The sequence below is a fragment of the Dipodomys spectabilis genome, unplaced genomic scaffold (genome assembly GCF_019054845.1).
Source record: "Dipodomys spectabilis isolate Male_0828 unplaced genomic scaffold, ASM1905484v1 ptg000511l, whole genome shotgun sequence".
In the NCBI taxonomy this organism is placed as follows: Eukaryota; Metazoa; Chordata; class Mammalia; order Rodentia; family Heteromyidae; genus Dipodomys; species Dipodomys spectabilis.
Genome location: NW_024871188.1, coordinates 1,248,399 through 1,316,379, shown reverse-complemented (window position 1 = coordinate 1,316,379; position 67,981 = coordinate 1,248,399). Strand labels below are relative to the sequence as shown.

The 67,981-nt window shown below is 56.9% G+C and overlaps 3 protein-coding genes across 4 annotated transcripts; all 3 read right to left on the bottom strand.

Moving 5' to 3' along the window:
- Positions 1–6,087: 6,087 nt before the first annotated feature.
- S1pr4 (sphingosine-1-phosphate receptor 4) lies at positions 6,088–7,356 on the bottom strand. Its single transcript, XM_042669900.1, is given in 2 exon segments — positions 6,088–6,304; positions 6,306–7,356. Coding segments are annotated over 2 exon segments (1,167 nt in total). The 5' UTR covers positions 7,314–7,356; the 3' UTR covers positions 6,088–6,145.
- Positions 7,357–13,071: 5,715 nt separating this feature from the next.
- Positions 13,072–34,388, bottom strand: Gna15 (G protein subunit alpha 15). Of its 2 annotated transcripts, none has more exons than XM_042669959.1 (7): positions 33,202–34,388; positions 26,493–26,677; positions 24,325–24,479; positions 23,399–23,527; positions 19,870–19,999; positions 16,383–16,536; positions 13,072–13,356 (listed from the first exon to the last, which is right to left on the bottom strand). In XM_042669959.1, the coding sequence occupies exons 1-7, from the start codon at positions 33,689–33,691 to the stop codon at positions 13,130–13,132; spliced, it is 1,470 nt and encodes a 489-aa protein (XP_042525893.1). In that variant the 5' UTR covers positions 33,692–34,388; the 3' UTR covers positions 13,072–13,129. The 2 variants fall into 2 exon arrangements, with proteins under 2 accessions (XP_042525893.1, XP_042525894.1); XM_042669960.1 differs by lacking the exon at positions 13,072–13,356 and adding an exon at positions 16,103–16,197.
- A 5,089-nt stretch (positions 34,389–39,477) lies between these two features.
- On the bottom strand, positions 39,478–55,496 carry Gna11 (G protein subunit alpha 11). Its single transcript, XM_042669931.1, has 7 exons — positions 55,321–55,496; positions 45,338–45,522; positions 41,736–41,890; positions 41,310–41,438; positions 40,599–40,728; positions 40,347–40,500; positions 39,478–39,797 (listed from the first exon to the last, which is right to left on the bottom strand). The coding sequence occupies exons 1-7, from the start codon at positions 55,454–55,456 to the stop codon at positions 39,607–39,609; spliced, it is 1,080 nt and encodes a 359-aa protein (XP_042525865.1). The 5' UTR covers positions 55,457–55,496; the 3' UTR covers positions 39,478–39,606.
- Between the last annotated feature and the right edge of the window lie 12,485 nt (positions 55,497–67,981).

Genomic DNA, 67,981 nt, shown 5'->3' with positions numbered 1-67,981 from the left:
GGCTCAAATAGTAAAGTGCTAGCCTAGAGCAAAAGAAGCTCAGGGACAGTGCCCAGGCCTTGAGTTCAAGCCCCACAATTGGCAAAAAAAAAAAAATAGGATTGAAGGTTGCTTGTCCTGATGTTGCATTGGTTAGATATGTGGTCTGCAATCTGGAGTTTCCACAGGGCTTGATGGTATACTTGTTTATATTTATCTTTATTTATATTTGAGGCATAGTTACACTAAAATGTGGCAGTTTAAAATTAATTGCTTTCCCATCAGCTGCACTGGACGTTGATGAAAATGAACTAAACAACTCAAGGGCAGTATGGGAGAGAGGGAATGAGAGGAAAAAGAGGGAACAGCTTACACTAAACAAAAGGAAAGAAAGGAACATATCATCCGATGTGGAAGAAATAGTTGCATTGTCAAAGCTCATAGAATTCACAAACATTACAGACCATGATAATGACAATTTGCCCCATGAAGGTTAGAATGTGTTTGTGACTTTAAGTATCACTATCCCACAATACTGTGAAATTTATGTAATCACTTAATCACAATAAAAATTATTTAAAAATAAAATAGGGGCCGGGCGCTGGTGGCTCACGCCTGTAATCCTAGCTACTCAGGAGGCTGAGATCTGAGGATCGCAGTTCAAAGCCAGCCCGGGCAGGAGAGACCGTGAGACTCCTATCTCCAATAAACCACCAGAAAACCGGAAGTGGCGCTGTAGCTCAAGTGGTAGAGCACTCGCTTTGAGCTGAAGAGCTGAGGGACAGCGCTCAGGCCCAGAGTTCAAGCCCCACGACCGCCAAAAAAAAATATAAATAAATAAAATAAAATAAAATAGGGCTGGGAAGGTAGCTCAGTGGTAGAGTGCTTGCTTGTATGCATGAGGCCATGGGTTCAATTCCTTGGCACCACAGAAAAAGCTGGAAGTGGTGCTGTGGCTCAAGTGGTAGAGCGCTAGCCTTGAGCTGAAGAGCTGAGGGACAGTGCCCAGGCCCAGAGTTCAGGCCCCACAACCAACAAAAAAATAATAATAAAATAGGCCGGGCGCTGGTGGCTCACGCCTGTAATCCTAGCTACTCAGGAGGCTGAGATCTGAGGATTGAGGTTCAAAGCCAGCCCGGGCAGGAGAGACCGTGAGACTCCTATCTCCAATAAACCACCAGAAAACCGGAAGTGGCGCTGTAGCTCAAGTGGTAGAGCGCTCGCCTTGAGCTGAAGAGCTGAGGGACAGCGCCCAGGCCCAGAGTTCAAGCCCCATGACCGACAAAAAAAAAAAAAAAAAATAATAATAATAAAATAAAACGAATTACTTTGATGGAAGTTCAGATTTAATTTTGGTGTATCTCATATTTATGTAAGAACTCAGTGTCTCAGGGCCAGGGCACTAAAAATGTGAGTGAACATTACATCAGAACTCACATCTGTCATTTGGGGACTTAAGAGAGTACAGAAGTTAAACATCTAGGTCCTCAGCTCCAGGATGTTTGATGTGCTAATTAAGAGCAAGACAGGGCTTAGAAAGCCTGGCTTTTCCCCTTCCCAGATACATTCCCCTGGACAAGTCACTTTCCAGTTCCAGCTTGGCTTTCCTCCACTAGAAACCCTGGGGGCAGGGGCAGTGGAGCACACCTGTAGTCTCAGCTACTTGGAAAGTGATACACTACTAGGATGACTTGAACCCCCAAGTTCAAGATCAGAGAACTGGTGCAAGCTGATAACCCAGTCTCCATTTCCCCATCCCCACCTCCTGAACCTTGACATTTCTTCATGAAAAGTTTGCAATGTCTCATCTTCCCCATGTGTGACTTTTGGAGGGCATGGACTGGGTCTGTGCTGCTTATGGCTTTAAGTCTTGTGCCAGAAAAAAGTCCAACACAGTAGATGGATGGATGGATGGATGGATGGTTTGGAGGAATGGATGGATGGAAGGAAAGAAGGAAGGAAGGAAGGATGGATGGATGGATGGATGGATGGATGGGTAGATGGATGGTTGGAGGAATGGAAGGAAGGAAGGAAAGAAGGATGGATGGGTAGATGGATGGTTAGAAGAATGGATGGATGGATGGATGGGTAGATGGATGGTTAGAAGAATGGATGGATGGATGGATGGATGGGTAGATGGATGGTTAGAAGAATGGATGGATGGATGGATGGGTAGATGGATGGTTAGAAGAATGGATGGATGGATGGATGGGTAGATGGATGGTTGGAGGAATGGATGGAAGAAAGGATGGATGGATGGATGGATAGAAGGAAGGATGGATAGATGGATGGGTAGATGGGTGGTTGGAAGAATGGATGGATGGAAGGAAGGAAGGATGGGTAGATGGATGGTTGGAAGAATGGATGGATGAAGATGGAAGGAAGGAAGGAAGGAAGCAAGGAAGGAAGGAAGGGTAGATGGATGGTTGGAAGAATGGATAGATGGATGGATGGAAGGAAGATGGATGGATGGGTAGATGGATGGTTGGAGGAATGGATGGATGGATGGAAGGAAGGATGGATGAATGGGGTGGGTGGACGGATGGAGTGTGAATCCTTGCTATGTGACCTTAGGAAAGTACCCTAACCTCTCTGGGCCTCCAGTTCTTTATCTGTCTGAAGGAACTAATTGTGGACCTGCCTCCTGCACATCTCTGCAGGTTTAATACAGTGCTTAGAACAATACCTGGCACTGAGTGACACACAGGCTTTGTCACTGTCACTTGACAACATACACAAGGTGGTGCGGAGGTGACATGATCACACCTCAGCAGCATGCAATGCTACCCCAATTCTCACCTTCCAGAAGAAATGGAGGCTGTGCTGCATGGCAGAGCTGGGGCACTGGTGGGTGACAAACACAGAAGGAGGCATCTGCACTAATTGCCCTACTCAGCCATGTCACGAGTTTTGGGGCCTACAAGAGAGGTAGGATGGAAGAGGAGAACAAAAGGAGACGTGCGGCCTGGACAGGTGGCTCACGCCTGTAATCCCAGCCACTCAGGAGGCTGAGATCTGAGGATGATGGTTCAAATCCGGCCTGGGCAAGAAAGTCTATGACACCTTTATCTCCAATTAATCAACTTTATCTCCAATTAATAGCTGTCGCTTGAGTTCTAGAGGACTAGCCTTGAGGCAAAAAGCTAAGTGACAGCAGCTAGGCCCTGAGTTCAAGCCCTAGGACTGGCACAAAAAGAAAAAAGGCCTCAGGAGGCTGAGATCTGAAGATCACGGTTCAAAGCAGCCCAGGCAGGAAAGTCTGAGAGACTCTTGTTTTGTTTTGTTTTTGTTTTTTTGGCCAGTCATGGGGCCTGAACTCTGGGCCTGGACGCTGTCCCTCAGCTCTTCAGCTCAAGGCTAGCGCTCTACCACTTGAGCCACAGCGCCACTTCCGGCTTTTTTCTTTTATGTGGTGCTGAGGAATCAAACCCAGGGCCTCAGGCATGCAAGGCAAGTGCTCTACCACTGAGACACCTTCCCAGCCCCTCTGTGAGACTCTTATCTCCAATAAACCACCAGAAAACCAGAAGTAGCACTGTGGTTCAACACGGTACAGTGCTAGCCTTGAGCAAAGGAACTCAGAGAAAGTGCTGAGACCCAAGTTCAAGCCTTATGACCAATACAAATAAAGAATAAAATCCTTTTGCCTGTGATTGACAGGAGAAAGTAGCCCACAACTATTTGTTCTGGATTAAATTGTGGCCCCTCCCCTCCCAAATCTGTGCATTCAAACTGGGACTCCCAGGACCTCAGAACAGGATGTCATCTGGATAGAAGGGTCCCTGTGGATGGGTTTATTAGAATGGTGTCCTGAGAAGAATGATCTTTAATTCAATGGCAGATGTTATTTTCAGAGGAGTTTGGACATGCACTAAGTGGCTCATGCCTGTAATCCTAGCTACTCAGGAGACTGAGATCTGGAGGATCGTATCTCAAAGCCAACCCCAGAGAGCAAAGTTTGAGAGTCTCCATCTCCAGTTAACAAGCAAAAAGAGCGGTTGTGACTGAAGCAGTAGAGTGTCAAGCCAGCCAGCCAAGTGAACATGAGGCCCTGAGTTCAAATTGTCAACCAGACACAGTGAGAGGTAGGGCAGGAAAATGGATGCAGAACTGGGCCCCGGAGGCTCACACCTGTAATCCTAGCAACCCAGGAAGCTGAGATCTGAGGATCTCAGTTCAAAGCCAGCCCAGGCAGGAAAGTCCATGAGACTTTTGCCACCAATGAACCACCAGAAAAACCGGAAGTGGCGCTGTGACTCCAAGTGGTAGAGAGCTCACCTTGAGTGAAAAAGCTCAGGGACAGCACCCAGGCCTTGAGTTCAAGCCCCATGACTGACCAAAATGTTAAAAAAGGTACAAAGAGAGAGAGACGCATAGATGGAGGAGCTTGCACAGGCCCAGAGCCGGAAGAATGGGGTCACCCCAGACTACCAGACAATGTGTGTCCTGGGGGAGGGTGTCCCAGCCCTGCCCACCTTGACCTGACGACGATCTCCCGGGGCGCAGAAGTGAGCCAGACGAAAGGTGTTCCTAGGAGAGCAAGACACTGAGAAGCTGCATTCTTCACATTTCGCTCAGTTTAATGATTTTACAGAACGACAAGTGGCTGGTGAGAAGTGGGGGGCCGTGGGCTCAGCCGTCCCTGGACGGGCCCCGCGCTGGGACCTGAGCTGCAATCCGCACCCCGAGTCCCAGCCTCACCCCCTCCCAGCATCTCCCCCCCCACAGGGAGACCCTGGGGGCTGGGGTGGGGATGATGGGGAGGGGGTCACCCCTGGCCACCAATCCGGGGTGCCACTTCATGTAAACGAATGCAAGTTAAATACCATTGCTGGGGGCAAACCCTGTTCCCACAGTTGGGGGGCGGCTCCACCACCCCTAGATTTGAATCCCCCCAACCATTCAAAGCCCGGATCTGCGAGGAGGGGAGCGAGGGGAAGCCCCCCGTCCTCCGAGGGTCGGTCCGGGCTTCACCAAGGAGGAGGTGAGCGAGAAGAGCGAGGTGACCAGGGTCGGTCCCCGGCTCCTGCCTGGCAGCGAGCGGGGCTCACACGGACGCGCGCGCGCATGCGTGCGGAGGGGGCGGGGAGCGCAGGGACAGGGCTCTGCTCGAGCGCGCGCGCCCGCTGGCGCCCGCGCCCCCACCGCGCACGCGCAAGGCTTGGTCACCCCTCCACGGCTGCGCGCTCCCCCTACCGCGCACGCGCACGCAACCGGCCGTTCACTGTCGGCTCACGCGCGCACGCACGCACACTCGCGCCGCCAATCAGACCGCCGGCGGCGGCGACTTCAAACGGGAACTGGCCCCGGGGTGCGGGGTGGGGGCCGGCTGCGGGGCTGGGAGAGGCGGGAACCAGGCTCCGCAGCCCGGTGCCCCCAACCCGGCCCAGAGAGCGGCCCGGCCGCCCCGGGGTCACACACAGCGGGGTCACGCCAACGCCCCCGTCCCCGCACCCCCGGGGAGGGGACCCCCGGGGCTGTGCGCCCCTCTCCCCGCACCCCCGGGGAGGGGACCCCCGGGGCTGTGCACCCCTCTCCCCGCACCCCCGGGGAGGGGACCCCCGGGGCTGTGCGCCCCTCTCCCCGCACACACCCCCCCCCCCGGCTCCCACGCCTCTCCCCGCACCCCCAGGGAGGGGACCCCCGGGGCTGTGCGCCCCTCTCCCCGCACCCCCGGGGAGGGGACCCCCGGGGCTGTGCGCCCCTCTCCCCGCACCCCCGGGGAGGGGACCCCCGGGGCTGTGCGCCCCTCTCCCCGCACCCCCGGGGAGGGGACCCCCGGGGCTGTGCACCCCTCTCCCCGCACCCCCGGGGAGGGGACCCCCGGGGCTGTGCGCCCCTCTCCCCACACCCCCGGGGAGGGGACCCCCGGGGCTGTGCGCCCCTCTCCCCGCACCCCCGGGGAGGGGACCCCCGGGGCTGTGCGCCCCTCTCCCCGCACACACACCCCCCCGGGCTCCCACGCCTCTCCCCGCACCCCCAGGGAGGGGACCCCGCGGGGCTGTGCGCGCGCCCCTCTCCCCGCACACACACACCCCCGGGCTCCCACGCCTCTCCCCGCACCCCCGGGGAGGGGACCCCCGGGGCTGTGCGCCCCTCTCCCCGCACCCCCCCCTCCGGGGCTCCCACGCCTGTCCGCCGCGCCCCAGGCCGGCCCCGCGCGTCCTCAGACGCTCCGCACGCTGGAGACGCTGGACAGGGGCTCCCGCATCCTGAAGCTGTGCGATCGCGAGCCCCGGAAGCTGTCTCGGTGCCGCAGCGAGCTGTCGGTGGTGGACGCTCCGGAGTGCGCCTCGGAGGCCCGGGCCAGGCAGTCCCCGGGACCCCCGCAGGCCCAGGCGGAGGCACCCGCAGCACAGGAAGGCCAGCACGGCGCGGCACACCTCCCGGCTGCGGAACGAGTAGATGAGCGGGTTGATGGCCGAGTTGAGGACAGCCAGGGCCAGGATCCAGTCCATGCCCCGCAGGTACTCCTGCGCCCAGACGTTGGAGCCGAAGATGTCAGCCAACAGCAGGCCGAAGAGGGGTCCCCAGCACACGACGAAGGCCACCAGGATCATGAGGACCGTCTTCAGGAGCCGCCGGGCCTTGCGCCGGGCCGGAGGGCGCGGGGCCTTCTGCCCGTTGGCCCGGACCACCCGGAAGATGGCCCCGTAGAGGCCTAGGATGGCCACCAGGATGAGGGCGAAGAGCAGCACGCAGAAGAGGATGTAGTCCTTGGAGTAGAGGGGCAGGAGGGTGGAACAGCGCTGGAAGGCGCACACACAGTTCCAGCCCAGCAGCGGCAGCAGCCCCAGCAGCCCGGCCAGCAGCCAGCACAGCCCGATGAAGCCGTAGACCCGGCTGGTTTTGGTGGCCACGCTCTCGGCCACCCGCACCATGGTGGCGAAGCGCTCGCCGGCTGTGAAGAGCAGGCTGAAGGTGGACGCGGCCAGGGCCATGAACAGCAGGCCCTCACGCAGGAACCACTGGGCGGGGGCCAGCTGGAAGGTGCGAGGCCCGGACAGCAGCACGTTGGCCAGGTAGGCCAGGCCGGTCAGCAGGTCGCTGAGGGTGATGTTGACCAGACAGTAATACACCCAGCGCCGGGAGCGCATGTGGGTGCCGATGGCCGCCAGGACCAGCGCATTCTCCAGCACCACCAGGCAGCCCGCCGCCACCGACAAGCCCCTCAGGGCCCCCAGGCTGCTGTCCTCCGGTTCCCCACCATTGACGCGTCCAGCCAGCCGGCCAGAGTGGTTGTAGTGCAAGATGATCAGCCGGCTGTGTCCCCCGGCCGCCAGCCAGTAGCAGGACTCCAGGGCCACTGGGGACGGTGACCCCGTGGCGTTCATGGCCTCCCCTGGGGGCAGACTGAGGCCTTGGGGCAGGGTGGAGCCACAGCCTAAGCTGGGTTTCCTGTTGTTTGAAATTTCCTGTTATTCAAGGTGCCCCGGGGTGGGGGGGGGGGGGGGGAAGCTGGGACTGGGAGGGGCCACCCCAGCGACGGTTGACCGCTCTGGGGAGCACCCTCCTACACACACACCCCTCCCCAGTTCTACCCCAGCCAGCCACTGTCCATCCTGGAAAGCAAGGGGGGAGGGGGTGGAGCTGCGGGTCACAGATGGGAAATGAAAGCCACCTGTCACCCTCTACTGCCCTTGTCCCCCCAAGATGGCTGTGCGCTCCAGGCACACCCGACACACATGTCAGCACACACACACACACACACACATACACACACATCCTCCTCCCCTTTCCATAACCAACTTGTTCTGCTTGGGGAAACTGAGGCTCTGTGAAGCAATGTGAATGCTGGGAGCTCGCTCATGGTCTCCAGCCCCTGTGCCCTCCGCCCTGCAGGGAGCAGAAGTAGCTACCACCTCTGCTCCAGGACGTGGGAGACACAAGAACTGTGGGTGCACCCCCCCATTCTGTGTACACAGGCTTAAGGTGACTCAACTGAAGATTGCTATGGGTCTGAGGGGGAGGTGACCCTGGCCCCAGGGCACACGTATGCTATTGATAGGGTCAGGTACCCCCCCCCCCCAAGAAGTAGATGCATCCCTAGAGAGGACAGGATAAGAGAGGGCTAGAAGAGGCCAGGGGAAGACCAAGAGCACCCCAAGTTCCTGGCACTGCCATCCCTCCCCCCTTGTTTACTGTGCAGCTGTGGGCAGCTCTGTGACTCGACCAAACAGAAAGAGGGGGGAGAGAAGGGGCGGGGGGTGTGGCTGGGCATAACACACGGAGTTTCAACTCCAGCCCACAAAGATCACTGAGTCAGGAAGCAGCACAGAGAAAGCCCAGATCCCAGACAGCCTTCCCCTAGATGGGGCCTGGATCCCTGATTGACCCGAGTCTGGCTGGATGTACAACCCGATGTGAACCCCTGTTCCTGGGCTGATTCCTATCCCCACGATGCAGCTGGGTGTCTCCCAGAGGCAATAGCTTCAGGACAAGGGCGATGAGCCGTGGAAGGGAGCATCTGACGCAGCCGGGTGTGCTGCTGACAGTGACCTTATGTGAATTCCCTGCTGCCCTGGGGGAGGGACTTTGGGTGCGAGGACACACCATTTGTCAATCGATCGATCGATGCAAATGGATTCCTGGCTTACACTTTTATTTGAGATAGAATTTCCCCCTAAGGCATAAGCTGTCTGTGAAGTTGTTAGGTATCCCAAGCTAGCCTGGAACTCACCCCCCCCCCCCCCGCCCCAATTTACCTCCATCTCCCAAGTGCCAGGATTACTGACATGGCTACCAGGCCCAGCTTAGCTCCCTTCACTGACAGTTATTAGCCCTTCCCTTCTCTGGCTCGGCTTGCTTGTCTGCCTGGAGCCATAAAGACTGCCAGCAAAGGCAGCGGTCAGGCCGTACACACCACTTGAAACATCAGACTGCGACTCCGGCTGCGGACACCAGAGGGCAGCACCTGCTGCCACCGCTGGGGGCGGGCGGGCGGTGTCTCCATCCTTCCCCACACACTTCCTGAACTTTCTGGTACCCTGCAGCATCCCAGGCTTACCTTGGACGTTTCCCACCCTTCCCCTGGAATCACCACTGCCCTTCAAGACCCCCAGGCCCCTTTTAGGGGTGCTATTTAGAATCCAAACAGCTCGCTTTGGGCTTTTCATCATCCCAGTGGAACCTAGAAGTCCCTGAAACCTCTTCCATCCAGGTCAGAGAGACACAGAGCCAGGGACAGAGACAGAGACACAGAGAGAGACAGAGACACAGAGAGAGAGAGAGAGAGAGAGAGAGAGAGAGAGAGAGAGAGAGAGAGAGAGAGAGAGAGAGAGAGAGAGAGAGAGAGAGAGAGCCAGGGCCCACTGGGAGACAGGTGGTTGGTGCAAAGTCCTTTTTTTAATTTTTCTTCCAGTCCTGGGGCTTGAATTCAGGGCCTGGGCACTGTCCCTGAGCTTTTTTCCTCAAGGCTACTGCTCAACCACTTGAGCCACAGCGCCACTTATGGCTTTTTTTCTGTGTATGTGGTACTGAGGAATCGAACCCAGGGCTTCATGCATGCTAGGCAAGCACTCTACCACTGAGCCACCTTCCCAGCCCAGAGTCTTTCATTTGGATAAAGACTGTGCTGTGATTGTGATTAGTGGCAGCCCACCCTCATTTGCATGAAGGACTATGATTGGTGCAGACAGGTTAGTCATGCCCCCTTCCCTCCCTTTCTGACTATATAAGCAGACCTAACAGATACCACCTGGGGTGCAAGTTGATTCCTAGAGTTGCCTTATCAAGTGTAGTGAAGGCTTTTCCCTCCAGGGACTTTGTTTTGTTTTTGCCAGTCCTGGGCACTGGGCTTCTTTTGCTTAAGGCTAGTGCTCTACCACTTGAGCCACAGTGCCACTTCCAGCTTTTTCTGTGTATGTGGTACTGAGGAAGCGAACCCAGGGCTTCATGCAAGCTAGGCAAGCACCCTACTACTAAGCCACCTTCCCAGTCAGCCTTTTCCATTTTATTTTTTGTGGTGCCAGCTCTAGGGTTGAATTCAGGGCCTAGGCACTGTCTCTGAGCATTTGTGCTCAAAGATAGTACTCTAGAACTTGAGCCTCTGGCTCTACTTCCAGCTTTTTTTGGTGGTTAATTGGAGATAGGCGTCTCGAGGACGCTTGGGCTCTGGCTTTGAGCCATGATCCTCAGATCTCAGCCTCCTGAGTAGTTACAATTATAGGTGTGAGCCACTGGTGCCCAGCCATGAAGAATAAACTACCCCTTCCCCCAAAAAAGCCAGAGTGGCACTGTGGCTTAAGTAGTAAAGCACTAGCCTTAAGCAAAAGAAGCCCAGGGACAGTGCCTAGGCCCTGAGTTCAAGCTCCAGGACCAAGAGACAAACAAAAAACACTACTTTTTTGTTGATAGGTTAAAAAAGTACATGACAGCCAGTTTCTGGTGGCTCACTGCACTACGCAGGAGGCTGAGATGTGAGGATCATGAATCAAAGCCAGCCCAGGGAGGAAAGTCCCTGAGACTCCTATTACCAATTGGCCACCAAAAGTCCAGAAGGGGAGCTGTGGTGAAGCACAGCCTTGAGCAAAAGAGCTCAGGGGCAGGGCCCAAGCCCTGACAGTTCCATGTCCTAGGGGCAAGGATCAAGTGGGGCAGGTATGTCTCAGGCTGTAGGGGCCTGGCTCACACAGGAGACCATACACTCAGCATCTGCTCAGTCCTGAGTTCAAACCCCAGCACCAACAAAAAAATGGTGAAGACGATGTTTCCTTAGTTATGTTGATTTCAGGACTTGGGGGTTAAGACTTCTCTGGTCTTCCCTGGTCAAACCCATCCCTCCTTTTAGTCAAATCATTGCAGACACCAGACAAACCCTAGTTAGGGAATTTTCTAGAAAGTGCCAGGTGTGAATTGAACCTGAGCTGCCCAACGATCCATTGAACCCTTAATCCTGAGATCTACCAGAGTGAGCATATTTAGAAACAAAGTGTTTGTACATAGAATCAAATTTTTGATGGATCAGTAGGGTAGACTTACTGATCAGTGTGACTATTTTGTAGGGAAGGGAAAAGTTCTGGGGTGTGGCTCCGTGGGGGAGCATGTGCTTAACAGGACTGAGGCTCTAGAGAAAAACCCCAATACTCCTCACTCCCCAAAAGAGGAAAATCTGAACAAGGTTGCCCTGTGGGTGATCCAGATTTCCGATCTCCAAAACTAAATCAACGGTTCACACTGTAATCCTAGCTACTCAGGAGGCTGAGATCTGAGGATCATGGTTCAAAGCCAGTCCTGGCAGAAAAGTCTGTGAGACTCTTATCTCCAGTGAACCACCAGAAAAACTAGAAGTGGAGCTGTGGCTCAAAGTGGTAGAGGGCTAGTCTTGAGTGAAAAAGCTCAGGGACAATACTAGGCCCTAAGTTCAAGCCCTAGGATGGGCAAGGGGGGTGGGGGGAGGGGAAGGAAGGAAAAAAGGAAGGAAGGAGCTGGAATGAAAATAAAAAGGAGAGAAGAAAGAGGAAGGAGAGGAGGAGGAACCAGGTATTGTGACTGTTGGACTTGAGAGTACACAGGAGCAGAGGAGTCTGCTCCCGAGACCCTCTAGTTGGGGAAAGGGGTTACTCCACATTCTGGCACAAAATGAGCAGAGTCTCACAAGTGGGCAGACAACAAGTAGAACTTTTTTTTTTCTTTCCTATAATGTCACCTTTCCACCACGCTGCCCCTCAGGAGAGATCAGGGTGGGGATGAGGAACAGATGCTAGTGGCAAGACACCCCCGAGAAACCACTCCTCTCCAGAGGACTGTCTTTAATGTGTACCCCCAACTGGGGTCCTGAAGAAGAGAGGGAATAAATACAGAAGGTGGATGGGGTAGAGTGTGCCTTGATCCCAGCCTGTGAGCCTCAGTTCCCCTCCTCTGCAAGCCAGAGTAGGAGACTGAGGGCTTGGAGGCTCCCCAGGGGCAAGAAAAAGCCCTTCCGGCAGCAGTTTCCGACATTGTCCACCAGGGGGGGAGGCGACATATGGAGTCCATCCTCTGGAAGTGTCCTGATGACGTCACCACAGCGCATCCAGGACTTCCTCCCGGTGACGTCACTGGAGGGGGGGCTCCAGGGAGACCACGCAGTTCTTGAACTGTTCTCCTACGTCTTCCTCCACCTCAGCCATTGGCCATTTGATGCCATTTGGCGCCTTTCCCTCCACAGAGGACACGGCGGAGCCCTCAGACGTCTGGGGTGGCGAAAGGCAGAGCCGAGCAGGGACCACGGGGTCGGTCCTGCCCGGGGCCCGCTGCCTGCCCCACGCGCCCCGCGCCTGGCGCCCCACGCCTGGCGCCCCATCCCAGGCCCGCTGCCCCACGCGCCCCGCGCCTGGCGCCCCACGCCTGGCGCCCCGTCCCCGGGCCCGCTGCCCCACGCGCCCCGCGCCTGGCGCCCCACGCCTGGCGCCCCGTCCCCGGGCCCGCTGCCCCACGCGCCCCGCGCCTGGCGCCCCACGCCTGGCGCCCCGTCCCCGGGCCCGCTGCCCCACGCGCCCCGCGCCTGGCGCCCCGTCCCCGGGCGCTGCCCCACGCGCCCCACGCCTGGCGCCCCCGTCCCCGGGCGCTGCCCCACGCGCCCCACGCGCCCCACGCCTGGCGCCCCGCCCCAGGCCCGCTGCCCCACGCGCCCCGCGCGCCCCACGCCTGGCGCCCCGCCCCGGGCCCGCTGCCCCACGCGCCCCACGCCTGGCGCCCCGCCCCAGGCCCGCTGCCCCACGCGCCCCGCGCCCCACGCCCGGCGCCCCGCCCCGGGCCCGCTGCCCCATGCGCCCCACGCCTGGCGCCCCGCCCCGGGCCGCTGCCCCACGCGCCCCACGCCTGGCGCCCCGCCCCGGGCCGCTGCCCCACGCGCCCCACGCCTGGCGCCCCGCCCCGGGCCGCTGCCCCACGCGCCCCACGCCTGGCGCCCCGCCCCGGGCCGCTGCCCCACGCGCCCCACGCCTGGCGCCCCGCCCCGGGCCGCTGTCCCACGCGCCCCACGCCTGGCGCCCCGCCCCGGGCCGCTGTCCCACGCGCCCCGCGCGCCCCACGCCTGGCGCCCCGCCCCGGGCGGCTGCCCCACGCGCCCCCGCGCGCCCCACGCCTGGCGCCCCGCCCCGGGCCGCTGCCCCACGCGCCCCACGCCTGGCCGCGGCGGCCGGGCCTCGGCCTCCGGGTCCGGCCCGGGTCACAGCAGGTTGATCTCGTCCAGGTAGCGCGCCAGCACCGAGTCCCGCACGTCCTTGAAGACCTTGCGGATGTTCTGCGTGTCCGTGGCGCAGGTGTAGTGGCTGAAGAGCCGGCGGGCGCGCGACCCCTTCTCGGCGCCCTCGGGGCCGTCGGCGCAGCCCGTGTACATCCGCGTGTACAGGTCCAGGATGAACCGCTTGGCCGCCTCCGCGTCCTGCTTGGGGCCTGGGGGAGAAAAGGAAGAGCAAGAAGGGGAGACGGGCCCGGGGTCGCGCTCCCCTCGCAGCCGGGCAGGGCAGGACCCGTCCCGCCCTCTTTGCTAAGCAGGGACCGCCTTGGCCATCACTTCCGGTCCCCTGACTCGGGCTCAGCCAATGGGAGCCCTGAGGCGTGCCCCTCCCGAGGCCACGTGACCTGAAAGGGACCAATGAGACTGAGCTCTGGGGCTTCCCCGCTTGGTGCCTGGGGAATGGAGGCCGAGGGCCTGGAGTCAGACTTCCTAAGACTGAAAATGAGACCGCGGGACGGGAGGAGGGAGAGCAGGGAATGGGGAGCGTCAGGGGCCCCCAGTCTGCTGGAGGGGGAAGGGAGAAGGAAAAGGCTTCTAGAGTTGTCCGTCTTACTCTGTTTCTAGAATTCTCTGAAGCCAGAGTCTGGTTCCTGTGCCTGCGGGGCCAGGACCCGCGAGAGGAGGGTCCCAGGTGACCTCGGCCTCCCCGTTTTCCCGCCTTAGGCACATAGGTAGATCAGCTTCAAAGCCCTCCGGGATGGGACCCACCTAGGGGTCCCACAGGCTTTAGCAAAGCTCAGGTTGTCTGACCTTTGACCTGACGACCAACAAGCTTTAGGCTCCACCTAGGAGGATTTTTAATTTTATTTAGTTTTTCCCAGTATCTGGGCTTAAACGCAGGGCTTTGCGCTTTTGCTCAGCATTTTTACCCATGACCAGCACTGTTATCACTTGAGCCCCACTTCTGACTATTTGCTGTGTAATTAGAGATGAGAGTCTCAGATTGATCTGCCTGGAATAGCTTTGAACTGTGATCCTCAGATCTCAGCCTTCCAATTAGTTAAGATTACAAATGTGAGACACCAGGATCTGGCTTTTACCTATTGGGTTTCCACTGTGCCGTGGCTTAAAAATAAAAATTTCTAGCCAGGTTCCAGTGGCTCACACCTGTAATCCTAGCTACTCAGGAGGCTGAGATCTGAGGATCGAGGTTCAGAGTCAGCCCAGGCAGGAAGTTCCCTGAGCCTCTTATCTCCAGTGAAGCAACAGGAAACTGGGAGTGGTGCTGTGTCTCAAAATGGTGGAGTGCTCACCTTGAGCAAAAGAACTCAGGGACAGCACTCCGGCCCTGAGTTCAAGCCCAACCACCAACAAAAATAAACAACTAATAAATAAATTTAAATTCCTCCAAAATCCCAATCCCCTGAGAACCTCAGACTCTGAGCTCATTTGAGAGTAGAGTATTTGCAGATGCAGTTAGGTGAGTTAAAATGAAGTCACACTGGCTTAATGGGAACCATGAAACACTGGTATCCATACAAGATGAGAGTACACAAGCAAGTGCTCATGGCTCATGCCTGTAATTCTAGCTACCAGGAAGTGCCGTTTCAGTCCAGCCCAGGCAAGGAAGTTTGAGACACCCCATCTCAAAGAAGCTGGGCGTGATAGTTCATGTTTGTCATCCCAGTTACAATGGGCAGGATGAAACATGTCTACAAGCCAAGGAATACCATCACAGTTGTTCTAAAGAGACAGAATGTTTGACCCTCAGAGCCTCCAAGAGAAAATGACCCTGCCAATACCTTGATTTCAAAACTCACATCTTCTGAACTATAAGGGAATCCGTTTTTTGTTGTCTTAAGCCCTCCAGGGCCCAGTCAACTGTCTTTCGTTTCAGTATCTCTGAGAAGGAAGAGAACTTGTCTCCAAGATGGCTCCCTTCTTCCCATGTGCTGATTCTATTCCTTCTTTAAGAGGCAGTGAAGCTGAGTGCCAGTGGTTCACACCTGTCATCCTAGCTACTCAGGAGGCTGAGATCTAAAGATCGTGGTTTGAGCCAGCTAGGGCAGGAAAGTCTGTGACACTGTTATCTCCAGTGAACCACCAAAACACCAGATGTGGTGTTGTGGCTCAAACTGGTAGAGCACCAGCCTTGAGTGAAAAAGCACAGGTACAGCACCCAGGCTCTGAGTTCAAGCCCCTTGATCAACAGCAACAAAAAGAGGCAGTGATTGTCTATTGACTATTGGCTTCAGCAACTTGTTGGGCCACTAGAATGGAATGTAAGGAACATTTTGACATTTCCGACTGGCAAGGTCTTGATAGGCAGCCTTCTGCTGGGTCAGCCATATTGTGAGGAAGCCCAAGGTGCATGAGGATTTAAGGGGAGAGAGTGGAGAGCACAGGAGGCACTCAGGGCACCAGATCTATGAAGGAAGGCACCATCTTGGAAGGCTCTCTCCAGCCCCAACCACCTCAGCTTATGCCACATGGGTGGGACAAATTGCCCTACCATGCCTTTTCCCAAATTCCTGATGCACAAAATCATGCACCAAAATCAAACCTGGCTAGTCTTAAGCCACTAAGGGTCAGCATCCTAAGTTTAATTTGCTCTTTAACAATAGGCAAACAGGATACAGGGACAACCTCATTTTGTTCTGGAGAGTGGAGAAATGGAGAAAGTGCCAGAAGTGTGCACCTTCTTTACTGAGCTCCCTCCTCCCTAGAGTGCTCAACACTGACACACTGACCTGTGTCCGTCCCTAGTGGGCCCTAAACCTACTTGTGCCAGGGGTACATTTGTGTGTGTGTGTGTGTGTGTGTGTTGGTCCTGGGACTTGGGCACTGTCCCTGAGCTTGTGTTCAAGGCGAGCACTCTACCACTTGGGCCACAGCGCCTCTTCCAGTCTTTTCCGAGCAGTTTATTAGAGATGAGAGTTTTACAGACTTTCCTGCCTGGGCTGGCTTCAAACCATGGTCCTCCCATCTCAGCCTCTTGAGCAGCTAGGATGACGGTGTGAGCCACAGTCCCCTGGCGGTCTCTTCTTGTTTCATCTCTGTTATAGGCAGGGGGAAACTGAGGTTCGGCGAGGCTGGGCATCAGAGCAGGCAAACCCTGGAACCTCCAGACTCATTCTAGTTGGGACTTGTAGTGACATCGAGGCAAAGCCTGGGTTAAGCTGATCTCTGGGGAGCTGGTTTTAGGAGGGGGAAGGTTCTAGAATATTCTAGAATCACTCACCCTGGAAGCTGGGGAAGTAGGTGGCCAGGTGGGAGGTGGGGATTTTCTCCTCCAGGATGTCAGTTTTGTTGAGGAAGAGAATGATGGAGGTGCTCCGGAACCAAGGGAGCTCAAGGATGGTGCGGAACAGTGCCAGGCTCTCCTTCATGCGGTTCTGTGTGGGCAGAAGATGCAGCCATCACTCCACTGCCCAGCCCAGCCCAGCAGGCCACCCCTGCCCACAAGGAGACAGGGTTGTGCACCCCAGATTGCTTCCCCTTTTGCCTCGCTAGGTGGGGCCTAAGCTGTGTATGCCCAACATGTTTTTTGTATTTCCCCAAAACTTAGGTCCATTTGGGATTTTAAGGCGTGATCTAATTTGGAAACTGTGTGTGGGATGGGAGGGGGGGCGCAGCGGGAGGGGGGGGGCGGGAGGCTGTGCACACCTGTGTGCATGCACCAGTCCTGAAGCTTGAACTCAGGGTCTGGACGTTGTCCCTGAGCTCTTGCTCAAGGCTGGTACTCTCACACTCGAGTCACAGCGCCACTTCTGCCCTACTGGTGGTTCATTGGAGATAAGAGTCTCCCAGAGGGGCGGGGCAGGTGGCTCAGTGGTAGAGCGCTTGCCTTGCATGCCTGAGGCCCTGGGTTTGATTCCTCAGCACCACATAAGCAGAAAAAGCCGGAAGTGGCTATGTGGCTCAAGTGGTAGAACGCTAGCCTTGAGCTGAAGAGCTGAGGGACAGCACCCAGGCCCAGAGTTCAGGTCCCACGACCAAAAAAAAAGAGTCTCCCAGACTTTCCTGCCCTGGCTGGCTTCAAACCGAGATCCTCTTATCTCAGCCTCCTGAGCAGCTAGGATGACCGCTGTTACCCACTGGTGCCAGGCAGTTGTATAGAGAGAGACAGAGCGAGAATGGGGCGGGGGGGGGGTTAGGTATAAGACAGGGATTCAACCTTGGTACCTGCCATTTTTGCTCACTGGCTAGTGCTCTACCAACTGAGCCACACCATGAGCCCTTTTTTATTTTTAAGATGAAAGTCTCACCAGATGCCAGTGGCTCACACCTATAATCCTAGCTACTCAGAAAGCTGAAATCTAAGGATTGAGGTTCAAAGAGGAAACGGCAGGAAAGACCATGGGAGTCTTATTTCATATGAAGCATCAAAAGCTTGTCACGGAGCTATGGCTCAAATGTAAGAGTGCCAGTCTTGAGCACAAAAGCTGAGGGGCAGTGCCCAGGCCATGGGTTCAAGCCTAGGACTGACCAAAAAAAAAAAAAAGTCTCACTGTGTAGGTCAGGCTAGCTTTAAATTCACAAGTCTCCTTCCTGAGGAGCCCAAGTTCAAGATCTGATTTTTGTTTGGGGGGAATTTTTTTGTTTGTTTGTTTTTTGTTGGATTTGAACCGGTCCTGAGGTGTGGACTCGGCCAGCGCACACTCCCTGAGCCTCTGAGCTCAAGGCTAACCCTCTTCCACGTGAACCACAGCACCACTTCCGGCTTTTTCTGAGTAGTGTATGGGCAATAAGAGTCTCTCGGACTTTCCCGCCCAGCTAGGATGACAGGTGAAGGCCACCAGCTGTCTGTTTTGAAGGAACCTAATCTCTACTGGTTTATCTCAGTGCCCAAGACCGGAGTGAGTGCTGTGGGGCTGGGAGGAATGACAAACCCATCACCATGATGTGTCTGATTCAATCTGAAAGTCAATTCTCAGATAGATTCCCCCCGATGAGGATAAGGGCCTGACCTCCGTGCTGGGCAGCCATAGAGAGACAGGTTCATGCGCACAGAGCAGCGCTGCCCAGCCTTGGCTTGCTGGGGCCTGTGTGTGGCCATGCTCGGGCCTCTGTCCACTCCACACACGTGCTTGGCGGGGGAGGCCGGGGTCCTGGCCATGCACACCTGTGTGGTTTCCCTACTGGAAAGGGTAGAGGCTTCAGATCAGTGCCACAACCAGGCACTATTGGCTCACGCCTGTCATCCCAGCTACTCGGGAGGCTGAGATCTGAGGTTCGTGGTTCAAAGTCAGTCTAGGCAGGAAAGTCCATGAGACTCTTATCTCCAGTTAACCAGCAAAAAGCCAAAGTGGAGGCCAGGTGCTGAGGGCTCACGCCTGTCATCCTAGCTACTCAGGCTGAAATCTGAGGATTGCGGTTCAAAACCAGCCCAGGCAGGAAAGTCCGTGAGACTCTTATCTCCAATAAACCACCAGAAAACCGGAAGTGGTGCTGTGACTCAAGTGGTAGAGCACTCGCCTTGAGTGAATTAAAAAATAACACACACACACACACACACACACACACACACACACACACACACAAAAAGACAATACCCTGGCCCTGAGTTCAAGTACCAGCGCCAGAAATAAAGATCACCCTATAATAACTGAGTGCATCCAGAAAATGTGGAACCTACACAGTAGAATTTTACACAAATATTAGAAAGAATAAAATGTCATTTGCAGGGAAATGGATGGACCTAGAACAGCTCATGTTAAATGAGGGAAGCCAAGCTAAGAATGACAAACAGTGAGTGTTTTCTCAGATGTGCCAAAGCTAGATCTAAAATACACGGGGACATAATGAATTATACACACACATTCATTCACATACAGCAAGACCAAAGGAGGAGACTCAGGGGAGGAACAAAAAGGTGCAATGCCTACGAGCATCTGATCATATCATATTTAGCAAACCAGACGCTAGTGTGCCACGCCTGTCATCCTAGCTACTCAGATCCTCGAAATCTGAGGATTGCGATTCAAAGCCAGCCTAGGCAAGAAAGTCCAAGAGACTCATCTCCAATAAACCACCAGAAAACTGGACGTGGAGCTGTGGCTCAAAGTGGCAGAGCGCTAGCCTTGAGCAAAAGAGCTCAGTGACAGTGGCCAGGTCCTGAGTTCAAGCCCCTGACTGACTGAAAAAAACCATCAAAATGAAAAGAATATGGGGCTAGGAAAGTGTCTCAGTGGTAGAGTGCTTGCCCTTGCATGCATGAGGCCCTGGGTTCGCTTCCTCAGCACCACATACACAGAAAAAGCCAGAAGTGCAGGGTGCTGGTGGCTCACGCCTGTAATCCTAGCTACTCAGGAGGCTGAGATCTAAGGATCGCAGTTCAAAGCCAGCCCTTGCAGGAGAGACCGTGAGACTCCTATCTCCAATAAAAACCACCAGAAAACCGGAAGTGGCGCTGTAGCTCAAGTGGTAGAGCACTCGCCTTGAGCTGAAGAGCTGAGGGATAGTGCCCAGGCCCAGAGTTCAGGCCCCACAATCAAAAAGAAAGGAAGGAAGGAAGGAAGGAAGGAAGGAAGGAAGGAAGGAAGGAAGGAAGGAAGGAAGGAAGGAAGGAAGGAAGGAAGGAAGGAAGGGAGAATAAATCACACTGGGTTCACACAGAGCCACCAAACAGCAAAGCTGCCCGCTCTGGGGCCCTTTTGGCTTTCTGCTGGGATGAGGTTCCCACATCTCCCCACCCCCAATGGGGAAGAGCAGGGAGTGCCTCTTACCTCCTGGTTGTTCTCCTCCAAGCTCTGGTCGTATTCACTGAGCGAGGCAAGGTAGATGAGCGCAATCACGTTCTCAAAGCAGTGGATCCACTTTTTGCGCTCTGATTTCTGGCCCCCGACATCCACGATCCTATAGGAAAACCAGGGCCCCCCCCTTCTTTTTAGAGTTCAGGCACCACCAGGAAGTGGCAAGATCAGTCAGAAGCATTGCAAGAAGGTGGGCTGCCCACAGGGCCTGTGTCTTCCTGGTGATCGGGTAACTGAGTCTCTCAAGTGGCTTTTGCAGATTTGAAAAGGGCAGTTAAGAGCTGGGCGTGGGTGGCTCATGCCTGACATCCTACTACTCAGGAGGCTGAGATCTGAGGATGGAGGTTCCAGGCCAGCCCGGGCAGGAAAGGCCCTGAGATTATCATCTCCGATTAACACCAGAAGATGTAAAGTAGAGCTGTGGCTCAAGTGGTAGAACGTCTAACCTTGAGCAAAAATAAAAAAGGAAGCTGAGAGACAGGATCCAGGCCCTGAGTTTCAAGCCCCACAATGGACAAAACTATGGGCCCGGGCTGCTGTGGGAAAGTCTAGTATCCACGCAGGTGGGACACAGGGTTGTTCCCAGAACCTACACGAGTCACGTCCTCTGTGGCCCAGCTGAGGCCCAGGCCTCCACCCTCACCACAACCAAGGCCTGCGAGAGGCCCCTTCCTGTGCCGGCTTCTCAGAAAGTAGGTCACCCATAGAGCGCTCGGCCTTTTCCCGGGGACCCGACCTTTACCCAGGATGTGACAGGGAGCAGCCGCCCCATGGGCCCGGGTCACAGCCTCCCCTGGGAAGGGACTTGCCCTGCAGCACAAGAGGGGAAACTGAGGCCCAGAACCAGCGGCTGGACTGAAGCCAGTGCTTGTGTGTTTGGATCTGTGAGTTTCACATCTGTGCACCGCACACCAAAGGCTGGGAACTCACGTGCAGGGCAGGGCGGGGGGTGGGCAGGGCCGGAGGCGGGCAGGGCAGGAGGCGGGCAGGAGCCTGTGGCGGGGTTCTCAGAACAGACAGACACAGACCCAACTGATGAAGAGCTCAGCCGGTGGCTGGTGGCTCATGCCTGTCATCCTAGCTACTCAGGAGGCTGAGATCTGAGGATCATGGTTCAAAGCCAACCCTGGCAGGAAAGTCCGTGAGACTCTTATCTCCAATAAACCACCAAACAAAACCCAGAAGTGGTGCTGTGGCTCAAACAGTAGAGCGCTCGCCTTGAGCTGAAGAGCGCAGGGCCAGAGTTCAAAGCCCAGAACCGACAAAAAAAACAAAAGAGTTCAGGAAGCCACCTCCACCCAGAAGCCTCAGTTTCCCCTAAGCCTGTATTTGTTACCTTCTCTTCCTGAGAACATTCTCAAGTCTCCCTAAGAAAACAGTGCACAGTTCTCCCATCATCCATGATACCCATTCTTCCCCCATCCACCCACTCATCAACCTACCCCCACATCCACCCACCCACCTACCCACCCCTCCACCTACCCACCCACCCACTCATCAACCCATCCCTCCATCCACACAGCCATCCGTCCATCCATCACATACCTACCCACTCCTCCATCTACCCACTTATCCATCCATCATCCTTCATCCATCCACCCATCAACCCACCTATCCACCCATCCACCACTGATCAACCCAACCCTCCACCCATCATCCATCCATCTACCCATCATCCACCTATCTATCCACCCATCCATCATCCATCCACCCATCCATCATTCATCCACCTATCTATCATCCATCCATCCATCTACCCACTCATCAACCTATCCCTACCTCCACCTACTTACCCATCCATCCATCATCCAACAATCTATCCATCATCCATTTATCCATCATCCACCTACCCATCCATCCATCTTTCCACCCACCCACTGGGCACGCATCCACCCATCCATCCTTTCCTACCATCCCAAACAAAATGCTACAATGTCACTCCAGCCGTCAGAGCTGGGGGGACGGTGCCATGCCTGGGAGATACATGGCAGACCCTCCTGGTCTGGGCTTTGCCAAGATCTGAAGGATCCATGGAAGGGGCCACTGGGGGGTTGAACACAAAATGACCTCCCCACGGTGCCCTGTGACCTTCCTTGGTTCCCCACCACCTTGCTCAGGTTGCTGACCACTCTGTACTGCCCTTCCCAGAATCCTCTCTGAATCCCCCGCCCCTTTCCTTCTTCTTTGGCAAGAATAGGGTTTGAACTCAGAACCCTACACTACTAGAAAGGTGCTTTACCACTGGGCCACGTCTCAACCTTTGCCTTGCTTTAGTCCTGTGTGTGTGTGTGTGTGTGTGTGTGTGTGTGTGTGTGTGTGTGTGTGTGTGTGTGTGTGCCGGTCCTAGGTCTTGAACTCAGGGCCTGGACACTGTCTCTGAGGTTTTGCTCAAGGCTAGTGCTCTACTACTTGAACCACAGCACCACTTCTGGTTAATTGGAGATAAAAGAAATCTTTCTTGCCTAGGCTGGTTTTGAACCATGATCTTCCTGAGTGGCTAGGATTATAGGTGTGAGCCACCAGTGGTTGGCTTTTGTCCGTTTTTTTTTTTTCCTCTGGTCATCGTGGGGCTTGAACTCTGGGCCTGAGCGCTGTCCCTCAGCTCTTCAGCTCTTCAGCTCAAGGTGAGCGCTTTACCACTTGAGCCACAGCACCACTTCTGGTTTTCTGAATTGTTTATTGGAGATAAGAGTCTCTCGGACTTTCCTGCCCGGGCTGGCTTTGCACCGTGATCCTCAGATCTCAGCCTCCTGAGTAGCTAGGATTACAGGCGTGAGTCACTGACACCCAGCAATAGTTTTCCTTTTTGTCCCAGGTTGACACAGACCTTAACCCTCCTATTTATTCCAGTTTATACTTCCTATACGGATGGGATAGAGGAGTGCTATTATTCCCAGCTTTTAATTGGTTGAGACAGGGATCTCGTGAACTTTTTGCCTAGGCTGATAAACTTGGTCTTCCCAGCCTTAGCCTTCCCAGTAACTGACATTACAGGTAGGAGCCACCATGCTCAGCTATGCGATTTTATTTACTTATTTTTACTGGGTCCTGGAATTTGAACTCAGTGCCTGGATGCAGTCCCTGAGCTTTTTTTAAACTCACGGTTAGTGCTCTATCACTTGAGCCACAGCTCTACTTCTGGCTGTGCACTAATTTGCACACTTAGCTCACCTTATCTTCTCTGTGTCAGAAATAATCTTTGCATCATCCCCTCAAATGCCATCCTACTGACTCTAATCATCCGTGCCTAGTACCAGCCCTTTTTTGCCCCTTCTAGAATGTTCTGACATTCCACCTTCACTCCAGACCCACCCAGATGATGACGACTTGAGCTCCCGCATCCCAAAGACGTTCCTGTTTCTCCTCTGCAGCAGCTCCTTGAGAGTTGGGACTAATGAACTCCTATTCATCCTCCAGAAAACTCCTCTGCATCCCTTACAGCCCTGCCCCTTTGTCCCTCTGACATAAGCCTGCCGCAGGCCAGGCCCAGTCGGGCACTCACCGCAGGTTGGTTTTCTGCACGGAGAAGCAGTACTCCTTGATGCCGGTGGTGGGCATGCGGCTCCTCAGCACGTCCTGCGCGGTGGGCACGTAGCCCTCCTCGGTGATCCGCTCCAGGTGCGACAGGTAACTGCGGAAGAAGCAGGCCGCGGTCAGGTCCGGGAGGAGCTGCCCCGAGCAGAGCCGGGCAGCAGGTGTGGAACCACTAGCTGGGTCGCCCCTGGCCACGCCCTCCGGCCACGCCCTCCGGCCACGCCCACCGCGGCCCCTCCTCCACCCTGCTCCTGTCCTACCCCACCCCTCTGTATCCCCAGGCCACGCCTACCTTGGCACTGCGCCCCACCCCAAGTGGAGGGCCAACCAACCTGGCCTCCAACCACATGCTGACCACGCCCCGACAGGGGCAGGCCCCTATCGTAGCCCCACCCACACAGTGAGGCCCGCCCACCGGGCACTGACTCCGCCCACCGACACTGGTCTTACTACGGCCCCACCCCCAGATCTAGTCCCAATTTGGTACTGGCCACACCCAGACAGCAGTCTGACTCCGCCCCAAGACGGTGACCACGCCCGTTTAACGCTGGCCACGCCCTACATAACAACCTAGCAGAGCCATGGCCCCACCCACATGTGCTCCCCTCACACAGCAATCTCATATCGCTGTCGCCCCGCCCCCAGACTGTGACCACGCCCACTCGACACTGGTCACGCCCACACAGCAGCCTAGCCGAAGCAAGGCCCCACCCACATATCCGCCGTCACGGCTGTACCCGGCTCCTATTGGCTCTGCTCACACAGTAATCTGATACCATGGGCACGCCCCAGACACGGGCCACGCCCTTACAACAGACGGCTTTGCCGTGTCCCCTCCCACATAGCCTCCACATGGCCCCGCCCACACCCCAGGCCCTGCGCGCGCAGACTCACTACACCGCGGAGTCCAGCAGGTGGAATTCCCGCCTGCGCTCATAGCAGGCCCGGATGCCCGCGTCCAGCCACAGGCTCTGCATGGCCAGGGCAAAGCGCTTCTCGAACGTGGTCACCTTGTAAGGGTCCTGGCTCATGACCAGGCTGGCGTGGTGCTGCGGAGGGAGGAGGGCGGATGAGGGTTAGGCAGCCTGCGGGAGCGCCGAGACCCCCCTGCAGCCCTGTCTGCCTGTCCCTAAAACCCTCCCCCTCTGCCTGGCTTTCTCTCTCGGGACGCACGGACCACCGGCACATCCCTTCCTGGTCCAATATCCAAGCAATCGCTGATGCACAGAAGGAAAGGCTGTGCCTTGACAGCTGGAACTAGTGAACTCCTATTCACCCTTCAACACCCCAACAGCAATGTTCCTCTGGGCTTCTCTTGGCCCCAGTCCAGGGCCAGGAGACGTCTGTGTCACACCACAGCACAAAGAGGCAGCAGAGGGCAATGCTTTGGCCAGCTGGGGTGGAACAATGACAGGTTAAGGATCACCCCAATGGGTGCTAAGCACCCCACCCCAGCAGACTCTGCCTCCTCCCTGACTGCTTTGAGGTGGAGTGAGGTGGGGGTGGGGTGGAAGGTGGGAGGCACAGGAGGCTACTCAGGAGACTGAGATCTGAGGATCGAGGTTCAAAGCCAGGCTGGGCAGGAAAGTCCCTGAGACTCGTCAAAGAAACACTCAAAAACTGAAGTGGCGCTGTGGCTCAAGCGGTAGAGCGCCCGCCTTGAGCTGAAGAGCTCAGGGACAGCGCCCAGGCCCAGAGTTCAAGCCCCAGACAGAGGCAAGTGGATGCGTGGAAGAGGGGGACCCCCAGCTATGCCCCCAAGACGCTGGCCTCATTCACTGCCATGAGCTCAGGCTGAGTCTGGTGAGGCCGTGGGGCGTCAGGCCTGAGCGGCCCCCAGGAGCAGCTAGAGGGGGTGGGGGGTACGGGGGCATCCGGTGGAAGTTACTTTTTTTAGCGGTCGGGTAGGGTGGTGGTTTGGAAAGCGAGGATTTAGTTTTGCCCTTTGGCTGTGGCTTGTGTATCCCCAGCGAGACAGTGTTCATGTCAGTCTCTGTTTCTCTCGTTGGAGGGCGATTATGAGACTTACAGAAGAGTATCACCTGCCAGCATGCCTGTGCTTCAGAAACTGCCTTTTTTATGGATGGGGACTCGAACTCAGAGCCTCGCCTCCTTGTTTTCTCCAGGCTGGACCTCTACCGTTTGAGCCACACCTCGGCTTTCTGGCCTTTTGTTGGTTCATTGGAGACAGGTGTGGCTCAGATGTGTCTGCCCGGGGCTGGCTTTGAACCGCGATCCTCAGATCTCAGCCTCCTGAGTAGCTAGGATGACAGGCAGGAGCCACCGGTGCCCGGCTGTTTGCAGGGTTTTGTTTTTTGGTTTTTTTTTTTGCCTGACCTGAAACTTGAACTGAGGTCCTGGGCATTTTCCCTGAGTATTTTGCTCATGGTTAGTGCTCTACCAGTTGAACCACACTCCTGTTTCTACCGTGTGTGTGTGTGTGTGTGTGTGTGTGTGTGTGTGTGTGTGTGTGTGCGTGTGGTTAATTATAAATAAGTCTCCTGGACTCTTCTGCCTGGGCTGGCTTCCTCAGATCTCAGCCTGGGCTGGCTTCCTCAGATCTCAGCCTGGGCTGGCTTCCTCAGATCTCAGCCTCCTGCACAGCAAGGATTATATGCGAGAGCTACCAGCACCCCACTGCTCTGGTTATTTGAGTGAGGGTCTTGTTTTCGTTGCCTGCAGTGGCTTGACTGTGACTCCCTGTTGATGCGTCCTACATAGCTGGGATGGCAGGCGTGTACCACCATACCCCGTGTACTGGTTAAGATGAAGTCTCACCAACATATTTTTGTCTTGCCTGAGCTGGTCTGGGTTCTCAGTCTTCCTGATCCCCAACTCCCCAGGAGTTGCCTGAAGGAGCTGGGGCTCTTTTTCAAGTTCTTGCAAAATTCCCACATCTGCCCTGGGGGGGGGCGGGGAGTAGGGGCAGACATGGGAACCCAGATCCCTATCGGGTCACATTCCAATCTCAGACATCCTCAGACTTCCTGATCACAGGAGAACCTCAGGGTCTGGTCCTGGGGGGAGGCCCGCCCTCCACCTCCCTCGCTCCCCAGGTTCACCTTGCTCTCGGGCTTGCTGAAGCTGATCTGCAGCCGGTCCATGGCATCAATCATGGCCTGCATGGACATGAAGATGTTCTGGTAGACAAGCGACCGGAAGGCCTTGCGGTCCTCCTCCGAGTAGCCCGCCCCATGGATGATTCGCATCTGCTTGATGAACGTGCTCTTCCCGCTCTCCCCGGGCCCTGGAGACAAAGGGGGGGGGGGGTACGGGACCAACTGGTCAGCCATGCACAGCTCTGGGCACCAGCTCGGCCAGCGAGGGCTGAGATGCCACCGGCTGCTGTGTGATCCTGGGCCAGAGACTTTGTCTTTGCCTCTCGGAGGCTCAGTTTCCCCATCCTGGGCCCCCTAGGTGGAGGTAGAGGAGACAGGGACACACAAGAGCCCTCAGCCCAATTTAGGCAGCGAAGGTTTTTGCTTTGGTGCACACCGAAGAGTTCTGAGACTCCGAGAAAGGAAGCAGGTGCTGTGGCTCATGCCTGTAATCCTGGCTCCTCAGGAAGCTAGGATCTGAGGCCTGTTGTTCAAAGCCAGCCCAGCTAGGAAAGTATGTGACTCCTTTTTTTTTAATGGTGCCCATCCTGAGGCTTGAATTCAGGGTCTGGAAACTCAAGACTAGCACTGGGTGGTGGTTCATTGGAGATCAGAGTCTCATGGACTTTCCTGCCAGTGTTGACTTTGAACCGCGATCCTCGGATCTCAGCCTCCTGGGTAGCTGGGATGACAGGCGTGAGCCACCAGCCACCAGTGCCCAGCTCCAAAAGTACATGACACTTCTCTCCAATGAACCACCACAAAGCCTAAAGTGGAGCTGTGGCTCAAGTGGTCGAGCACCAGCCTTGAGTGAAAAAGCTCAGGGACAGCACCCAGGACTTGAGTTCAAGTACCAGAACCGGCACAAAAATAAAACAGTAACAGCAACAGCAACTAAAACCAACTGAAAGGAGTCCGGGAAAGTGGATCATGCCTGTAATCCTAGCTATGCAGGAATCTGAGATCAGATTGCCTTTTGGGGCCAGCCCAGACAAAAGAAAATTCCAAGAGAGACTCTATCTCAACCAGTGGCTGGGCATGGTAGTGCCTGCCTGTCATCCCCAGTGACATAGGGAAACACAAGCAGCCCAGGCTGTCCCGGCATAAAGCAAGACTCTACCTCAAAGATAACCAAGGTAGAAAAGGGGCAGAGCACTGATTAGTCAGGAAGAGGCCCCAGGTTCAATCCTCAGCACCTCAGAAACAGAATGACAGGAAGGAAAACAAGAGCGTGTTAGGTATCACAACACAAAGAAACAAAGAAACCTGCTTGAGATTGTTCTAAGAAGCGGGCAGGGGAGGAAGGTAAAGGAGAATGTTGCTGAGTGTTGATCTGGATTCATTGTTTACATGCATCATTTCATTCTTTCTTGAAGGCATAAAAAGTAAGGACAGAGCTCAGCCATTTGGTGACTTCCGTAGCTCAGTGGGCAGAGGAGGCCTTGGGGTGGAGGTGGATTTCAGGATTCAGATTTGAAGGTGGCATGTGGAAGAACAGACCTCCAGACAGAGGGCACAGCTCATGCAAAGGCCCTGGGGTAGGAGAGAGCCTGGCATGTGGGAGGAACATGGAGGAGGCCATGTGGCTGGATCAGAGGGAGTGAGGGCCGGAGGGGGGAGGAGGACCCGGGGTGGGTGGTGAAGGACCCTGGGGGGGGGCCTACAGGAAGAACTTGAGCTTTGACCCTGAAGAAGGCAGGGGCATATTGAAGGGGTATTTGGGGGACAGAACCTCTAGGTCATGCTGGGGGGGAGGGACAGGAGAAAGTCCTGCGAAGCTCAGGAGGAAAGTCCAGCAAGGGGAGACCGCGGGCCCTGGTGTGGAGCCCTGGCCTTGACCTGCCTTTCTGTTCCTAGCTGAAAACTGGGATCTGGGAGTCCTGGGGGGGACTGCCACAGGGGGGGTAGGAGGGGTCCAGACAGGGATCCTGGCTCTCCTCGGGGCGGGGGTGTCTAATGCTGGAGGAACTGGAGTCCATAGCCAAAAAGGGGAAGGGGTGGCCTGGTGTCCCAGAAAGAGGAAACAGGAGTGGAGGAGGGAGGGGAGGGGAGGAGAGGAGGAGGAGGGCACAGGAAGGGAGGGGAGGGGCTCTGGACAGTCACACACCCCCTCCCCACCTCACAAGCAGAGCTCCACACCTCTGAGGACCACATAGACAAGATCCGGGGTGGCTACCTGCACTCTGCGGGCCTCAGTTTCCCTGTCATGATTTCTTGGACTCCCAAGTTCCAAGCAAGTCCATTTCTGCCAAGGGCATTTGGGGCAAGGATGGCGGGGGATGGGGACAATCAGTGAGAATCAGGCAGGTCAGCTGCGGACGGGTCTCCAGTGTGGACTGATCTCCTGCCCTGATGGCTATTGGTACGGTTCTTCCATCATTTTCTTTTTCTTTTGGTGGTGGTAGGATTCGAACTCAGGGCCTTGCACTTGCCAGATAGATAGGCTCTCTCCCACTAGAGCCATGCCCCCACCACATTGGCCACGCCCCAGCAACAGAGCCACGCCCTATTGCTTTGACCACGCCCCAGTACTAGAGCCACGCCCTATCGCTTTGACCATGCCCTGGCACTAGAGCCACGCCCCCACCGCATGGGCCACGCCCCAGCACTAGAGCCACGCCTCCGGAGCTTTCACCACGCCCCCGAGCTGAAGCCACGTCTCCATCAAGCCAAGGAATGGCCCAGGAAGGAAGAAAATTCAGGTGACTCAAAAACAAAACCTTTGTAGCAGGGAGGGCAGGGCTGTGCAGAGTGTCTGCTCAGGCTCTGTGAGGCCTCAGGGCCCATCTTAGCACCAAAAAGTGTAACACACATTTTTCACACCTAGGTGTGAAAATCAATTACCTATGTGGCTCACACCTGTAATCTTGAGATCTGAGGACCTGGGTTTGAAGCCATCCAGGGCAGGAAAGCCCATGAGACTCTCATCTTCCAGGAACCGATGGTAGGACACAGCAAAAGCCACGAATGACTGTGGCGGTGATTGAGATCAGCCATGTCCCCGAGAGGTTCCCACAGAGGGACCCCAGGGCAGCTCCCAGGACGGGGGCTCCTTACAGCCAAGGGGCCCCTGGAGGCCGCCAGGAGCGCATCCTGCTGAACCTCACCACCATGGACAATGGCTCTTGACCATTTGATATGGGGAAACTGAGTCATGGGGGCAGTGTAGACATTGCCTTGAGCTGGGACTCAAACCAATTCTGAGTCCAGAGCCCATGCCCTGGATTTTGAGACCTGGGGCTTGAACTCGGCCTGGGCGCTGTCTTTTGGCTTTACCTTTTCTTTTTGTTCAAGGCTGGCACTCTACCTGTTGAACCACAGCTCCAAGTCTGGCTTCTTTTTGCCAGTCCTGAAGCTTAACTCTGGGCCTGGAACTTTCCCTAAGCTCCTTTTGCTCAAGGCTAGTGTTGTTCTACCACTTGAGCCACAGTGTCACTTCCAGCTTTTTTCTGTGATTCATTGGAGATAGGAGTCTCACAGACTTTCCTGCCTAGGCTGGCTTTGAACTGTGAACCTCAGATTTCAGCCTCCTAAGTAGCTGGATGACAGGCGTGAGCCACCAGCGCCCAGTTTCCCCGTCTGGCTTTTTTCTTTTCTTGCTGGTTCATGGGAGATAAGCGTCTCACAGACTTTCCTGCATGGGCTGGCTTCGAACCACAGTCCTCAGATCTCAGCCTCTTGCGTAGCAAGGATGACAGGTGTGAGCCACTGGCACCTGGTCTCCAAATTCTTAGATCTCCCCACAAAAAAGAGAGAACAGTGCACAGTGTTCCCCAGAGAACAGCTAACTTCATTTAGTGAAGTTGATCTGATTTCTTTCTCTTCTTTTTTTTTTTTCTTTCAGTAAAGACAAAAACTCGGGGTGCTCTTCCCTATCCCCCACAACACAGACCGCATGAGTCATGAACGCATCATAACTAGAGTCTGAATGTTCCAGTCAAGCCTGTCATGGGGTAGAGGGGGGGGCTTCCAGCCGTTGGGCAGAAGTGGGGTGACCTAAGTCTGTTTTGGGAAGCCACCAGAGGAAGGGGTACCAGGTACTTACTGGTGGGGGGGGGGCTTTCCCACCTGGGGGGAGGAGCAAGCGCTTCTTCCTCTGGTGAGTGTAAGGGGAAAACAGGTAGATAGATGCCTGGAAAAGTGGGGTGAGCCCTGCCGGGTCCCCTCCTAAATCACGAGAATCCAGCATGAGCCCCAGAAAACGGGGTGGTAGAGCAACAGTATCCAGGCTTGGGTGGCCCTGGGGCAGCAAGAGACTAAATTGCCTGGCAAAATTGTAACATGTCCCCGAGCCTCAGTTTCCCTGTCTGTGTTGGGGTTCTTTCTGTGGCCCCTGCCAGAGATGGTGATGCCAGGCACAGAGCCCCCGCCCCATGTCCCCCTCAACCCAGGGTCCCCTCAACAGCTTCCTCAAAATATCTCCCCCACCCAGGAAATTAAAAATAAATAAATAAGCAAAACCTTTGGATTCAATTCCTGTTTTGGGGAGTGGGGGAGGGCAGGGCAGAGGCAGGAAGGGGCTGGGCGGGTCTGCACCCCCCCCCCAGAGCCCGAGGGCACAGACAGCTCTTTCCGGAGCCCAGGCAGAGAAGGGGTTCCCCGATTTAGAGCTGACTAGGCATGGCGCAGCCTCTGGTTCGGGGACACTCTGCACACACACCTCCTGACCGGACGGTTGGATCATTTCTTTAGTTGTATGCATGTATGAAGTACCTGCTGTATACCAGACTCGCCCTGGACCTGTGTCCTGTGCTCAGAACACAAAGACAGCCAGGAGCCGGGTGCCAGTGCCCCCCCACCTGTCGTTCTAGCTCCTCAGGAGGCTGAGATCTGAGGATCACAGTTCAGAGCCAGCCCCGGGCAGGCAAGTCCATGAGACTCTGAGCCTCCAACAAACCACCAAGAAAAGCTGGAAGTGGCGCTGTGGCTCAAGAGGTAGAGCACTAGCCTTGTGCAAGAAGCTCAGGGGCAGGGCCCAGGCCCTGAGTTCAAGCCCCAGGATGGGCACAAAAAAAAAAGGAAGTAGGAGGAAAAAGGATACAAACCCTGTCTGGAGAAGATGGACAAGCAATGACACAAACCAGTTCCTAGCACAGGGGAGAGGCCACGAGGGGGACTTTGGACAGAGAATGGTGAGGAGCAAACAATTGCTCTCTCAAGAGGGGGCCCTTGGGCTGAATTGCCCATGGGGTGCAAGGGCCAGCGGTGCAATGGCTGGAGCCAGGAGACCGAGAGGTCTTGACAGGGCAGGTGCAAAGGCCCTGTGGTAGGGAAAGGAACACATTGTTCAAATGGATCAATCCCCTCCCTGCATGGGAAAAAGGGTAAAGTCACAAATGACTCACTGAGACAAAGTGCAACACATCAGAATACACAGATGTGGTACGCAGTAGTGCGCTGACTGGAGAGTGCCTTTTCTATGAAGACCTACTTATTTTGTCATGTCTGTGTGTCTGTGTGTGCACTGATACTGAGACTTGAACTCAGCGCCTGAGCACTGGCACTGCCCTGGCTATCCTCAAACCACAATCCTCCTGCTCTTTACCTCCACACTAGCTGGGATTAGAGGTGTGAGCTACTGCTCCCAGCCCTTGGAGAGCTGGCTATCTACTGGGAAAAAAAAAAACAAAACATTGTCTTCATTATATAGTTTCCAGACTTGGGGCTGGGAGCGTGGCTCACATGGAAGAGCACCTGCCTAATGGGCGCAAAGGGACTGAATTCAAACCTCAGAACCATGGAAAGGAAAACAACAACTAAAACCTTTCATTATGGGGGTGACAATAAAAACGTGCAAGCTGGTGGTCAGGGGTTGCCAAAAAATGAAAGAAAGCGCATATGCGCACACACACACACACACACACACACACACACACACACACACACACCATTTTGGGGGGGACGGGCCTGGTTTAACGAGGGGGATTAAGGCCAGAGTTGGAGCGACCTGGATGCAGTGCCATCTTTGTGGGTTCCCCTTCCATCTCCACTTCCTCTAGGGGTGGCCCATCCCATGCCCGCAACTCCTCTGTGTTGGTGGGGGTGTGTGTGTGTAGGTGAGGGATCGTATTCGCATGTGTGGGGATGTGAGGGGAACCCAAGGGCGGGGAAACTGAGGCCTGGAGGCAGCAACATCCCGAAGTTGCACAGTGCCGACCTCGAGACGTCAAACCCTGAGCCTGATGCAGCGGCTCCCGCCTGTCACGCTGGCCACTCAGCAGGCTGAGATCTGAGGACGGCAGTTCAAAGCCAAGCCAGGACAGAGAAGTTCCTGAGACTCTTAATCTCCAATGAACCAAAACTCAAAGGACGGAACAAGGGAATGAATGAATGAATGAATAAGTCAGTCGTCAGGCCCGGGCCTTCACAGCTTGCTGTGCCCCATGGGGCCGGGCCCGCATCACCGCTCCCGGCCAGGCTGGTCCGGTCCGGCGTGTTGGGCCTGCTGGGTGGCCCGGGGCCCTGCCAGGCCGGGCCTAGTCCCTCGCCCAGCCTGTGTGTGGCACCCACCCCCCCAGGGTTAGGAACCTGCCTTTCTTGTGCCTGTGTGTTGCCAACCCAAAAATGGGTCTCTGGTCTGGTGTTAAGTCCGGACCACCATCTCCCTCCCCTTGCCTGCCTGGCCCTCCACACACCCCCCACCCTGATTCCACTGCCCCCCCCCAACACTCACCCAGAAGCAGGAGCTTCAGCTCCCCACGATCCTGCCTCTTCTGTTCCAGAAGGATCTTGTTGATCTCCTGGTCGATCCTGGCAGCCGTGCGCTCGTCCTCGGAGAGACACCACGGGCAGCAGGCGCCGGTGAGCGAGCCCAGCGAGCGGGCCATGGTGCTGGCCTCACAGGGCGCCAGGAGGCATGGCCCCCCTGGGCCCCCCCTGATGGCCAGGGCTGGGCCCCCCCAACACACACACACCCTGCCCCGGCCCCTCTGCCTGCTTTGTTCTCGAGGACCACCCTCAGAGACTCTCCAGTCCCTCTCCAGTCTGGAGGGAGGCTGGGCCAGGCCCGTGTGAGGGAGACCAGGGCGTGCTGGGAACAGGGTGGGGACGGGTGGAGGCTGGAGGCGGGGAGGTTCGGGGCTCCCGCCCACCTCCAACCTGCCCAGAACCCGGACCAACAGGTTGGCGGCAAAAGGCTGGAGGCCAGGGGGAGGGCAGGGCATGGAGCAGGCACCCCCAAAGCCCAGGGTCTCCCCAGCAGGCAGCTGCAGCCTCCTTCCTCCTCCTGAGCTGCCCCCCACTCCCTGTTTCCAGCCAATTAGGAACCAGGGGGGCCGGGGCCAGGCCTCTTCCCCGGGCTCTCTCTAACTGAGCTTGCTCTAATCATCCTCTACCCCTCTTCCCAATCCTCCCACAGATGAGGAAACTGAGGCAGGGAGCCAGGCAGGGAGTCACTTCCTAGGGGGCCGCGGCCAGGGACAGAACAGAGCCTTGGGAAACTTGTCTCTCACCCATAGGGATCCAGAGGCTCAATGTGTAGAGTTGGGGAGGGGGCTGTGCCTTCCCTCCGTGTGCATTATAGGGCGCCTACAGTTTACCAGGCAGGGTTCTGGTCTGTCCAGCCAATGACAAAAGTGTCTGGCATTGTAATTAGGGAGACAGAGAGGGAATGCTCAAGTCTTTAAACACACACACACACACACACACACACACACACACACACACACAGAGCCTGTTGGGTGATGAGAAACTTGGGGCAAAAATAAGCAGAGATGTTGGGGTGCGGCTTGAAATAAGGGGGTGAAGAAAGGGGCCTGGACTTAGCCCTTGCGACACAGGCCCACGGGGAATAAACGGATTTCAACTTGAGTCTGGGGGTCAAAGGGTCATTGCCAAGCAAGGCCCATCCCCCACAGATCCCTAGACACCGTGTCCCTTCCCCCCTTTTAGACCCCCTGAGAAGAAACCTGTCTCCAGCCCCAGCAAATCATCATCATGTCTGCTCCCTTGAGAAGCTGTGGAAAGTTCTGGATTAAAATGCCTTTCTGCCAGCCGCCAGTGGTTCTCGCTGTCAGCCTGCCTACTCGGAGGCTGAGCTCTGAGGATCGAGGTTCAAAGCCAGCCCAGGGTGGGAAAAGTCCGTGAGATGCTGATCTCCAATAAATTACGATCGGAGCTGCAGCTCAAATGGTAGAGCCAAAGAAAAGCAGAGTCTAAGCCCTGAGTTCAAGTCTCGGGACAGGCAAAACAAAACAAAACAAAAACACCTTTCTCTCCCCCGACCCCTAGAGATCCTGCTCCCCGGCCGTGCTCAGAGGTTCACACACCATGTGGAGGGCCGAGGCCCTCACGGAGGAAGTCCTGGAGGGCTCAGAGGAGGGGGGTGCGTGCCCACAGCCACACAGCCGTTGACAACAACCGCCTCTCCCTTCCTCCCCACCCGAGGCTGGTGGCTGGTGGATAAAGGCGCGGTTTTCCTGCTGTCGATGCATGAGGAAGGGGGTCACTGGGGTCAGCCCATCACCCCCACCCAGGAGACTGGATGGCTGGGGGTAAACCAGGGACAGAAGTAGCTGGAGGATCTGGCAGGCAGTCTGGCTGAGGAGCAGGCTGGGGAGCCGGGGCCCCTCCTAACTCCTGCCCTGGCTGACCATTCCAGTGATAGTCTCCCCTCCTCCCCACCCACCTTTTCTTTCTTCTGTTAGTTATGGGGCCTGAACTCTGGGCGCTGTCTCTCAGCTCTTCAGTTCAAGACGAGCGCTCTACCACTTGAGGCACAGCGCCACTTCTGGTTTTCTGGTGGTTCATTGGAGGTAAGAGTCTCAGGGACTTTCCTGCCTGGGCTGGCTTTGAACCGTGATCCTCAGATCTAGGATTACTGAGTAGCTAGGATGACCCTAGATGAGACTCTCTAACACTTTCTATGGCGCCCAGAATTCTGGCCTCAGCATAAACAGCACCAGCCTAAGGGCCTCCGGTTGGTTTTCCTCTTGTCAGAAGAAACTCTCTCTAGTTCCCCAAACAGGCCAGGCTGCTTCCTGTCCACGTGGGGTTGTGTAATGTATCAGGAGTTCATTTGATTACACAGGGTGAGGGACATGGGCAGGGATTTTCTCTCTCTCTCTCTCTTTTTTTTTTTGGTAGTACAAGGGCTTGAACTCAGTGCCCTGTGGTTGCTAGACCTGCCTTCTATCTCTTGAGCCACATGTCCCCAGCTGGAAATCTAACAAAAGAAAACCACACAGACACATGGCCCAAGTGGCAGCCACAAGGCCTCAGCGCTCAGGAAGCAGAGGCGGGGAGAGGGTCTCCCTTGAACCTGTCATCCTGGCTAACTGGAAAGCATAAATAAGAGGATCGCGGTCCCAGGCTTCTCCAGGCATAACTGTGAGAGACCCCATCCTAAAAACAAGGAAAGCAGAAAGGCTTAGAGGGTGTGGCTCAAGCTGATCGCAGCCATCCTAAAGGGAGACCCTACCTCCAAGGTAACGGAATGCAAAAGCAGGGGCTTGGAGGTGTGACTCAGCTGTGAGGGGGCGTGGCTTGGGTAGCATGGGCGTGGCTCCAGTGCGGGGGGCGTGACTCCGGCCAGAGGGTGTGGCTCAGGCATGGGGCGTGGCTCAGCAAGATGGGTGTTGCCAAACTTGTCGGGGGCGTGGCTCGAGCAGAGGAGGCGTGGCCAGAGCGGGAGAGGGGACCCAGGCTAGCAGTTGCAAGGCTCTGAATTCCCGTTTTTTAGGGCTCATTTCTGTGGGGTGAGCGGGGCTGGCTCCCGTGGGGGTCTTGTTAGCTACATGTCCCTATCCCCTTTGTTTCCTCTTGCTTTGGGTGTAATCTGGGCAGAAAGGTGTGGATTTTATTATTTCCAGGGAATATTTTTCTATTCATTTATTATTATTATTGGCAGTCCTGGGACTTGAACTCAGGACTTGGGCGCTGTCCCTGGGCCTCAGGGCTCAAGGCTAGCGCTCTACCCCTTGAGCCACTGCACCCCTTCCAGCTTGTTTGAGTAGTTTATTGGAGATGAGTCTCGCGGGGATTATTCTACCCAGGCTGACTTCAAACCGTGATCCCCGACTCAGCCTCCTGAGTAGCTAGGATGACAGGCTTGAGCCACCCGCGCCCAGCTCCAGTGCAAATGAAGAAAGCACTGAGAAAGCCAAACTCTTTTTGTTGTTATTCCAGGCCCGGACTGGCCTTGAACCCAGGTCCTTTTGCCTTGGCCTCCACATTCTGGGCAGGCGTGCCCACCGAACCTGGCTGCCTGGTTCTGTTTCTCTTTCAGAACTAGGAGGATGGGAACTTGGCTGTTCCACAGAAGAATGTGACAAGAATGGGCAGAGGCCAGAGGTTGCTTTGGGTGACACCTGCTGGACACCGTGGAGCATGACACCCGTCCCCAGCATGTCTTGGCCAGGTTCCCTTCCCAGCACCCACTTTCCAATCAAGACTCCCCCTGCACACCTCAGCCAGCCGCACTCTCCCACCACCTGGGGCACCTGTCTCAATGCCGAGCCCCCAACGCCATCCTCACCCCCTCAAGTGTCCTCCATAGGGGCCACCTCCTCTGCCCACAGCCCTCCAGGGTCTCCCTCAGGGTCAAGCCCAATCCTCCCAGCAGCCCACCAAGGCCCTGCAAGTCCAGCTCTGTCCCCTCCTGCCTCTGCTCCTCCCTCCCTCCTCACTGCTCCTCCAGGCTTCCTTCTGCCCCAGGATCTTTTTTTTTTTTTTTTTTGCCGGTCCTGGGGCCTGAACTCTGGGCTTGGGCGCTGTCCCTCAGCTCTTCAGCTCAAGGCGAGCGCTCTACCACTTGAGCCACAGCGCCACTTCTGACTTTTTCTGCTTTTGTGGTGCACAGGAATGGAAGCCAGGGCCTCACGCATGCAAGGCAAGCGCTCTACCACCGAGCTCCCCCGCCCCCCCCAGACCTATGCCCCAGGATCTTCACATGGGCTCTGCCTCCTGCCTTGGGTGCTAGGCCCTCAATTAACCACCATAGCTCCTTCCCGGGCCTCCTTCCCTCACTCGCCGCTCTCCCACTACGGGCTGATCTAAACTGGTCCCTACTGGCCCATCCTGTTCCTTTCCCTGGCCCCTATTTCTTCTTCGGGGGAGGGGAGGAGTTGCAACCATGATGGTCCCCTCCCCCACACCCACGGGCCCTAAGCCTGATGGACACGAACAAAGTGGAATGGCTGAGTCAGCTGGGTGGGAAGGTACCCGTGGGGGCCGTGGGGCAGGGGGTCCACCAAGCCCAGCATGGGGGCCGCAGGGAGGCTCCGTGGGAAGCGCAGGCCCCCCCATACACAGGTCCTGCCCCTCCCCCAGCGCCTGCGCACACAGGGCTCTCAAAGCTCCAGCCATTCCAACCACTGGGTATGCACCCAAAAAGCTGAAATCCCACCTTGCTATGGGCCTGATTCCCAAAGGCCAAGATGCAGGAGCAAGCCGCTTCCCCACGGCCGATGAAGCCGTAGAGCGGACCACGGCTGTGGAACACTGCTCAGCCGGGAGCAGGGGAGGCTCTGACCTCACGACGCGGCAGCACCCACTCCCAGAAGGCCCCAAGACAGGAAGCGGGTAGGGCGCCAGGGCCCCGGAGGGCATGGGGCGAAGGGGCGCAGCGGCAGTGTGGGAGAGCGCGGCTGCGGTGCTGCCCGGGGCCCTCGGGTCCGGGTCCAAGCGTTAGTGGCAGATCCCGCCGGCTTCCTGCCGCAGTTGATGGGCGGGGTTCGAACCGGACTGGGGTTCGAACCCCGGGCCTGGCGCTCTGCTCCCGAGCCCAGGCCCGCCCCTGCTTCAGCTGGGGCTCACGCAGAGCCTGTGTCTGTGGCACCCCGCCCCCCGGGCTGGGCTGGGCCGGGCCGGGCCGGGCGGCCCCGGGGCGGGCGCGGCCCACACAGAGACAGCGGCGTTTAGGAACAAAATTTATTCCAATTTAAAACGATTCATTTCGGGAGAAAGATATGAAAAGTCGGCTTCCGTCGGGGCGTCGGGTGGGGCCCCGGCCGCATGCTCCTGGGGTGGCTGCGCGTGTACGGAGGGGACGTTGGCACGGCGAGCGCCCGGGCCGGGCCGGTTGGCACACACCGCCCCTGGGAGGGGCTAACTGGGCCGGCTGGGGCGCCCCGGCCGCCGCGCCCGAGTCCCGCTCCCTTCCATTCCCCGGACGCCAGGCCGCCCGCGGAGCGCGGCGGGGCGGGGGCGCTATGGCACTGACCTCCAAGGCAGACGTGGCACAGGAGACGCGGCGGGCGCCGGGGTCCCGCGCCCAGGGCCGCGGGCGGGCGCTGTGGGCGGGGCCTCCGCGGGCGCTGCGGGCGGGGCCGCGCAGGGGGCGGGGCCTCCGCGGGCGCTGTGGGCGGGGCGCCACGGGGCGGGGCCGCGCAGGGGCGGGGCGGACGCGCCCCCCCTCCGCAGGCCGAAGCCGCCGCCGCGCCCCCCCAGCCGCCAGCCGGGGCCTCCTGTCTGGGGGACAGACCTGAGAATATTCTGAAAGAGTCCCCGCTGCACCCCGATTCCAAACCCGAGACCCCGCGGCCGGCCCCGCCCGCCCCAGCCCGGCGCGGCCTCCCGGGCGCGCGGCCTCCCGGGCCGGCGGGCGGCTCGGCCGCAGAGCCGGTGAACCTTTTGTTTTGTGGTTTTTTTCAAAAACAAAAACATAACAACAACAAAAAGAACAGTGAGGCACTTCCCAGGGCGCGCGGGCGCGGGCGGGCGGGCGCACCCCACTTCGCGGAGTCCGGGAGCGGCGCGGCGCGGGCCGCGGACAGCAATAACTTAAAAAGAGGCCGGGACGGCCTCGGGCCCAGCGCTCCTCCGCCGGGAGGGGGGAAAACCGGGGGAGGGGGAGACAAGAGACGGTGGCCCGCGCCCCCCCCCCAGCCGGGCCTCGGGACGCCCGGGGTGGATACGGCGCAGGCGCAGCGCGGGCCAGGCCGGCCAGGCCGGCCTCCCGGGGCGCATGCGCACTGCGGCTCCTCCGTTCCGTTCCACTGGCTTGGCTTCGGTTGAATTTCCTTTTTCTTTCTGTAGAAAACGATCGGGCGACAAGGCAAGGGCGGCGGGCGGCCCCGCCCGGCCGCGGGGAGAAGGTGCGGGGGCTGGCGGCGGGCGGGGCGCCCGGGCCGCGGCGCGGCTACACCAGGTTGTACTCCTTCAGGTTGAGCTGCAGGATGGTGTCCTTCACCGCCGCGAACACGAAGCGGATGTTCTCCGTGTCCGTGGCGCACGTGAAATGCGAGTAGATGATCTTGTCGCTGTCGGGGTTCAGGTCCACGAACATCTTCAGGATGAACTCGCGGGCGGCCTGCGCGTCCCGCTGGGGCCCTGCGCACGGCGGGGGAGGGGCTCACGTCGGGGGCCACCCCAGGGGCCTCCAGTCCCCTCCAGGCTGGGCCAAGTCCTGCCTGCCAGGTGCAGCAGGCACTGCTCCCCACCCACCATCCTGCTGGCTCTGGGGTGCAGGGAGGGAGGAGGGCGTCCTGCACGGGGAAGGCCTCGGGGAGGGCACAGGATTGCACCCTGGATCCTCCACAGCAGAGCTGGAGACCCCAGGCTGGGCTGGGAAGGGGCACACGGTATTGGGGGGAGGCAGGTGCTGTCCCTACTCCATACCCCAGGGAGAACAAGAACTCAGCCCAGCCACATACATCACTACTGTGAACCCCACTTTCTGCTGCTTTCCAGCACTCTGACCCCAGGGGGCCTCTGGAGGGAGAGGAAGCTGCAGAGGGTTCCCCAGCAGCTCTGAAGGACCAGGCCAGCAACAGCTGCCTGCCCAGGGCCAGGCCACGCCCCTCACCCTCAGTACCTGCCTGCTTCACTCCTGCCACAAGGCGCACCCCCCGCCCCAGGACTGGCCTCAGCGCCCCTCACCGTCAAACTCTGGGAAGTAGTCGACGAGATGCGAGTGCAGAACCTTGTCCTCCAGCAGGTCCTTCTTGTTGAGGAAGAGGATGACGGAGGAGTTCTGGAACCAGGGGTAGGTGATGATGGTGCGGAAGAGCGCCTTGCTCTCCTCCATGCGATTCTGAGGGAGGAAGGTGGTGTGTGAGCAGGCTGCCCATTTGCCTGCCGTGGGGACTTGCGGCGCATCCCCACCCACCACCCCAGGGGAGCCCCACACACCTCATTATCAGACTCCACCAGGACCTGGTCGTACTCGCTGAGCGCCACGAGAAACATGATGGACGTGACGTTTTCAAAGCAGTGGATCCACTTCCTCCTCTCTGATCGCTGTCCACCCACATCCACCATCCTGTAAGCCAATGGGCGCTCAGCCCCACCCCTGAGGCAGACCCCAACCCCACGTCTGCAGGGGCATCCCTGGGTGAGCTGGGCAGCGTGGCTCCTCATCTCCCCTCTCCCCACATATGGACCCTGGACATGTGGGGACCACTGTCTGCCTCTGTGTCAGGGGCCTAGAGAGGGTCCTCTCCTCAGAGCAGGGGTGTCTGGGGTCTCCTCAAGACTCCAGGACCCCAGCTTAGAACCTAGACAGAGGCTGGATAGGGAGGAAGCCTCCCCATCCCCCCCACTCCAGCCCACCGCCTCTAGGCCCTGGCACAACCAAGCCCATACACAGAATGGCACTGCACAGTGGGAACACAGCCCTACCTCTGCCCTGGTGGCCCCAGGACTCACGCACTGGGCCTTGCCCTCTGGTGGCTCTGAATAAGCTGGGGTGCTGTGTGGGTGCGAGAGACCTGTCTATCTCCAGGTACCCAACTGCCAGTGGCCGAGCCAGGCCTCAGCCCAGGCCCCTGGGCCCTCAGTCCTCCTCCCTGGCTGTGGCCTCCCCATCCCCAGTGGCCTTCCCCCCCCCCCCCCGCATGGCACCTGAAGATGATGTTCTCCAGGTCGAAGGGGTACTCGATGATGCCAGTGGTGGGCACACGGACCCGCAGCACATCCTGCTGGGTGGGCAGGTAGCCCACGGTGGCAATGCGGTCCACGTCAGTCAGGTAACTGCAACACAGCATGGAGGGGCTGCTCAGGGACTGCTGTCCCGGGACAGCAGGACGGGGACAGGACAGGGATAAGGCCTGGCACTGTGATGCCTGCACTGGATGGTGGAGCTGCCTGGATTATTCTGGACTGGGGACAGAAGTGACAGGAACAAGGAAAGCTCCTGGGACAGCTGAAGGGAAGCACGGGGCGGGCCCCGGTGCACCATGGGAACTACTCCATGGCACAGCCCTCTGGCTCTCGGACTCCTAGGAAACCCTGGAGGGCTGGGCCCGGGGCAGGCACGCCGGCACTCACTACTTAGCCGAGTCAGAGAGCTGGAACTCGCGCCGGCGGTCGTAGCACTCCTGGATGCCGGGGTCGTTCCACAGCGTCTTGATGGCGTTCACATACTGCTGCTCGAACGTGGTTACCTTCTCCACGTCCACCTCCCGGATCAGGAGCGCGTTGGCCTGTGGGCAGGAGGACAGGCTGAGTTCACAGGGCACCTGGCCACGGCTGGGAGATCTGACGGCTGCCACGTGGTCGGGTCGTTGCCCCATGGGCATGAGCACCACGGCTCTTGGGGAAGTGGGGTCCTAGCATGTGGCAGCGAGGGACTCTGGGGTACGGCGCTCTGTCCAATTTGTTTCCAAAGGTGACACAGCCTTGTCACACACCAGCAGCAGAGGCAGAGACCAGGAGGCTCTCAATTGACAGGCACGGTGACACACGCCCGTCCTCTTGGCTTATGGGGTACATCCGTGGGGTTGCAGTACAGGCTGGTCCAGTCAAAAACAGGAGACTCACTTTCCTAAACGTTATAAAGCTACACTTATACCTTATTCAAGGACAGTGGTTTTTTTTTTTTGGTTGGTCGTGGGGCTTGAACTCTAGGCCTGGGCGCTGTCCCTGCGCTCTTCAGCTCAAGGATAGCACTCTACCACTTGAGCCACAGCGCCACTTCCAGTTTTCTAGTGGTTTATTGGAGATAAGTGTCTCAGGGACTTTCCTTGCCTGGGCTGGCTTTGAACCATGATCCTCAGATCTCAGCCTCCTCAGTCATTAGGATTACAGTCGTAAGCCACCAGCGCCTGGCTAAGGACAGTATTTTTTTTTTTTTGTCGGTCGTGGGGCTTGAACTCTGGGCCTGAGTGCTGTCCCTTGGCTCTTCAGCTCAAGGCGAGCGCTCTACCACTTGAGCTACAGCGCCACTTCCGGTTTTCTGGTGGTTTATTGGAGATAGGAGTCTAATGGTCTTTCCTGCCCGGGCTGACTTTGAACCGCGATCCTCAGATCTCAGCCTCCTGGGTAGCTAGGATTACAGGCGTGAGCCACCAGCACCTGGCTAAGGACAGTATTTTTAATGTACATGTACTATAAGGACTGTGTGAAATAGTTTGCAAAGGGCTGGGAAGGTGGCTCAGTGGGAGAGCGCTTGCCTTGCATGCATGAGGCCCTGGGTTTGATTCCTCAGCACCACATAAGCAAAAGGAAAAAAGCTGGAAGTGGTGCTGTGGCTCAAGTGGTAGAGCACTAGCCTTGAGCTGAAGAGCTGAGGGCCAGCACCCAGGCCCAGAGTTCAGGCCCCACGACCGGACCCAAAAAAACAAAAAAACAACAAAAAAGAAATAGTTTGCAAAGTGGGTTCCTTTATCAGAGAATTTTCTGATGTTCTAATACATAAGCTTGTATTGTCTCCATTCAAAAAACAAAACACAGAAGAAAATGATCAGAGTAAAAAGGACTGGGTACCAGGCTAGCAATTTTAAGGCCTGGAAGTCATACCTAGTACCACCAAAAATTAAAATTAAAAAAAGAAAAAGAAAAAGAAAAGCCAACTGAACACTGATAGCTCATGCCTGTAATCCTAGCTACTCAGGAGGCTGAGATCTAAAGATCATGGTTCAAAGCCAGCCTGGGCAGCAAAGTCCCTAAGACTCTTATCTCCAGTTAACCACTAGAAAGCTAGAAGTGGTGCTGTGGCTCAAAGTGGTAGAATACTAGCTAGCCTTGAGCATAAAAGCTCAGGAACAGTGATTAGACCCTGAGTTCAAGCCCCATGACCGACCCCCTATTACCCCAAAAAAGAAGAAAAAAAAAAAGAAGAGCCAGACATCGTGGTTCATGCCTGTAATCCTAGCTATACAGTAAGCTGAGATCTGAGAATTGTCATTCAAAGCCAGCCCAGGCAGGAAACTGAGACTCTTATCTCCAATTAACTACCAGAAAACCAGAAGTAGAATTGTGGTTGAAAGTAGTAAGAGTGTTAGCCTTGAGCAAAAATGCTCAGGGACAGTGCCTAGGCCCTGAATTCAAGCCCCATGACCAACCCAAAAAAAAAAGGAAGAAAGGAAAAGCCAAGCAAGAACACAAGTCTTTGAGTTCAAGCCCTAGTGCCAGCAGAAAATAAACCACACCAGGCACTGGTGGCTCATGCCTGTAATCCTAGCTACTCAGAAGGCTGAGATCTGAGGATTGAGTTTCAAAGCACCTGGGCAGCAAAGTCCATGAGACTTTTTTTTTTTTGGTTGGTCGTGGGGCTTGAACTCTGGGCCTGGGCGCTGTGCCTGTGCTCTTCAGCTCAAGGAGAGCGCTCTAACGCTTGAGCCACAGCGCCACTCCATGAGACTCTTATCACCAATTAATCATCAGAAAACTGGAAGTGAAACTGTGGCTCTAGCGGTAGAGCGCTCGCCTTGAACTGAAGAGCTCAGGGACAGTGCCAAGGCCTAGCGTTCAAGCCCCATGACTGAGGAAAAAAAAAAGAAAGAAAGAAAATAAACTACATTTGGGTCAAGCATGGTGGCACATTCCTATAATCTCAGCACTCAGGAAGCAGAGGCAGCAGGATCTCAAGTTCTGGGCCAGGTTGGGCTACAGAGTGAGACACTGTCCCAAAAAGACAAGGGGCAGGCTGCAGCTCAGTGTTGTGTGTTTGTCTGGCAAGGGGCAGGCTGCAGCTCAGTGTTGTGTATTTGTCTGGCAAGGAGCAGGCTGCAGCTCAGTGTCGTGTGTTTGTCTGGCTAAGGAGACCATCTCAGCACCACAGTAAACAAGGCCCGGCACACTGAGACAGGTCTGCAAAGTTCTGGGTGAATCACAGGCTACTCAGAAGCAAGTCAACACCTCCAGGGCTGCGGGGTACAGCAGGGCCTGAGGCCGGCTGAGGCCAGCAGCGCTCACAGAACAGGGCAGCTGTGAGGCGGTGAGGCAGCCAGAGGACCCGGCAACTCCACCCAAGAACTGAACAGACAGACACAGAAGCCACACGGTGGAGCAGTGGAGGCCGCAGGGGGCCTGACAGTGCTCCCCCTGCTGGAGCACCACACAGCCAGGAACAGGACGGGGCTGGCACGTGCTTGTGGCTGCCACCACACTCAGGGCAGCAGACACAAGAGGCCCCGCAATGTGTGGCTCTGCAGAAAGGAAATGTCCAGAACAGGCGGATCTACACAGTGAGGAGGTGGACTTCTGGGGGCCAGAGGCAGGGAATGGGCAGGCATCCTCTGAGGGTGATAGAGTGCTCTGGAAATATGTTCACAGTGATGGCTGAATAATTCTGCAAATAAAGACCATCGGGGTGGTCTTTAACGGATGACCTGTGAAAATCTGGGGACTCAGTGGGCTCGCTGCCCGCTCCTGAGAGGCGCAGGCAGGCATCCTCGTTTGGCCTCGGCGGCCATCCCGAAGGAGGGTGCTAAAAGCTATTTGGAACAGAAGTTGTAGGGCTCAGCTGGGCAGTGTCCAGACCACCAGGGCAATCTGGCCTTCCCAGACTCTAGTCCATGCCTGTCCTCCATGCCATAGGACTACACTTAGGCCTACACAGGGGCCCAGTGCTGGCCAGTCCCCGCCCCAGCCCCGCCCCCCACCCAGTCTCACCCTCGCCCCGCCCAGTCCTCTCCAGCAAGACACACCTTGTTCTGCTCATACTTGTAGAGGATCTTCAGCGTCTCCATGGCACGGATCATGGCCTGCATGGCGGTGAAGATGTTCTGGTAGACCAGCTTGGTGAAGCCCCGCTTGTCCTCCTCGGAGTAGCCCGCCCCGTGGATGATGCGCATCTGCTTGATGAACGTGCTCTTCCCACTCTCGCCTGTGCCTGTGGTTGGGGGGCGGAAGGAGAGGGGAAGGGTCAGCCACAGGGCCCAGGACTGGTGTCACGGCCGCCATGACCCGCCAGCCTGCCCCAGGGCTGTGTGGGCAGGTGCGGTGTGCCTGCTCGCCACATCGGGCGACCTAGCAAGCTGGTTTACTGTCCCTTCCGGACCACTGGGGAAAACCACAATGCATTTTCACCCACGCCACACCCCGGGTGCCGCCTCTGTGGCCTCCACCGCTGCTGGGGCCCAGAGTTTGATTTCTGTGTCAAAAGGCCGTGCAGTGTAATGGGCAGCGCGGGAGGCTCACACGGCACCAGGCAGTGGCGTCGCGGGCATCTTCCTTGACACAGCCCTGACACCCGCTGCGCGGGGCGGGGCCTCTGCACCGCTGTCACCTGCAGGCTCAGCCGCCCGCCGGCGCTGGCTGTCCACACCCTGGCTGCGCCCCTCTGTGGGCATGAGGCCCAACCCTGCAGCCACTAGGGGGAGGTGGCTACCTGCCAAGGATGAACACGGAGCCTCCTGCTGCCCTGCCTGGGCAAAGGGTCCCCCTGCTGGACAACCAGGACTGGACCACCGAACCCAGCCTCAGGATGAACCCCATGGCAGCTGCCACATGGGGCCTCACAACAGCGCCCCACAGCTTGCCCCCTGCCGCCTGCCCCCACGCTGGCTGGGGGGGAGCACCCACACATCTCTGCTTGGGCTGGAAAAAGGGGTAGATGGAATAACCTGCCGAGGCGTCCCCTCCATGAGCAGGCCAGGGCGCCCCACCCCCCGCAGCCACCCTCCCAGACACCACCCGGGGTCTCTGGGGACAGAGGAAACAAACTCTTACAAAAAGGCACCCCGCCATGTGGATGCGGTGGTGAAGAGCAGGCGGGAGAGGGCACTGCGCCAGCGCCCAGCCCAGGGCCGGCCTTGTTGGGAGGGGGAGGCCAGGCGAAGCCCAAGGTCCCCTGGCCACAAGAGCTGCAAGCACAAAGCGGAAAGGCGGGGTGCTCGGCCGGGCACGGGGAGCGAATGCAAGGTGCATGTGGCTGCCATGCACGCTTTTCCCTAACGAGCTAACAGCAGCCAGCCTGAGGGGCCTGGGGAACTGTGGGGCAAGGGCAAGCACCCCGACAAGTGCACGTGTAAACACACCCACTTACAGACAGGTGCACACACACCGGCACACATGGGCAGAGCTGGCAGTGTCCCAGCTGAAAGGCAGAATCGGGGACCCCAAGCCTTCAGGGGGCCAACAGTGCCGGCTGACAGGCAGGGAAACCGGGGGTGCCCAACAGCACGGGACAGTCTAGGGACGCTGTGTCTGCTCCTCTGGGACCTCTTCACAGGCTTTGTCCCTTCTGAAGTTGACAGAACTCAAAGCAGCAAATGTACGGTGCCCACCAGGCCCACGCCCAGGTGGAAAGGGGCTCTTCGGTGCCCGAGGAGAGAGGGGCAACCTGTGCCAAGCCCCACAACTGCCGCCCCGTGAGCTCCTTGGCCAGAGCTGGCCCAGTGCCCCACCCCCAGCTCACCTGTCCATGCTGACAGCCGCCGTGACAGCCACCAGCAGCCCCTACCGGAAGCCAGGGGAGTGCTCCTGGGGACAGCGTGGCCCACTACCCCATTCCCCTGGGACCAGGGTGCCACACAGGGTGCCAGCAGAGGTGGTCACCCCTCCACAGATGAGTGGCCTTCCAGGGGAGCAGCTCTGACTGAGCAGGGCGCCTGACCACCAAGGCCAGGAGAGGAGCCACGGCCACTGGCCACCCAGCCAGGCGCTCATCCACCACCAGACAGCTAGGGCCAGGACCCAGGGCACAGCTCAGGTGGCACCGGCAAGACTGCCTCTCAGGCTCCCTGCGACACGGTGGGGACTACTGCGACCTATCACCCAGCACCCCAGTCCTGGCCAAGTCAGCACCTGCCATGGAGGACACGACACCCACGGTCACAAGCACTACCGCGGCCCTCAGCGTCAGGCCCCACGGCTTCAAGAAGTAAAAGTAGAGCCAGCCTGGTGGCACTCCCACAGGGGAAGGGCCGCTGGTGACAAGCACGACAAGCCCCAGACGGAGTGCAAGGAAAGCCCCAGCCCCTGCGCCAGGCCGTGCAGGGGTGAGGTGGGGATGGAGGGGCGTGAGGGGCTGCAGACACCGTGGGGCGCAGGAGGCCAGGGGCTGCTGTCAGTGCGGATGCCTCCTCCCCTGGTTCTCAGCAGAGGAGGAGGGCGGGAGGCAGGGCCGGGGATGCGGGAACACGGAGGATGCCTGTGGCCACCACCGCTCTCCCAGGCTGAGACTCCTCTTCCCGTGCCCCGTGGCCCCCGCCTGGGAGTGTGGGGCACGGTGGGCAGACACGGCAGCCCACAGCCCTCTACACTCCCCAGCGCTGAGTAAACCTTCGCCCTCCCACAGCCACACTGCTCCCCACCCCCAGGATGCTCCCGGGATGGAGGGGTCCACTCAGACCCCAGCCCTTGCATGGACAGGGCTGCAAACATCTCTGGAACCAGCCAGCACGACAACCCAGAACAGCTGCTTCCTTCTCCCCGGGTCCACCACCATGCCAGCCACCCCACCTGCAGGGCATGAGGTCCAGAGCAGAACCAGATACAGCCTACAGGTCAGTTGGCACACTCAGTCACTACGACCACCAAGAGCGGCCAGAGCCTATGCTGCCACTAATATACAAAGGAAGAAATGAGGAGCCAGGCTGCCTGACAAAGCCACACCCAGCCGGTATGTGGGAGGGAGGATAGATGGGTGGTGGGTGGGTGGATGGATAGATGAGATGAATGGATGGATGGATGGATGGATGAATGGGTAGGTGGATGAACAGATGGATGGGTGGGTGGATAGATGTATATACATATATGGATGGATAAATGACTGGATGGGCAGATGAATAGATAGATGAATAAGTGGTTAGATGGGTAGATGGATGAACAAATGGGTGGATGGGTGGATGTATGGATAGATGGGTGGGTAGATGGATGGATGGATGGGTGGGCAGGTGGATGGGTGGGTGGAAAGATGAATGAATGGGTGGACAGACTGATGGACAGATGAATGGATGGATGGGTAGGTGGATGAACAGATGGGTGGGTGGACAGGTGGATAGATTGTGGATAGATGCATGGATGTATGAATGGATGGATAGGCAGGTAGATGGGTGGGTGGATAGATTGATAGACGGATGGATGGATGGATGGATGGATGGATGGATGGATGGATGGATGGATAGATAGGCAGGTAGATGGGTGGGTGGACAGATGAATGAATGGGTGGATAGATGGATGGATGGATGGATGGATAGGCAGGTAGATGGGTGGGTGGATAGATGAATGAATGGGTGGATAGATTGATAGACGGATGGATGGGTGGATGGATGGATGGATGGATAGGCAGGTAGATGGGTAGGTGGATAGATGAATGAATGGGTGGATAGATTGATAGACGGATGGATGGGTGGGTGGATGGATGGATGGATGGATGGATGGATGGATGGATGGATGGATGGATGGATGGATAGGTAGGCAGGTGGATGAACAGGTGGGTGGATGGGTATGTAGATAAAATGTATGTGTGTATGGATGGATGGATGGATTAATGGATGGATGGACAGGTGGACGGGCAGGTAGGTAGATGTATGTATGTATGTATGTACGTATGTACGAATGGACGTTTAGATGAGTGGACACAATGCTGGCCCACACAGGGGCCATATCTGGGAGTAGAACATGGATGTTGTGTCACAAGTGGGGGTCGGCAGCCATGTCCTAGCTGCAAGGTCACAGCCTGACCACCAGTGGTTGTGGCTGTGATGCTGTGGCTGTCAGGACAGGTGTGCCATGTCTGGTCAGGGTCAGGCGAGGCACCCTGATGCCATGGGCCCCATGGGAGACCCTCCTGTGGCTGAAGACACGGGTCAAATGGGCACAGCCACAGTCCAGCTCGCGGTGTTTCCGCCCCAACTCCACTTCATCTCCAGAACCCTGAGAGGTGCTACCCCTGAGAGTTCTGTTTGAGAGTTGGGGAAACAGACAGAGAGGGAAAGCAGCCCTCTTGAGATCACAGAGTACTAAGTGCTGGCCTGAACACAGGAGAGTGTGCTAGGCCGTCAATTTCCTTGTCCCTTCACTCCCTCCTGGGAAGCGAGAAGCCAGGTGGCGCCGGCTTCTGCCCTCAGGAGCACCTTGTGGCCTGTAGGCAACAGACGTGATCATCACAAGTGGGTAACAGATGGCCTCTGGACTCAAGGCACAATCTTATCTCCATGGTGGTGACAGAGTCTGCCAGGAGCCGGTGTTGGGCTGCCACCCTTCCCAGGTATCTCAAGGTAGGGATGCTGATGGCCACAGGTCAGATTCCAGTGGGGCTGGGCAGACCAACCCCAGGAGGCATGGCCAGCCCACCAGACTCACCCCAGTGACACCCACCCCTCACCCTTCCGGACCCCACCCTAGCCTTCTCCCTCTACGAAGCCCCCAAGCCAGGCAAGCCTGGTGGGAGCACCACCCAGCCAGGGCCAGGTGGGCTTGGCACCCCCGCCTGCTGCTGAATGAGCTCCTGAAACCACCAATCTAGAGGAGATGGGCTGTGGAGAGTCCAGTCTCACAGGCCTCTCTGGTGGGGACAGCTCACCACAGCAAGAGCACGGAGGATGCAAACCTGTCTCCTCAAGGCTGGGACACAAAAGACGCTGGAAGCTGGGCAGGGTACTTCATGCCTACAATCTCAACTACTCAGGAGGCAGAGATCAGGAAAACTTTGGTTCTACACCAGCCTGGGCAAAAAGTCCAGGAGACCCCATCTCTACCAATAAAAAGCTGGGCATAGATAGTGTAGACGGAAGACAAGGCCCACGCCAAACAGGGTGTAAATAAAGTGCAAGACCCTAGGCTGAAAAACTGAGCAAGAAGGCCTGGAGGCATGGTTCACTGTCAGAGCCACTGCCTAGCAAGAAATGAGGCGCTGAGGTCAAACAGCACCGGGAGAAAGGACATGCCCCTGATGACCCACGACCTCCCATCAGGCCTCCTGGCTTAAAGGTTCCAGCCTTCCCCACAGTGCCAAGCTGAGGACCACGTCTCCAGCATGAGGCCACACCCCATCTAAGCCACAGACACCTGAGGATGAGGACAGAGCCCTGCCTGCCCAGATGTCCCCACGGAGGCTCGCCAGAGACAGGGGAAGCAGAGCAGGAAGACGGCCGCTCCCCACTGGGCCTCCACCCAGTCCCACCTGGTCAGCCCGCCCTCCCTCCATGGCCAGGGGGCATGGCGCACAGGACAGCTGGTCCTGCTGCCAGCTCCTCCCCGCGCGGGACCCGCGCCCTCGCCAGGCCAGCCAGGCCACCGCGTGGGGACCCCAAGAGGGCTGGTGGTCACGGATGGGGACCTGTGTCTCATCTCCAGACCACGCGCTCCCGTCCTGCCACCCTGGCCCGGCAGTGACGGCAGGAAGTGCTTGGGCAGAGCCCCGCTGCACGCAGGATGCCAGGCTCAGCAGCGACACAAGTCTCTCTGCTTGGCAGTCTGGTACCATTGGGGGGGCACTTGCGCCCCAGTGCTGTGCAAGCCTGCAGTGGGGACACAGGCTCTCCCTCTGCCGTGCCCGCTGCAGGCCGGGCATCCGTCAGACGGGGACACAGGAGCTTGCAGGCTGCAGGACACAGGGGGACCGCCCGGGACCCCGCCTGCCTGTGAGCAGTCACGGCATGCGGGGCTCACACAGCTGCGTGCCCCATGTGACCGCGCTGTCAGCAGCAGCGGCGGGGACCTGTGTGGCTGTCACCAGCAGACTCTTCACATGGAATTGGAGGAGGGGGGAGGCAGCAACCACGGTGCCAAGGAGAGAAGCCCTAGGCAAGTGCTCTGTGGAATACCCTTCGCAGCACTGGGGTGCAGGAAGGCCACAGTGAGTAACCCCCAACAACAGCATTGCCAGGGTGCTCCCTGAGCTCTCAACCGCGCCTGGGCCTGGGGAAACTGAGGCACGTGCAAGCACACAGCTGGCTGTGGCAGTGCGGGCCCCACCCTGGCGGGGGAGGCTGGGCATTGGGGGTTGTGAGGAGGCCAGGGTGGGGTCTGGGCAGGGGACTAGCCACGCCTAGGTGACAGGTTCAACGGCTCTAGTCACCCCAGGACAGGAGTGGTGGCTGCCAGGAGGGCAGGGGTCAAGGGGGGGAGCTGGGAGGAAGGACCCACCAGTCACTGCTCAGAGCTCAGTCAGCGCCCACCCTCACAGCGCCCTGCTCTAGGACACCCTGGCGCCTCACTGTCCCCATTCACAGGAACATGAGCACCCCGCTGGGGACTCGGAGGGGGCCAACTGCCACCCTGCTGTCTCCCCTGGGGCCACCTGCCCGCGGTGCCGGCTGCCGCATCCCAGGCCACCGCCGCATCCCAGGGCCGGCCGGGCTTCCCCTGTGGAGCCTGCCCCACCTCTCAACTCCGCATGTGACGGCCGCTGGCGGGAGGCGGCACTTCCTCCGTCGGCAGCCAGCTGGGGCACGGCGCAGCCGGTGGGCCACGGGAATGGCCACAGGGGCGCCCTGGTTGACCTGTGGGCACACAGCTCAGGTGCTGCCTGCGCCCCGAGCCCTTCACCATGCAAGCTGACTTTTCCCAGGGGTGCCTACAGGGGCTGGGTCCCTCAGGGACAGGCAGGGAAACTGAGGGCACAACGGATGTTAAAAGCTCCGGCTTGGAGCTCACAGGTCCCTGGGCGGCCTCCAGGACCACGCCCTGACGGGGGTTTAGAGATTTAGCATACATGGGGCACAGCTCAGAGATCCCTATGGGGTCTCCCTCTGTGGAGACGGAGGGGGGGGAAGGGGGGGCCGGGACCGCGGAGACCCTGGCAGGCAGGAGGTGGCCACTGCCGGCCTCCTTCCCGGTAGGGCACGGGAGGCACACCCAGCCCTCCAGCCGCCCCCAGGGCAGATCCGGCTCGGGCTGCCCAGCCAGCAGCACAGGGGACAGGAAGCTCTCGGACTGACCACCCTGCTTTATTTAGAAAGCCGCCAGCAGCCGGCTCAGCCCTGCGTGCACGCCAGGCCTCGGGAACAGGCATTCCCAGCAAGGCCTCGCCTTTCTCTAGCCAGAAACCTGGGCACGGATCGCAACAGTCTCCTAGGTGGCCAGGCTATCGAGTGACAGGAAGCCTCTCCCCCCACCCCACCCCCGCCCCGGCGCCTGCGGGACCCCAGCGTCGGCAGTGGCGGGAGGGGAGGCTGGAAGGACACATCCACTAGCCACACAGTCCATGTCCCTCCCAGCCCATGGCTGCTGACGGCTGCCACCGACAGGCACCAAGGAGACCAGCCTGGGACCAACGAGAGACCAACCCCGAAGACCCTGCAACAGCCCCACAGGGCGCCGCGCTGCGCCTGCCAACACTAGGCCGCCTCTGTGAGGAGTGGGGCTCCCCGCATGGCATGGGAGCAGGGCAGAGACCCTACAAGGACCACTGTCTATGGGGCGTCACTGCAGAGCCCAGGACACACCCCCAGAGAGAACGACCCCTCCCCCCTCATCCCTCCCCCCCCCCCCCCCCCCCCCCCGCAGCCCAGGCAGTACAGAGGACGAGGCCCTGTCCTAGCTGGTGGCAGACCCAGGTGTGAAAGTGGTCCCTGGGAGCCCAGGTGAGGCCCTGCCCCCCATGCCCACTCTGCCACCCAAATGGGAGCAGTGGCAGCAGAGGGGCGCTCCCACGCGAAGGGGGAAGAGTGGGCTTGTTCCAGAGGAAAGGCAAACCCCACCCTGACCAAAGAGACCACAGGGCCTGTCCTCAAAATACCAGAGCGCCACTGGCTACACATTTGTGGGAGCAGTGGCTGTGGCCCCCAGGGAGCCCTCAGCCCCCCCCCCTCGATTAGCTTGCCACACAGGACAGTGCTTTCTCTAGCTGGCAGCTAACATGGCACGATTCCCACAGGTGGGGATGGTACAGAGCAGGGACTCAGTGATGAGCCCCAGGCCCCCCCCCGCATCCTCCCCCCACATCAAGGCCCTGACAAAGCCCTCAACATGGGACAGAGGGTCCCATGTGGGGTTGTCCAAGGGGCCCGGCCAACGCCAGCCCCTCTGTGAAGCCCTCCCAGCACCCAGCACACCTGGGGCCTCAGGGCCTCCACCTCAGCATTTCCACCTGTCCTCCCTCTCCTACCCACCCGCCATGCACCGACACCACTCTCCTGAAGCAGGGCAGGATGGGAGGGACTACAGACACTCCAAGCCGCTAGGCTGGGGACCTGCCCAGCCCCACTGCAAAGCTTGAGTCAAGTCAACCTCAAGCCCAGGCGCAGGACAGGAGGCCCAAAGATCACTCCAAACAGCTCTAGGCATCTGCACAATCCAGGTTACTGGGAACTGGGACTTGAACTCAGGGCCTTACACTCTATTTGGCTTTATTACTCAAGGCTGGCCCTCTTCTATTTCAGCCACAGCACCTCTTTCAACTTTTGCTGGTTAACAGAAGATTAAGAGTTTCTCAGATTTATCTGCTGGGGCTGGCTGGACCTGCGAAGCTCAGATCTCAGCCTCCTGAGTAGAGGGAATTACAGGCACGTGCCACCAGTGCTCAGCATTACCAGCATTTCCACACAGACAGTCTCCTCCTCTGGGCAGAAGCCAGTCCATGCCAGCCACCAACTGTGGAGCCACCATTCCAATCTGTCCACTGTCTCCTGGGGGGACACCCAAAGCCCTTGGGAGAAATCACACCCACTTGGGGGAAAAAGTACCAGGAAAGCTTTGCCACCAAGGCCAGTGTCTGGGAGCCACAAATGCTGCCTTAGGACACTGACCTGTGTGTGGCAGCACGCCACCAGCCCGTGGGCACGTCAAGGCCAGTTCCAGTGCCTGCCTCCATGTCCGCCTCAGCCCCCTCTGCCCCCAGCGCCTCTATACCAAACCCCTCTTCACCCAACACCTTCTGCTTCTGCCCCAGCCCCTCTGCACCCACGTCCTCTGCCCCAGAACCTCAAGACTCAGCCCAAAGCCTTCTGCCCCTGGGTCTTCTGCTAGCACATTCAGTCACCAAGTGTCTCTGACATCGGCCCTACCCTGGATGCTGTCAGCAGACCCTCTTATCTCAGTGCCTGTGTCCTGAACCCCACTGCCCCCAGCCGCCTTTCCGCCGGCCCCTCAACCCAAGACAGCCCCTGCCCCCACCTGCCCCTGCTCTGCAACTCCCGGAGGTCTGTGCAGACGCTGGGTGACAGGGACACAGCTTCTGTTTTGTAAACCCCTGCCAAGGGCCATTCCTCCCTGCTCTCATTTGGGCCCTTATTTGGGGTGACAACACTCCGCCATCTGGGCCTAGGTGGCCGGACTTGGGCACCAGGTGTGCCTGGGGCAGCGGGAGCCTCCACGGGAGGGCCGGAGGCCCAACCAACCCCAGCCCGCCCAGCTGGGGGGGGAGCCGCCTCGGACACCCCCAGGGGCGTCCTCCCAGCCTCGGTTGGTCGGCAGAGGGACGCAGGGCGGAGGATGGCTTTGCAGGGGCACCGGGGACCGAGGAGGACCCCGGGGGGCGGGGGGAGAGGGGGCGGACCGAGTAGGTCACGGCTGGGATCCACCTGGCGGCCCGCGAAGGGAGGGATCCCGCGGATCACAGCCCGGGGGAAGAGATCGGGGACAGCCGTCCCCACCCCACCCCCAGTCGGCAGCCACGGGGCGACGGCCGCGGGGGGAGGCGCGCGGGCCGCGGCCTGGCCGCCCGGCCCGGGCCCCGCAGGGACCGGCTCTCCCGGCGGAGCGCGGGCCCCGGGCCGGGCCGGCGGCGGCGGCCACTCACCGAGCAGCAGCAGCTTCAGCTCGCGCCGCGCGTCGCGCTTGTCCCGCCGCAGCTGCTTCTCAATCTCGGCGTTGATGCGCTTGGACTCCTTCACCTCGTCGCTCAGGCAACACGCCATCATGGACTCCAGAGTCATCGTCCCGGCCCCGGCCGCGGCGGCCGCCGCCGCCGGCCCCCGGCCCGGCCCGGCCCGCCGGAGCCGCCGCCTCGGCTGCGCCCGGCCCCGCCCTCGGCTCGGGCCGCCGCTCGGCCGCGGCCGCCGGTCCTCCGCTCGGGCCGCGCCGACGCGGACCCTGCCGCCGCCCGCGTCGCCTCGCCGCCCGCCGCCACCGCCGTCGCCGTCGCCGCTGCCACCGCCCGCCGCTGCCGCCGTCACCGCCGCCGCCGCCGCTAAACCGCAGCCGCCGCGATCGAGCGACAGCGCCGGACAACCTAGCGCGCTGGACGCCCACGACGACTGGCAGGCAGCGCGGCCAATGAAAGTGGCCGGCGGCCGGCGCGCGCACCGCGGGGGTGGGACTAGCGGACCGGGCGTGGGGGCGTGGCCTCGGCGCCGGAGGGCGGGGCGGGACGAAGTGGGGGGGGGGGGGGCACGCGCGTGTGGACGCGCCGACGTGGGAAGGGGCCGCGCCGCCGGGAGCCGGGCGGGGCCGCCCGGGATTGTGGGAATGTGGAGGACTCGGCCTCAGGGCTCCGCTGGACTCGGGAGGGGCGGGGGCCCTGAGCTCCGGCGCGCCGGGCCCGGCGGGCCGCACCTGGCCTCCAGTCACCGCCGCCTTCCTGGAGAGTGCCGGCTGTGTGCCCGCCGTGCGTGTGCACGAGCAGGAACGAAGAGCCTACTGCACACTGCCCGGGGGCTGAGCATGAACGCAGCGCCTGCTGTGAGCCAGAGAATAACATCGGGCTCCTACCGGCGCGCCCACCGCATCCCGAGCGCAGGCCGCCGTGCAGGCAGCCACTCCCACATCCCACCCCGACCGGGCATCACAGGGCACCTGTTGTGTACGCCAGGCACAAGCCAGGCATCGATGCACAGCCTGCTGTCTACTTGCAGGTCGTGGAGCCGGCATGGAGTCAGGCATTGGCAAGGCGCTTACTGTGTACCATGCATAAAGCCAGTTTGAATGCAGTGTGTACGGCAAAGCGGCCAGGTAGGGGTTGCCTACTGTATACTGGGCAGAGCCGGTATACAGAGCCTTCTGTATACCATCGCCCTTTAAACCAACCCTGCCAAATGGGTATAATTTCCTTTATTCTGCAGGTGAGCAGGATTCGTGGGGACACACACAGCTCTGGACTCTGCTCCTCCCAACTCAAACCTCCCTTCCTGGGGAGAGCCTTCCTGACTCCACACTCCAAACTCAGGCATGAATGTGTGTGTTGGTATACAGCAGGCGCTGCGTTGATGCTGGGTGTGTGGCTGGTGGACAGCAGGCATTCCAATGACGTTCACACGTCACCGCCTGGTCTATAGCAGTCCCTATGTAACATTACTGCCCCGTCTGGTATGCGCATCTGTGTGTTCTTCTGGGTCATTAAATGCTGACTCAGTCTCCCCCCCCACCCCCACCCCCCACCACCACTCCCACCCCCCCCCACCCGACACCCCCCCACACACACAATTGACAGTGGCCTCAAATCAGACAGCAGGAATGAGGCTGCCTGATTTTACAACAGGGACCAGCAAACTGTATCACTGATCAACTCTAACCTATTCTTGCCAGGCTTTTGTACAGTCAAGAGAATGCTTTACCACCAGACACTGGTGGCTCACGCCTGTCATCCTAGCTATTCAGAAAGCTGAGATGTGAGGATCGGGGTTCAATGCCAGCCCGGGGAAAGAAAGTCCATTAATCGCCAATGAACTACCAGAAAACTGGAAGTGACGCTGTGGCTCAAAGTGGTAGAGCACTGGCTTTGAGCTGAAGAGCTGAGAGACAGTGCCCAGGCCCAGAGTTCAAGCCCATGACTAATTGACCCCCCAAAAAAATGGTTTTAAAACTGGGCGCTGGTGATTCACGCCTGTAATCCTATCTACTCAGGAGACTGAGATCTGAGGATCGAGGTTCACAGCCAGCCTGGGCAGGAAAATCCATGAAACTCTTTTTTTTTTTTTTTTGATCAGTTGAGGGTCCTGAATTCTGGGTCTGAGCACTGTCCCTCAGCTCTTCAGGTCAAGGCTAGCGCTCTACCACTTGAGCCACAACGTCACTTCTGGTTTTCTAGTGGTTGATTGGAGATAAGAATTTCACGGACTTTCCTGCCTGGGCTGGCTTTGAACTGTGATCCTCAGATCTCAGCCTCTTGAGTAGCTAGGATTATAGGCGTGAGTCACCAGCGCCCAGCTTCTGAAACTCTTATCTCCAATAAACCGCCAGAAAACTGGAAGTGGTGTTGTGGCTCAAGTGGTAGAGCACTAGCCTTGAGCTGCAGAGCTGAGGGACAGCGCCCAGGCCCAGAGTTCAAATCCCATGACTGACAAAAAAAAGTTTTTAAATTAAATACTGTTTTGTGACACCCACATTTCAGTGCCATAAATTGGATTTATTGGGATGCAGTCACGTCTGGGTTTGGAAGCCAGGCCTTACTCACGCCAGGCAAGTGCCCACTACGGCACTCCATCCAGGCCCCTGAAACACTTAGCCCTAATTGGAGGGCATTGGAGGGTCAATGTGCTTTCAATGGGGATCACAGAGCAATCTGAAATATTCCTGGCGGAGGAAACCAAGGTGCATTATTCTTTGTGGAGCCTGAACCCTGCCCTACCCCACCCAGCCATGCCCAGATTGCTGACTCTGCCCCCCTCCCACTGCACCCCTCCCCATCACCCTCTTCCCAGACGCCCCTGGACATGGCTCTTGGCCTTGAGATAAGGGGCAAGGGGAGGGCCAAAGTCTCCATTAGTCCAGTGGGGACCAGGTCCACTGTCTTCCTGAATCACACACCTCAGTGGGGCACAGCCAAGTTAGGGGTTCCCTGGGTCCCCCACAAAGAAACCCAGACTTGTTTTGCAGATGGAATGCATGACAAGGGAATCCAATGGAACAAAAGTGTTAGCCAGGCGCCGGTGGCTCACACCTGTCATCCTAGCTACTCAGGAGGCTGAGATCTGAGGATCACGGTTCAAAGCCAGCCTGGGCAGGAAAGTCTATTAGACTCTGATCTCCAATGAACCACCAGAAAACCAGAAGTGGCACTGTGGCTCAAGGGGTAGAATGCTTGCCTTGAGCTGAAGAGCTGAGGGACAGTGCTCAGGCCCAGAGTTCAAGCCCCACAACCTATCCAAAAAAAAAAAAAAAGTTCCTTACTACTCTGCCACTGATACAAGTGCCAATTCTTTAATTTGGGGCACAAGGACCTCTTGCCTTCACTCTGTAGCTAGATAGCCTAGTATATAGTAGTTGCTCAATAAGTACCAAAGACAGCTGTACACCCATGGCTCACTCCTGTCATCCAGCGACTGACTGGCCTCAAAACATCCCCATCACCACCACCACTTGATGATCTGGGGCATCTTTGTCCCCCCTAAAAATGTCTTCTCCCAATCCTCAAGCCTCTTCCCTCCTCTGCCCATACCCCATTGGTCCCCAGGGGTGGGAGAGAAACATAGAGCTGTCTGCCTGCCAGGCACCAGTAGCTGGCACCTGTTCTCTCTCAGCTATTCAGGGGACCAAGACCTGAAGGACTGAGGTTCAAGGCCAGCTCCAGCAAAAAAATCCTCAAGACTCCACCTCTAAAATAATCAGCAAAAGCCGGGTGTCGATGGCTCACACCTGTAATCCTAGCTACTCAGGAGGCTGAGATCTGAGGATCACAGTTCAAAGCCAGCCTGGGCAGGAAAGTCCGTGAGACTCTTATTTCCAATAAACCACTAGAAAACTGGAAGTGGTGCTGTGCTGCTCAAGTGGTAGAGCACTCGCCTTGAGCTGAAGAGCGCAGGGACAGCACCCAGGCCCAGAGTTCAAACCCCACGACCGGCCCCCCCCAAAAAAAAATCAGCAAAAAGCAGATCTGGAGGAGTGGCTCAGATGGTAGGGCTGGGGGTATAAGCAAATTGAGTCTGAGACCCTGAGTTCAAGCACTGGTACTGACCCCCGAACCCCTTACTACTCTTCCCAGAAATCCTGCCTACACGTGATGACACCCATGCTTTTGTCTCCAGCCTAAAGTGTCCTCAGTCCAGACTTGGGGTCAATGTGAGGAATCCTTTGAGTGTCATATTCAACTGAATCCCAGTCTTAACTCACTGAAGACTCATCTTACAGTCAAATATGGTTGCTGATACCTATAATCACAGCAGGTGGAAGGCTAACACAGAAGGATCCGAAGTTCCAAGCCAGCCTGGGCTGCCTACAGATGCTGTTTTAGCAAGCAAATAAAACTAGATATAAAGGAACTATATTTACATGCTATTTACATGCGATAGCACGGGTGCCTTACTTTTTTATTTTGTGGTGCTAAAGATGAACCCTAGAACCACCCCTGTCAGGAAAATACCACCCCTGAAGAGCACCCCAGCCCTAGTTCATGAATAAATTTCATGTGGAGTGAAAAAAGTCACACAGAGGAGAGAATGCATGATCCCATGCCTACAAAAGTGACGGGAAATGCCATCAATAGAAATCTAGCCCAGGGCTGGGAAGGTGGCTCAGTGGTAGAGCACTTGCCTTGCATACCTGAGGCCCTGGGTTCGATTCCTCAGCACCACATAAGCAAAAAGAAAAAAGCCGGAAGTGGCGCTGTGGCTCAAGTGGTAGAGCGCTAGCCTTGAGCTGAAGAGCTGAGGGACAGTGCCCAGGCCCAGAGTTCAGGCCCCACAACCGGATCAAAAAAAAAAAGAAAGAAATCTATCCCAGCCAGGTGAGGTAGTACATGCCTGTAATCCGAGCTATTCAAAAGGCTGAGATCTGAGGCTTCTGGTTCAAAGCCAGCCAGAAGGCAGAAAAGTCTGTGAGACTCTTATCTCCAATGAACCACCAGAAAACTGGAAATGGCGCTGTGGCTCAAGGAGTAGAGCACTGGCCTTCAGCTGAAGAGCTGAGGGACAGTGCCCAGGCCCAGAGTTCAAGCCCCACGACAGGCCAAAAAATAAAAATAAAAATAACCAGCAAGGAATGCTGAGGGACAGCACCCAGGCCTAGAGTTCAGGCCTCATGACCGGACCCCCTCCCCCCCCCCAAAAAAATAACCAGCAAAAAGGGGGAAGTAGAGCTATGGGACAGTGCCCTGGCCCTGAGTTCAAGGCTCAGGACCAGCACACATACTAAAGAAAGCTTCCATGGGAAAGAAGGGGAACTGAGGCTAGGGAAATGGGGGTGGCCCAGCCTGGGGCCCATCTGGGAGATGAGCTTGGACTCTGTCTCCCCTCCCCCACACCTCCAGCCTCCATCTCAAGTGACAAAGTGCAGGCCCAGCCCTTCCTCCTCCCAGCCTCTGGCCTTGGCCTGTGGACTTGAAAGATCTGGGGTTTCATGAGGCAGTCCAAGGTGGGGACAAGCCAGGTCTTGGCACAGAGCCTAAGGAGCCCAAAGTTGACGGGGGAGGGGAGGGCAAAGATTTACCTTCCTTCCAGGAGGGTAGGCACCAGGGTCTGGGACCAAGTACACTGTAGGGATTTTTGTTGTTGTCAGTTGTGGGGCTTGAACTCAGGGCCTGGGTGCTGTCCCTTGAGCTCTTTTGCTCAAGGCTAGAGCTCTACTACTTGAGCCATAGCTCCACATCTGATTTTCTGGTGGTTCATTAGAGAAAGGAGTCTCATGGACTTTCCTGCTGGGGCTGGCTTTGAACTGTGAGCCTCAGATCTCAGCCTCCTGAGTAGCTAAGATGACAGGCGTGAGCCATGGACACCCAGTCTACAGGGTATTCTGACCTAGTCCAGTATACAGATGGTGCCCAAACATTGCTCAGAACCAGATTTTTATTCAGCAAACACTTATTGAGGACCTACCAGGTGTCAGACAGGCTTTAAAAGGTCCTGCTCCATGGAGCTGACATTCTAAGTGGGAATAGAGAGAAAATAAACCAAATGCAAATCATGAGAATATATTAGGTGCTAGAGAGTGAGAAGAATGAAATAGGAAGTCAGGCACTGGTGGCTCACGCCTGTAATCCTAGCTACTCAGGAGGCTGAGATCTGAGGATCGTGGTTCAAAGCCAGCCCCAGCAGGAGAGACCGTGAGACTCCTATCTCCAATAAACCACCAGAAAACCGGAAGTGGTGCTGTAGCTCAAGTGGTAGAGCGCTCGCCTTGAGCTGAAGAGCTGAGGGACAGCGCCCAGGCCCAGAGTTCAAGCCCCATGACCGACAAAAAAAAAAAAAAAGAATGAAATAGGAAACAATCTGGTGACTCACCCCTGTAATCCCAGCTACTCAGGAGGCTGAGATTTGAGGGTGGTGATGTGAAGTCAGCCTGAGCAGAAAAGTCCTGATACTTTTACCTCCAAGGAACCAATCACCAGAAAACTGGGAGTGTGGCACTGTGGCTCAAGTAGCTTGAGCAAAAGAGCTCAAGGGCAGTGCCCAGGCCCCAAATTCAAGCCCCACAACTGACAAAAAGAAAAAGAGAGAGAGAGAGAGATACGTGTTGGAAGAACATCTCTGTGACTGGAGCCCAGGGAGCCATGGGGAGAGAGGGAGGAGGGAGGCAGGGATGGGACAGGACCCTGTTCTATAGTCAGGTTAAGGCCAGCTGGGACAACAATGTCCACCAGCTTCTATCTCCAAAATAAGAAATAGGAGGGCTGGAGGCTTAGCTTGAGTGGTAAAGCAACAGCTTAGCAAGCACAAGCAGCAAAGCAAACACACGACTCCTTGTTTTCTAAGCATGTGTGTGTGGATTCTCCTGCTCAGGGCCTGAGATCCACAGCCCCACAGCACCGTGAGGATGCTGGGGAGGCACTGCCCCGTGTGGACACACCTGGAACTGCACATGGCTGCCATTTTCTCCCTGTGCCTGTCCATGGCTTGGGCCTAACACACTGGCATGTGCGTGGCTCACACCTGTAATCTCAGCTACTCTGGAGACTGGGATCTGAGAATGGCAGTTCAAAGCCAGCTTTAGCAGGAAAACCTGTGAGACGCTTATCTCCACTAAAAAAAAAAAAGGGGGGTAGGGAAGGAGGTGGAGCTGGGGCTCAAGGAGACAAGCACTAGCCTTGAGCTTCAAAGGCTCAGGATCAGCACCCAGGCCCTGAGTTCAAGTCCCACAACCGACTCAAGATTGCCATTCTAGCTAGGAGGAAGTTGAAGATGCAGAGAATTAGGATTCCAGGCCAAAGTTTGTGAGACCCCATTGAATCAATGGCTGAGCAGGGTAGTGTTTATCTGTCATCCCAGCTACTTGAGAAGCTACTTGGCTGGGTGCAGTGGCACACACCTGCCACCCTAGCAATAGGGGAAAGGCAGAAGTAGGAGGATGGCTGGGCCAGCCCAGGTATAAAGTCACACACACACACACACACCCCTTGATGATAACCAATGCACAAAGCTTTTGGGGCCTTGGCTCAAGCATTAGCACGCCTGCCTAGCAGACACAAGGTCCTGAGGTGTTTTGTTGTTGTTGTTTTGCTGTTTTTTTGTCCTTTGTGAGGCCTGAACTCTGGGCCTGGGCACTGACCCACAGCTCTTCAGCTCAAGGTGAGCACTCTACCACTTGAGCCACAGCACCACCTCCAATGATCTGGTGGTTTTATTGGAGGTAAGAGTCTCACAGACTTTCCTGCCTGAGCTGACTTTGAACTGAGATCCTCAGATCTCAGCCTCCTGAGGAGCTAGGATGACAGGTGTGAGCTACTGGCACCTGGCTAAGATCCTGAGTTTAAACCCCAGTACTGCAGAAATTAAAAGAATTTTCCGGCCAGGCACTGGTGAGTCACACCTGTCATCCTAGCTCCTCAGGAGGCTGAGATCTGAGGACTGCGATTCAAAGCCAGCCCTGGCAGAATAGTCTGTGACTATTATCTCCAGTTAATCACCAAGAACATGGAAGTGGAGCTTCTATCTTTTCCTATCTTTTCCACCAAATGGTACAGCACTAGCCTTGATGAACAAAGAGCTCAGGGACAGCGCTCAGGCCCTGAGTTCAAGTCCCAAGACCACCACCACCAACAACAACAACAAGAAACTAATTGGTTTTATTTCAGGCTACCATTGCAAAAGACCATATCCCAGAATGGTTTACATCACTGACATTTGCCTAGTGAGGCGGTACATGCTTGTAAGCCCAGCTCCCAGGGAGCAGAGTGCATTGGGATTGACCTGATTATATCTGCTAAATAACTGAAGCATCAAAGGACTAAAGAGGTGCAAGTAATATAGCATCTGCGTTCAAATCCCAGAACTGCAAAAGAAAAGCAATTAAAAAACCCCAAAAGCAAAAAACCTAAACATTAAAAAAAAATTAATTGGGCTGGGAAGGTGGCTCAGTGGTAGAATGCATGCCTAGCATGCATGAGGCCCTGCGTTCGATTCTTCAGCACCACATAAGCAGAAAAAGCCAGAAGTGGCGCTGTGGCTCAAGTGGTATAGTGCTAGCCTTGAGCCAAAGAAGCTCAGGGCAGTGCCCAGACTATAAGTTTAAGCCCCAAGATTGGCACAATAAAAATAAAAACTCAACAAAAACTTTTAATTAAATAAAAAACTAAACTTAAACAAAAATCCCTGTAATTTATCATGTCATAGTTCTGAAGACTGGACCACCAGGTGATGTCACTTTCCTGCTCATATGAATTTTTTTTTTTTTTGTCGGTCGTGGGGCTTGAACTCTGGGCCTGGGCGCTGTCCCTCAGCTCTTCAGCTCAAGGCGAGCGCTCTACCACTTGAGCCACAGCGCCACTTCCGGTTTTCTGGTGGATTATTGGAGATAAGAGTCTCAGGGTCTCTCCTGCCCGGGCTGGCTTTGAACCGTGATCCTCAGATCTCAGCCTCCTGAGTAGCTAGGATTATAGGCGAGAGCCACCAGCGTCCGGCACCTGCTCATATGAATTCTAACGGCACCCTGACCACACAATTACCCACCCACCCACCCCCAAACTCACCATACACACATCCTAATGGCTGTGTTCCATTTGACCTTTTGGAGAATTGTCCCCAAAAATCTGCGCATTAAGAGGTCGGTCCCTAGGTGGCGCTGTTGAGAAGCGATGGAGCCTCTTAAAAGAGGCGTGGCCTAGCCAGAGGAAGTTAGGTCATGGGGGTGGGCCCTTGAGATGGTTTTTATTGATCCCACCCCTTCCGGTCTTCCCCCCTTTCCAAGTTTTTCCCGTTCACCAGCCCAAAGCCACAGCTGGAACCAAGCTCCAAACCTGGAACCAAATTAACATTAAATCTTTTTTTTTCCCTTTATTTGAGAGAATGTATCATCATTATGTAGTGGTCCAGGCTGACCTGAAACTGGCCATCTTCCTGCTTCCACCTCCTGATTTACTGGGATTACAGGTGTGTACCAAGCACCTGCTCCATCTTTTTCTCTTTATAAGTCAAAGGGAGGGAGGCTCAGGGTGTGACTCAGTGGTCCTTGCCTAGCCTGTCTGAGGCCCTAGGTGAATCCCTAGAACCGAGAAATAAAGAGATAAACAGAGATACAGGAGGAAGGAAAGAAAAATGACTTATTTCAGGCACTTGCGCTTTAGTGATGGATGTTAACATACCTCCCAGCATCCTCAGCTCCAAATGCCATCCATTTGGGAGATGAGGTTTTCAACTTATGGATGCAGGGGACACACAATGCAGCCCTACTATTCGTGCAAAATACAGAGTCACTGGCCTCTGTGTCAGTCTACTTTTTGTTGTTGCTGTTGTTGCTATAACAACATACCTGCTATCAGGAAATTCATAAAGAATAAAACTCCCAGAGCTTAGAGGGGAGGGGAGGGGGCCTTCTATGGTAAGGGACAGAGTAGAATCAGGGCTCCATGGTAGACCCAGAGTTCCAGCTTCAGTACTGCCGGAAAAAGTAAAAAAACAACAACAATAACAACAGAAATTCCAAATTGAGTGTGGTGGCAGTGCATGCCTGTATTTCCAGCACAGGGAAGCTGAAGCAGAAAGGTTTCAAATTCCAAGCCAGCCTAAGCTGCATAAAAGACCTTTTCTAGGCTGGGAAGGTGGCTTGCCTAGCATGCATGAAGCCCTGGGATTCCTCAGTACCACATACACAGAAAAAGCCAGAGGGGGCGCTGTGGCTCAAGTGGTAGAGTGCTAGCCTTGAGCAAAAGAAGCTCAGGGACAGCGCGCAGGCCCTGAGTTCAATCCCCAAGACTAGCAAAAAAAAAAAAAAAGCCAGAAATGAGTTTCTTTCCTTCCTTCCTTCCTTCCTTTCTTTCTTTCTTTCTTTTTCTTCCTTCCTTCCTTCCCTTCTCTCTCTCTCTCTCTCTTTTTTTGGGGGGTGCCAGTCCTAGGGCTTAAACTCAGAGCCTGGGTGCTCTCTCTCAGTTTTTTCACTCAAGGATGGCACTCTACCACTTGAGCCACGGTAGGCTTTTTGGTAGCTAATTGGAGACAAGAGTCTCACAGACTTTCCTGCCCAGGCTGACTTCAAACTACAACCCTCAGATTTCAGCCTCCTGAGTAGTTAGCATGACAGTTGAGCTGAAGGCAGCCAACTGAGACCTTGCCTTATAAAAAGAACAGACAGCCAGGTGCTGGTGGCTCACGCCTGTAATCCTAGCTACTTTGGAGGCTGAGGTCTGAGGATCACAGTTCAAAGCCAGCCTGGGCAAGAAAGACTGTAAAACTCTTATCTCCAGTGAACTACCAGAAAACCAGAAGTGGTGCTGTGGCTCAAGTGGTAGAGGATTCTCCTTGAGCTGAAGAGCTCAGGGACAGTGCCCAGGCCCAGAGGTCAAGTCCCACAATGGACACACAGACAGACAGACAGACACACACACACACAAAGAAACAAGCTGAACGCCAATGGCTCAGGCCTGTCATTCTAGCTATTCAGGAAGCTGAGATGTGAGGATCATGGTTCAAAGCCAGCCCGGGCAGGAAAGTCCATAAGACTCTTTTCTCCAATCAACCACTTGGAAAGAGCTGGAAGTGGCTTTTTCTATGGCTCAAGTGGTAGAGCACTGGCACAGACAGGCTCAGGGACAGCACGCAACCCCTCAGTCCAAACACCAGGATGGGCAAAACAACAACAACAAAACACAAACCCAAAAGGAGTTTCACGAGACACTGGTGATTTTACTGGGGGTGGCGGTGCCACTCGGGTATTGCTTGGACCAGGGAGTCAAGATCGAGGTCCTGGGCTTGGGGGAGCTGAGGCACATTTGCATGTGGCCATTAGACAGTCCCAGAGAAGGGCAGCCACTAGTTGAGAGACACACAGCCGACCATAGGCAGAGCTGGGGCTGGCATGGGGAGTCTGCACCGGGTCCATCAGGGTCTCTAGAGGACAGGCAGGTGGCAGCCATGCCTCCTGGCTCCCTAAGGTCCTCAAATCGTTCCCCCATCTCCCCAGACACACGGCCAGATGGAGGCAGCCTCCTAATTACCACCCAGCTCCAGGAATGCTAGGCCCGTACTTTAAAAGCACTTAAATACCCACCCCAGGGACCTCTGCCTGAGCACGCCAGACTCCCAGGGGGTACAGCTGAGGCTCAGGGAAGAAAGCAAGCTCTAGAACAACACTCCTTCTCCTAAGGCACCAGGGTGGCCATGAATACAGGCCGAGGGCTTACTCTCTGCCTTTTTTTTTTTTTTTTTTTTTGCCAGACCTGGGGCTTGAACTCAGGGCCTGGGTGCTGTCCCTGAGCTGCTTTTGCCTTGACCCACAGTGCCCCCTCTGGCTTTTTCTGTGTATGTGGTACTGAGGAACCGAACCCAGGGCTTCATATATGCAAGCATATGAAAAAGCTGAGCTTTTTGTTTGTTGTTGTTGTTTGTCTGTCGTGGGGCTTGAACTCTGAGCCTGGGTGCTGTCCCTCAGCTCGTTTTTTTTTGGTCAGTCGTGGGGCTTGAACTCTGGGCCTGGGCGCTGTCCCTGTGCTCTTCAGCTCAAGGTGAGTGCTCTACTGCTTGAGCCACAGCGCCACTTCCAATTTTCTAGTCGTTTATTGGAGATAAGAGTCTCATGGACTTTCCTGCCCGGGCTGGCTTTGAACTGTGATCCTCAAATCTCAGCCTCCTGAGTAGCTAGGATGACAGGCGTGAGCCACTGATGCCCGGCTGTCCCTCAGCTCTTTAGCTCAAGTCTAGCGCTCTACCAGTTGAGCCACAGCGCCACTTCCAGTTTTCTGGTGGTTCATTGGAGAAAAAAGTCTCATGGACTTTCGTGCCTGGGCTGGCTTTGAACTGCGATCCTCAGATCTCAGCCTCCTGAGTACCTAGGATGACAGGCGAAACCTGCCAGTGCCTGGCTTGGGTTTTTTTGTTTGTTTGTTTTTATCAGTCGTGGGGTTTGAACTCTGGTCCTGGGCGCTGTCCCTCAGCTCTTCAGCTCTAGGCTAGTGCTCTACCACTTGAGCCACAGCGCCACTTCCAGTTTTCTGGTGGTTTATTGGAGATAAGAGTCTCACGGACTTCCCTTGTCCAGGCTGTCTTTGAACCGTGATCCTCAGATCTCAGCCTCCTGAGTAGCTAGGATTACAGGCGTGCGCCACTGGTGCCTGTCTCTCCCTCTCTTTGTCTCTCTCCAAGATAGCATTCTTAGAGCCAGTT

Excerpts from the sequence above, each read along its gene's own strand:
- Gna15 (XM_042669959.1), bottom strand. The coding sequence starts at position 33,691 with ATGCCCTGCCCTCCCCCTGGCCTCCAGCCTTTTGCCGCCAACCTGTTG. Across the intron at positions 26,678-33,201 it reads GCTGAAGCTCCTGCTTCTGG|GGCCCGGGGAGAGCGGGAAG; the intron begins GTGAGTGTTGGG and ends CTTTGTCTCCAG. Across the intron at positions 13,357-16,382 it reads CTACTTCCCCAGCTTCCAGG|GCCCCAAGCAGGACGCGGAG; the intron begins GTGAGTGATTCT and ends TTTCTCCCCCAG.
- Gna11 (XM_042669931.1), bottom strand. The coding sequence starts at position 55,456 with ATGACTCTGGAGTCCATGATGGCGTGTTGCCTGAGCGACGAGGTGAAG. Across the intron at positions 45,523-55,320 it reads GCTGAAGCTGCTGCTGCTCG|GCACAGGCGAGAGTGGGAAG; the intron begins GTGAGTGGCCGC and ends CCCCAACCACAG. Across the intron at positions 40,501-40,598 it reads TGGTGGAGTCTGATAATGAG|AATCGCATGGAGGAGAGCAA; the intron begins GTGTGTGGGGCT and ends TTCCTCCCTCAG.